Raw genomic sequence first — 72,089 nt, 5'->3', positions numbered from 1 at the left:
TTGTATTGTCTCACGTATTTATTGTGAATTGTCTTGCGTTATTGCACATGCTACTGCACATGTGCACTTTGTGTTGTGTTGTGTAGTTTACTGTTCTGTGTAGCACCTTGATCCTGGAGGAACGTTGTTTCGTTTCACTGTGTACTGTACACCACTGTATATGGTTAAAATGACAATAAAAACCACTTGACTTGACTTGACTACGAAGTTTAATCCATGATCAATAATGATTCTGAGATATTTATAGGATTGCAGACAGTAAGTGGTCTACTTCTTCATTACAGTGATTTCTTTTGTGAGTTTTCCACCCAATAAAATCTTTGTCTTGTTAGAGCAGAAACACTGTATCAATGGCTGCTCCAGTTTCTCTGCTTTGCATTGTTGTTGGCAGTGCAGCGGCACGACCATGAGTTAACCTGCCTGCTACTTCTCACTCACTGGACCAAACGACTCACACGCAGCAGACAACTAGATGCTGACCTTTCTCCTCTATAAAGATTTATCCTAAAAGTTGTTACATTTATCACGAGTTGCTTCTTGAAAAAAATAAAAAATGGTGCTCAGGTTGTTCGATATAACGACAAATTAATTGGTAACGCTGTAATCAAATAGTGGTCGAGCTAATATTCACTGGCTGGCTTGCTGATGTACTTTTACGACTTTAACTGTTCTGATGTATTTTCAGTGCTCACTTTAATCCATACAGTATTTGTGGAGGACTACCCCGATTGTTCTGTGAAGCCAACCACCAGCAAAAAATTAATTTATATTCTAAGATTTTCTTTTTTCTTTTTCAAATATGGAAAGATGTAACGAAGCAGACTATGGAGATGCTTGTCTGATAGCAGTCGGTTGAACAGGTAGTTACAAGGATGGGTGAAGTCCTCGATAATTCTGATGACTCTGAATTGTTGATGTCATGCAGGGAGGGTAGAGCTGTCCTGCAGATGCGCTCTGCTAAGCACACCACTCTCTGCAGGGCTTTGCAGTCCTAGACAGAACAGTTACTGAACCACACTGTGATGTGGAAGGTTTTCATGGTCCCTTGGAAGTCCATGAATTGCCTCAGCAGTCTCAGGCCAGGGACACGACACAACTCGTGTCTGATATTGGAAAAAAGTTTTAAAAACTACTTAGCTTCAAAGATTTGCTCCTGTTACACTGGGAAGTCTGCAGTGTTAAAGAATTAATCACAGCATTTTCTTCAAAAGTGAAGATCAAGTTGCTTCACCAGTGAGAGTGTCTCGCATTAGGGGATACATAAAAAATTCATAAACTCCATGTCCCTGCTGGACCCTTGGCATTTTGTTTGCAATTCAGTGTTCTCAAATGAACGATACAAGTAAGGTCCCAATAGCTGTGTTTGTTATTTCTACTGTCATAAAAAAGCTGATATTACATTCAAGTAATGCGAGGACATTGTCAATGTCAATAATGTTCTTCTGAAAGACCCTTTCAGTGAGTCTTATCCATGTGATTGCGCGAAAAAATTAAATTGGGTTTGTACACTCTTTATTTTTGCATCCTCCTTAGCAGTGATTAGTGCAACGAAAAATGTTTTACTTTGTTTGTCTTTGGAAAAAGGTGTCAAGACAAAATATATGTAGTAACGTATGCTTTATGTGGAAATAGAATTTACTGATAACATTCACAAGCAGGTGGACATCTGTTACCCGTGTTGCTTTATGAATAAAGCTCTAAAATGGGAATGAAAACACTTTCTTGCTGCTGGAAACCACAATTCATGTTTGCCCTTTTAGTAATTTACTGTATGATAAAGGGACAAAAGACAGAAACATAAAAAAAATGTAAACATGACTTGGCATCTTGGTGACCAGCTGAGTTAGTAGCTGATCCAATGAGTGTCTAAATTATAACTTTTATGCAACAGGCTGTCAATAACATTGGGATCATCGCCGAACGATGTCTGCATCAGGTTGGTCAGTGGGAAGGGTTCACTCTGTTTGGCAGTTCAGCTAGTGAATGAATTCAATACAAATATAAACATGTACATATACATCAAAGTGACGTTAAATATCATTTTTATGTCTGAAGTTTAACTGCAAATTTAATCTAAATGTAGGTTTTTTTTTTAGTCTGGACACAAAAAAATTTAAACTGCATTGGATACTAAAAACTCAGCTAATTCTGACCTGAATTCATACAGTGTTTTGTTTGGATCTATAGCTTACTGAATAATGTATGATATAGATTACTGCTGACTCTTCAATGTTCTGTCCTCTTGAACAGGCATAGGTCATATGTCCTAGTTGGCAAGTGGCTGTCATCATTGTAGTGTGTTCAAGGGTTATAGTTTTTACACATATGCTAACAACAAGAAGACACAGCAGGGAGCCTTTGGTCGTTACTTTCTTCACTGTTTTAATGTATAAAGCCCTTTTTACAAATTAAATAGGTGCAAAGTGCAAACATCTGCGTTGACCTTCACAAGTTCATTTGATCATTTATCACCAGTGAAAACAGTATGCTTTTCCCTATGAAACATTCAGCTTTAAAAGCGTAAACATGAATCAAACACTGATTGGAATATTTACAATACATGATAAATCAACCACTTGGATGAAAGAACATGACATAAACTCGTAAATCAAAGCAGCATGGTCTCCCCACAGAGACCTTTTTACACTTCTCCCTTATTTTACATGCAGGTAACACGTGGTCTTGCCCTTGTATGTACAGTATTGCCTCAGGGCGAAGTCAGTCAAAGAGATAAAATAAGAAGCAAAGACGGTAGAGAGGTTTATTAAACAAAGTTTTCTGTAACACAAAGAGGGGAGTCTGGCCTGAAGGAAGAAAATGTTTTCTGCATCTCTGCTCTTCTTCTCTGGTGGTCTGGAAGACACTGACATAATGCTGGCTGGGGATATGTGCTGCCACTGAATTTACAGCTGAATTTGCACCCTTTTATCTACAAATTTATCTTTCATCCTAATCTCAGATAACAGAACAACTGGATGGATTGCGTTGCCTGCATAAATCTGATTAATTAAATTACTTATCTCATGATCAAACAACAACGGGATTGTGAAGTGTTCAAAGTAGAGAGAGAAAAAAAGTTACTTTACTACTCAGCCTTGTGTTTTTTTTAAGGTTGGTTCTTTTATGTCTTGTCTTTTTTCTTTCCTGGTTTTGCCAACACTTGTTTTTTTTGCTTAATATCTTTCCAGATTTATCACTTTCTGGAAATATTAGTCTGCTGCGAAGCATTTGTTTCACCTAACCTTATTTCTTCATATTCTACTGAAAGTGAAAACATCTAAAAGTTATTTGTTAAGATTAGAGACATCAGTGGAGGATATCAAACTGAATCATTTGTTCAACTCCCCTGCTGTGTTTTGTAGCCCCAATTACAAAACCCTATATATCTAGCCCAGTTTTCCCTCCCAACAGCCAGCTTACAGAAGTGCAGTCTTTGCTGAAAGTCCTATCAGAGTGCCAGTATTCAAAATCTTTGAAACAGCCCTCTAATTGCCTTTAAATGCCAATTGAGAAAAACTAAATGTTAGCATATATTTTACAAGTGACTGAAATTACAACGAAACCCTCTCAGTTCCTATATGGTCACAAAACATGAAGTACAAATAGTTATTTATACAGCTATCTGTACAGACATTTTCTGCTTTTGTAGGAAATTTTGAATGCTGTCGTCTTTTCTTTGCTCACTGTCAGTACGCATCTATGAGGATTATATTGTCATTAGATAAATATGTCTTTGAGAGGATAAATATGAATCTTCCAAGTCTCAGTGAGGAAATGTCCAACTTTTTCGCAACTTGCCACACAAGGCAGCAGTACTGAAAAATGCAAAACCTCGTTTGCCATCGCCTGTGATACGTCACACAATGTGTCAAATTTCACCGGTTACAAGAGGATCTACTGTCCTGCCCAAAGGTATGTGGTAGGCTAAAAAAATCTTTACGTCTTTCTCAAATGTTTATTGTACAGATCACAAAATAGGTTGGATTAGTGATACTGCGCTGAAATGTCAGTAAACACAGCATATCTTACACAAACTATAAGATTAGGTTTTTTTTGCCTTCCTCAAGGTAAAATGTAGCATAACAGGAACCAAAGGGCTCAGGGGAAAAAGAAACCCCAACTTTATTAATGGTCATCACTGTATACAATCAATGATTTGTTCTTAAGTCGTCCGTGCGATTGATTTAAGAGAATTTGCGCATTCACCAATCTTTTCGTATTTTACGTTTACTTTCAGGTACGAACAGAATTTACGAGTGATCCAGTCCTGTCGTAGGAGTTTCGTAAAATAGTCCGCTGTTATTCAAATCAAGTTTGCTTGACTAATGGATTGTATATTTAATTACTTTGAAGCAAACATAAATAAATATATACATTATACCCTATAATGATGCTGACATTATTCTGTTTGACTTAAATTATGCACTAATTGAAGGTTAATTTGAATCTTTATATAACAAGGTCAATGGGACGCGTAACCAGCGGCTGTCTTGCTACTTTTGGATGTCTAGTGCGCCAGGCTCTTGGAAGAGACCGTGTGGAGACAGACAAATGGCTGACATCGCGATTAAGATTCCCAAGGACTGTGCTGCTACAAATATGCAGCTTGCTAGAGCCACAACTCCAGAGAAGACCAAATACTTATTTTCCACCCTTATTTGCAAATACATTCTTTAAAAATCAGACAACGTGATTTTTGGATTTTTTTTTTTCTCATTTTGTCTCTCATGGTTGAGGTCTACCTATGATGTCAATTACAGGCCTCTCTCATCTTTTTAAGTGTGAGAACTTGCACAGTTGGTGACTGACTAAATACTTTTTTTCACCCACTGCATAGGCATCAAAGCACCTGTGCCCCTGTCGTGGAGCGCACTGAGCTGAAGACCAGCTGTGTGTGTCTCGATACAGCGGGGTGCAAACTGCACTATAGCCCAGCGAAGGCATGCCAGATTTGCACAATATTGCCATGAACGAGGGTCTCCTACTACCTGAACCAGCCCAGGCAGACCAGAAGGTGTGGTGCCAGAAGACCCCCCTCATGGACCGTCCCATCAAAGTGCCATCATGATGAGGCAACAACTGATTGCACGGCTTTAGTTGCAGTCATCGAGCGCCTGGCCAGGGCGAGATGTTTTTTTTTTTTAAGCCATTTTCATATCAAATCATTTCTTTTTTATTTTGGTGACATTACGAACTACAGGTGACAATAAACATGTCTCCTAATTGCTTCCCATTTCTTCGCTTCAGCAGATCCCGTAATTCCACTGCTGACACAGCTAAAAATGACAGATTTTCCTTTCTGGATCTCTGAAAGCAGAACTTCAATCTCAGAGCTCCTAAAGTTGTTCTTTTTGCGCCTTGATGCCGTTTTCATGACTCAACACTCAACACTTCCTGGCAAAGGAGCGACGAAGCACAGCTCCTAATATGGTATAATTTTGGGCGTGGAGTATGCAAATCTACTATCCTCGTGCACGTGCAATTATATACGCACAGGTGGGATTCATCATTTACGCAGGTGGTTTACACACTTTTTCCGAAGATAAGAGCGTTTGTTGAATCTGACGTGGCGTGTTCGTACGAGAAATTTAGAATAAAAATACCAAAATGTTCTTGCATGAGGCCCATTGTTACTTCTGCCATTAAAAGCTGTATTCCTAACACAGTAAATTAGCCCTCTCAGTATTGCACTGGGCAACTCTTCCAGGATGTACACTCTCCACCCTTTCACCCCAAGTGGGTATACAAAAATAAATGGATGAATGTTTTTGATGCAGTGCTGCCTGAAGGCCCTAAGATCATGGGCACAATGAATGATGAATGAAATTATTGAATTTTGGCCATGACTTTTGAATTATATTTGTTCAGTTAACTATCTTTGTGCCAATTCACAAGAAAAGGCATCTTAAAGCACCTTCAAGATACTGTTTAGTTCAATACAGTTATAAGATGATGGAATCAAATTCATTCAAATTCAAATTAGTCCAGTTCATATCATGCAAACTCATAAAATGTTGCCTAGCTTTGGAACGTTTTGCCCAGCTTTGGAATAGCTTTGGTGAGTCGTCCTGTGTGTGACAATTAGGAAAGGACACAAGGAAATCAGGACAGATGATTGGTGGTCCAGGTGTTATTACAGCTTAGGAGAAAGGCTGTTTAGGTTGGAGAACTCTGGGAAAGCAAGTAGATTTACTGGGATTACTCAGAGTTTTAATGAACTCCCAGGGCATATGTGATTATTTCACAAAGAGACAACCCTTTTACCAAGTCAAGTCAAATAATGTATGAAATTCATTTATAAATATTAATGACCCCCCTAATGAAACCCCACTAATCTACCTGGATTTTGTGTGCACAGTTGGTATTGAAGAGGCACTTTCAGTTCCTTCAGGCTGTATATCTCAGGTGTTCATAATGAGAAAGGGATCAATGCATGTATTAAGGAACAAACAAGATATATTTTTGCTTTTATCATTGCCATCAAGGCTTTAGGTTTGTGTCTGAGGCCTAATTGGATTCACTTGGGAGAAAATGATCGACAAATGCAGAAGGGGGTGACTAATAATTCAAGCAACATCTACCACCAGCCAGTTGTAAGTTAAAGAATTGGCTGTAGGGAGAACTTTTTACAGAGAATGGCTAATTGGTGAAGGAAAAATTATACAAATTCTAAATGTTAACTAACCATTGAATGATCAAATTTTTGCCCACACTGAACTTCAGCTTAGACAGACATAAAAATATATTTTATTTTTGCTATCATAGTTACAATTATCTAAAGGTAACCACTTTTTTTATAAAAAAAATGTTTTTTTTTTGCTTTTTCGAACTTCTCCTGTGGCCTTTCCTTGTAAAAGATTGAAATGCTGCGAGACAGCAGCTCTTAGCAGGATTAAATTGGTGCTGAGTAAAGCCCATTTCATCCTGACTCCTGCCTCAGGATGTATAGATGCTATCATGAAGCCTTGGCTTGGCATTTCATTCCCTGAGCGACAGGTCCAAGATATTTCATTGTGGCAAAATACTTAGGATTACACAGACGACTGCAACTTTTTTAACTGACACTCAGCATTTAACGAGCAGAAGAGTTGGTTATCCTATAAAATGCCAAGCAGCGGTGTTGTGATAGATTATCTGTACTTACACTATGCTGTGCTATTGATTCTTATTTGCACAAATGTGTATGCACAGTACAATTTGGAGACAGAAAATGAGAAGAGGGGAAAGGGAAATGAGAAACAAACAGAGACAGAAAGGCAAAAACAGACTGAAATCGACAATACAAGAAGACAGCAGATAAATAGACCAGCAGATTAATAGAGACAGATAGCAGACCACTATACAGGTTCTGATTGCATGTTTTTATGCTAATGGAATATAAAACTATTTGGTTCAGGCAAGTGAACTATGTTAAGCACATAGCAAATAACGCATCCAAAGTCAAACTGAATGGAAGCTCAACAGTCACAGACAGAAACTGAGGTGGGGGTTGTTGCATTTATCAAGTGCTAACATCTATGACTGCCGTCTACTTAAATTCCTGAACGGATGGCATTACAATTCTCTCATATTACTTTGGAGAGGATTTAGTTTCTTCTTTTTAAAATGGGACACAGTTATGTTCTTCTTCTAGCAACACTAAATGATTGAGAGTCAATGAGACTAATTGCTGCAGGTTTGGAAAAAAAAGAAAGAAAGTCCTATAGTTTCCTTTCTTGTGTCTTTTTTCATTCAGTAATCCAAATGTTTTACAGTCTGGATTGCAGGTAGGCAACATTAGGACTAGGACTCTCTTATGATGGAGCCATGCTGTTGTACAACGTGCAGAATGTAGTTTGTCACTGTAAAACTAAGTAAGGCCAACCTTGATTGAAGGAAAGTATGTGTTACTCCAAAACCCATATATGTACTTCAGCATTTGTGGTTTCTTTAGAGATGTGAAACTTACCTCTGCCATATGAACTAATGTGCCACTCTACCATCACTAATGCTAATTCAGGAACTGACAACATGCCCTCTCATTTTAACCTGGTGATGAATGAGTTCCAAAATGAACTTTTCTCAATTCTTTATAAAGTATGTGTTTGTTTTTTTTCTTTGTAGGTGTTTTAAAACAGATTTGTGGATGCAGTGACAACCTTCTGTGTTTATAAAAGTGAACATAAGCCCATACAATAATTTCAACCACAGTATCAAATTCTTTGGGATTTTAAGTTCAGAAACCTCATTCTTAAATTGCTGAACTATTTGCCCACCCAGTTTTTGAGTAGTGAATCCCTCCACATCTTTACTTCTGATAGACTCGACCTTTCAGAGATGGTGTTCTTGTACCCTCTCACAATACTGTCATATTGTCTTTTTTCCTTCTCCGTTTACTCTATCTTTTAACTTTTACGTTGGTTTGCTTGTAATTTCCATTTTACACAGTGACACAACTTTTGGTTTCATACCTTGGAACAGGATTATTTTAATCTTGCTTTAAATAACCTCAATAGGACATTCAAAGTGATACTTGAGAACTTAATGTAGAACTTATAATATCCATTAGTCTGATGTGTTTTATAGCAGCACAGCACAGGCCAGGTATTAATTTTTTTTAATCATAAATTAGTTAACAGCACTTTTTATTTCGAGGTTAAAATACTGAACTCAATTAAGACAAATCGTCCGATTGAAAGCAACCATCATTTCGAATATACTGCAGAGTCAGTTTGCATCGTTACAGTTAATGGAGAAGTTTCAACGAGCAATGGGATGAAAGTTCAGGACTATTAGTAAGCAGAGGATTTATTTGAACCCCTCACCAGAGCCATTTATTCATATTATTCACAAATATATACTCATATATATATATATATATATATATATATATACTCATATTTAGCAGTCCATACTCAATAAAAAAAAATGGAATAATGCCTGAAAAATGGCTCTGCTCCAAGCAAAACATGCACTCACTCACCAGAAAGAGGCAGATTTCATCAGTATGTGTCATGAAGTAGACTGTTGCACTAAAGTGGTGAAAATATTCTTTAACATATGAGCGCTCATACAAATAGTGAAGTTGTGTCTCAGATGTTTAGGTGCACAGTTCAAGTCTGCAATATCAAATTGATCACATCTTTCTCTTCACAAAAGAAAAATCAAACAACCACCTTTGCAGCCACATTTCACACAAAAGGTGATTGCTTGGGATTGAAAACCTAATATTTGTGTATCACTCATGAAAATGTATGTATTCACTTGCACCCTCTCTTTATTACATTGTGTGTACACGACAGCCAGCATATGGTGTCTCTCCACGGCTCATGTGGCAGGCAGTATTCCTCTGAAGAATTTGTTTAACAGTTTGTTTCAACTCCTTGTGACAGGCATGATTGCATGTTTTTATATCAGTGAGAACAAGCGAAAAGTCCAGCTGTGATGGTGGCAAATTGATTATATATGAGGGACCTGTTCGGGGTATTGATTGGGTAGAGCATTGGACCGAGATAAGCAGAAAACCTGGCTTTGCTTTTAATGAACTGACAGTCATTTGGAGCTTGAGCTCTGAATCAAAATCAACCTGTAGCCCAAAACAGCAGAATAATAACAAGTGGTCAGGTAGGTTTTCTTTAGCTGGTTTATCTAATTGTTTAGGTGTCACCATAAATTGTGTGGGCTAATTGCTTTGCTTGTCATCCCTCCTCTATCTAATTTCTCCCCACAGAGCAAGTTGGACTTTGTTATTTCAAGGTATTCGTCAATGTGCCTCTGTGAATCTCATTTTAGGTCTCCCAGTCTGTTAAACTAACATGCTTTGTCATACAAGTAATGTCACCCAATGGCTGCCGTGACGTGTTGTGCATTTCAATTCATTTGTTGCCCAGCTTTGAGAAAATAACATGTTTATTATTCTTCCCATTCTGCTCTGGGGAAACTGACAGGCACATATAGGGATACATAGAGAGAATTAAGCCCTCAGTCACATTTCCCTTCACTGAATGATCACTTGTGTGGATTGGCCCAGAATGCTGCAAGGCATCATATAGATGAACCATTAATGAAGATATGATTCCACAGTCCACCAGCTGTGCTGGAAAAGATGTGAAGAGGAGAGGAGGGAGAAATAGGGTGAAACCAGGAAAGATGGGGATACGATGATGAGAGAAGAACTGAAGGAGGATATAATGGTGTTTGTGTGGAGCCACAGTCCCTAGGCTCTGTCTGGACCCAGAGGCACCAGGAGTACCATATGCTCCAAGCAACAAGAGAAGCAGAATAAAATGTTGAGAAGATTTAAGAACACTCTTGGTTAAGTCTATCGGTTTAACCTATTTTCCTGCTACCCTGTTTTTTTTTATAGCAGACGGAGGTAGGAGGAAGGAGAGGGAGAGAGAAATAAGAGATATTACATAACATACAACATGTGATAGACATGATACAGATGAAGAACACAAAATAGTGTTGTTTTAACTTCAAATTTACTTAATAATTAATCATTGCTCATTATCATAATCAAATTATTATTTAAAAAGCAGAGCCATTATAATGCTGCTTATAAGAGTTTATTTTACAGGTCTTGTGGTTTACAACTTATTGTGAATAAACGTCCTAATTTGATAAGTTAATTGATACTAATTTTTGGGAGGATGGAGGTTGTGGTTATCAGCTGAATATCAGAGATTTTAAAAGAGAAAAATAAAGTTATGTTATAATGAAAAGAATTAATAAACTGATATCAATATCAGTCCTGCACGATTTCTTAATGTGGACTGCATTCAACTTTTCCGTTCATTCTTCCATTGGACCTTTAACAGGCAGGAGATCGTGAGATTAAAAAACTCACAAGCGACTCGTGTGACCCATATTTAAACAACACAGACAAACAAAAAGTGACAACCAAAAAATCTGTTCAAACACTGTTACACACCCACTCCGATGTTTTCTCTATGATCCCCTTCAAGTCATCTTTTTTTAAGTAATTTGTCAAATTTGAGCAATGCATGAAAACGAGTCCTTGTCCAAGGTACGTGGTAAGGAAATGCAGTTTCTTACATTAAGATTGAAGTAATAATCTTTTTTTTCTTTTTTTAACATTAACATGCGTAAATTGCATCCTCAGTTGTATCTTTTGAGTGTGTTTAAAATCCTGTTTGTGTTTGATACTGACGTGATGATTTCTTGATGAATTTCCCCTAATTTTCACAGAATAGCAGGGTAAAACAAAGTGACTCAGTATACCACATTTTGCGTTTATCTGTCTAGAAGCACATGGAAAATACTGGCTTAAAACGTCAATTAGAACATTACAGCAGACTCTGCAGGACAGTAAAGCAAATTCTGAAGCATGTTGCCGATGTATTCTCCATTCGTAACAAAATGGCTGAATTCACAGCATCATGCCAGTTGCTTTTCCTCCTTTGAGATTATGATGGCAGTTTTCGGGGAATTAGCTGGAGACATAGGGCTTCTAAAATAACGCATCACCAAACAAGGATGAAAACAGGTAATGCTGAAGAGGAGGATAAAATACAACCGCAATGACAGCTGTAGAATCGGCTTCTTTTAGACATGTCCCACATCTCCAGGGATGTGGGAAGCAGAGAAAAAGGTCCATTTAAAGCTTTCATGATTTCATTTCAACCTGGAGAGACTCAGACGGAGAGATAGGAGACAATTGCAAGGTTTATTGTCAATATTTCTTTGGCGCTCGGGCCCCGGCGGAGGACATGCAAGCTGAACCGCTGTGAGCTTGCAAGTCCGGCATAGGGAGATAGATGCTGAATATCTTCCCCCCAAAAACTGAGCCGGGGCCGAGCTGGTGAGGGACTGGCTGCAAGGTGAGGAAGGAGCCTGTGAGAAGAGTTGCCCTCCCTCCAAAAAAGAAGAGAGCCCGCCTGGGCTGCCTGAGGAGAGAGAACGGGAGAGTGATCCCGCCTAGGCTGCGGTAGACTGAGACTGCCTGGGCTGCCTGAGGAGAGAAAGAACGAGAGAGTGAGCCCGCCTGGCTGCGGTATTCTGAGCCCGTCTGGGCTGCGGTATTCTGAGCCCGCCTGGGCTGCCTGAGGAGAGAGAACGTAAGAGTGAGCCCGCCTGGGCTGCAGCAGATTGAGCCCGCCTGGGCTGCCTGAGGAGAGAGAGAGAACGTGAGAGTGAGCCCGCCTGGGCTGCAGCAGATTGAGCCCGCCTGGGCTGCAGCAGATTGAGCCCGCCTGGGCTGCCTGCGGAGAGAGAGAATGTAAGAGTGAGCCCGCCAGGGCTGCCTGCGGAGAGAGAACGTGAGATTGAGCCCGCCTGGGCTGCCTGAGGAGCGAGAACGTGAGATTGAGCCCGCCTGGGCTGCAGCAGATTGAGCCCGCCTGGGCTGCCTGAGGAGAAAGAGAAAGGGAGATTAAACCCGCCTGGGCTGCAGCAGACTGAGCCCGTCTGGGCTGCCTGAGGAGAGAGAGAATGTGAGATTGAGCCCGCCTGGGCTGCCTGAGGAGAGAGAACGTGAGAGTGAGCCCGCCTGGCTGCAGTAGATTGAGCCCGCCAGGGCTGCAGTAGATTGAGCCCGCCTGAGGAGAAAGAGAAAGGGAGATTAAACCCACCTGGGCTGCCTGAGGAGAGAGAGAGAGAACGTAAGAGTGAGCCCGCCTGGGCTGCAGCAGATTGAGCCCGCCTGGGCTGCCTGAGGAGAAAGAGAAAGGGAGATTAAACCCGCCTGGGCTGCAGCAGACTGAGCCCGCCTGGGCTGCCTGAGGAGAGAGAACGTGAGAGTGAGCCCGCCTGGCTGCAGTAGATTGAGCCCGCCAGGGCTGCAGTAGATTGAGCCCGCCTGAGGAGAAAGAGAAAGGGAGATTAAACCCACCTGGGCTGCCTGAGGAGAGAGAGAGAGAACGTAAGAGTGAGCCCGCCTGGGCTGCAGCAGATTGAGCCCGCCTGGGCTGCCTGAGGAGAGAGAACGTGAGAGTGAGCCCGCCTGGCTGCAGCCGATTGAGCCCGCCTGGGCTGCAGCAGATTGAGCCCGCCTGGGCTGCCTGCGGAGAGAGAGAATGTAAGAGTGAGCCCGCCTGGCTGCAGTAGATTGAGCCCGCCTGAGGAGAAAGAGAAAGGGAGATTAAACCCACCTGGGCTGCCTGAGGAGAGAGAGAGAGAACGTAAGAGTGAGCCCGCCTGGCTGCCGTGGATTGAGCCCACCTGGGCTGCCTGCGGAGAGAGCGAACGTGAGAGTGAGCCCGCCTGGGCTGCAGCAGATTGAGCCCGCCTGGGCTGCAGCAGATTGAGCCCGCCTGGGCTGCCTGCGGAGAGAGAGAATGTAAGAGTGAGCCCGCCTGGCTGCAGTAGATTGAGCCCGCCAGGGCTGCAGTAGATTTGAGCCCGCCTGAGGAGAAAGAGAAAGGGAGATTAAACCCGCCTGGGCTGCAGCAGACTGAGCCCGCCTGGGCTGCCTGAGGAGAGGGAGAACGTAGGAGTGAGCCCGCCTGGCTGCCGTGGATTGAGCCCACCTGGGCTGCCTGCGGAGAGAGCGAACGTAAGAGTGAGCCCGCCTGGCTGCAGTAGATTGAGCCCGCCTGGGCTGCAGTAGATTGAGCCCACCTGGGCTGCCTGCGGAGAGAGCGAACGTGAGAGTGAGCCCGCCTGGGCTGCAGCAGACTGAGCCCGCCTGGGCTGCCTGAGGAGAGGGAGAACGTAGGAGTGAGCCCGCCTGGCTGCCGTGGATTGAGCCCACCTGGGCTGCCTGCGGAGAGAGCGAACGTAAGAGTTAGCCCGCCTGGCTGCAGTAGATTGAGCCCGCCTGGGCTGCAGTGGATTGAGCCCGCCTGGGCTGCCGTGGATTGAGCCCACCTGGGCTGCCTGCGGAGAGAGAATGTAAGAGTGAGCCTGCCTGGCTGCAGCAGATTGAGCCCGATGGGGCTGCAGCAGATTGAGCCCGATGGGGCTGCAGCAGATTGAGCCCGATGGGGCTGCAGCAGATTGAGCCCGCCTCGGCTGCAGCAGATTGAGCCCGCCTGGGCTGCCTGAGGAGAGAGAACGTGAGAGTGAGCCCGCCTGGCTGCAGCAGATTGAGCCCGCCTGGGCTGCCTGAGGAGAGAGAACGTGAGAGTGAGCCCGCCTGGCTGCCGTGGATAGAACCCGTCTGGGCTGCCTGCAGAGAGAGAGAGAGAGAGAGAGAGAGAGAGATCCCACCTGGGCTGCCTGTGGACAGAGAGAAAGAGAGAGTGAGCCCACCTGGGCTGCCTGTGGACAGAGAGAAAGAGAGAGTGAGCCCTCCCTGGGCTGCGGCAGGAACAGTGAGCCCTCCTGGGCTGCGGCAGGAACAGTGAGCCCTCCTGGGCTGCGGCAGGAACAGTGAGCCCTCCTGGGCTGCGGCAGGAACAGTGAGCCCTCCTGGGCTGCGGCAGGAACAGTGAGCCCTCCTGGGCTGCGGCAGGAACAGTGAGCCCTCCTGGGCTGCGGCAGGAACAGTGAGCCCGCCTGGGCTGCGGCAGGAACACTGAGCCCGCCTGGGCTGCGGCAGGAACACTGAGCCCGCCTGGGCTGCAGGGGAAGTGCGAGAACGGGGAGAGTGAGCTCACTTGATTTGCCATAGAGATCGAAAGCCCCCTTTTTCTTCCAAAGAGATAGTGCTGCCAGAGAGAAGCGACAATTAGAGCTGAAGGACTCCACCACCAGTAGTTGCGAGAGTTTACCTATAAGCTGAGCGAGCGCTGAGCAGCGAGCACGGATTGAAGGTCTGGACGGATGCAGGAGGAGTAGGCTGCCGAAGACCAGCGACCGAGCTGTTGGAGAGATGCCTCAGGAACACCCTGGACGGCTGCGGAGGTAGCTGCCCCAATCCGAAACTAATGTCCGGAGTAGCTCCGAGTGGCTAAAATCTTTTAAAAACAATATTTCATTGATCCGGGACGAAAGTAGCTGTGAGGTGCGCCCAGACACAATGAGAGATGACTGCTGTCACACTGCCTTGGGAGCGGCTGATTGAGAATACGGTGGCGTCGGTTTAAAAACAACTAATAACAAAATCTATCATGCGGCACGATAGTCTGCAAATGTCCCGCAGATCAGTGTGGCCTTGTGCAAGAGGCAGAAGCGTCACAACATTCGAGCAGCTGCCAGCAGTAAAGTTTAAAGCCCTGTCTAACGGGGCAGCAGCAGGGCGTGAGGCAGTGCCAAGGAGCATAGCTGAGCAGAGCACTGCAGAGCACACAGCGCAGAACCGGGCACAGCAGAGCAGGGCACGGGAGAACAGAGCAGAGCCGGCTACAGCAGGGCACTGCAGAGCAGGGCACTGCAGAGCACACAGCGCAGAACCGGGCACAGCACAGCGCAGAACCGGGCACAGCAGAGCAGGGCACGGGAGAACAGAGCAGAGCCGGCTACAGCAGGGCACTGCAGAGCACAGCGGAGCAGGGCACCGCAGGGCACTGCAGAGCAGAGCTGGGCACACAGCGCAGAACCGAGCACAGCAGAGCACGGGAGAACAGACCAGAGCCGGGCACAGCAGAGCAGAGCCGGACAGAGCAGGGTACAGCAGAGCACAGCAGGGCAGAGCAGGGCTCAGCAGAGCACACAGCGCAGAACCGGCACAGCAGAGCACAGCCGAGCAGGGCACAGCAGAGCACTGGAGACCAGAGCAGAGCACAGCAGAGCAGGGTACAGCAGAGGAGGGCAGGTATGTGAGCGCAGTCTCTCGCTGTGATGACTACTGCTGTGGTTATGTCCAGCTGTAACAGTTTATGCTGCTCCAGAACACGGCAGCTGTAATGCTGCATTGCAGCAGCCGTCGCTTTGCATCGAGCTGTTGCATGTCATGAACACTAAAACAAATGTGCTGCCGCCATAATCCTAACAGCGCCAACAGCGGCCCCAGTGACAGCCATTTCATCTCGAGGCTGCACTCACAATCGCAGCTAGCTGTTCGAGGAGCTCCTCTATACATTTGAATGCAGTGGTGTAGCTGTGTACATGTTGCCACGCTGAAGGATCTTTATGTGGTCTGCAACATATCCACATACCAAACGTATTGTGTCACGCACAGCCCTGACTTCCCTTGTGGGAAATGCAATGTGAAGACCGTTTGAGGTAATAAGAACATTTCCTCCAATTGTAAAGTTCTGCCTTCCAGACAGCAAGAGAAAATACGCCTGTATTTCTCACTTAATACGCACACAACTGTTTCACATCAGAGTCAACATCATAGTCAGTTCCATCGTTATCGATATTCCGGTCATCTTTTCTCTTCCTGGTCTGATTTAGTCAATATCATTACAAGTTAATATCTATCATAGTTGAGCTGCAACACTTATGAAACATGGCGTCACCAACATCTTTACATGCTGATCATGTGTTAACGCCTTACCCAACAGTTTGGTCATTTCTTGCTGGCTTTGGCTGCAACATCATTTCGTTAGACTAAGAAATAAATGGTCCTTGTTAGCAAGACATCATTTTTTGTGATCATTCAAAGAGGCACCACTGCGGATGCTGTGATGGTGGTAACAGAGCTGAACTTTGACTTTAGTGCAAACATCTGTTGATTATACTGCTACGCTCAACGTAGGGCTCGAAACCACGACCCTGAGATTACCAGTCTCGTGCTCTACCGACTGAGCTAGCCGGGCTGTTACCTGTACGGTGATCAGCTGGGGGAGCGGAGGGGGCCGGCTTAACGGAATGGAGGGACAGAGGGCGCTACTGCTAGGCGACGGCCTAGTATGAGGAAGCAAACAGGGAGACCAGGTGAGGCATGTTAAAACAACGGAGACAGAGTCCCGCATCTTACCCTGTGATGAGCCGGGGCGAGCTTCGGCGAGGGAAAACGCAGCCTGGAGAAGTTGAGAAGCCTGTTGATTCGGCTGCACCGAAGAAGTCGGAGGGGGCTGTGCGGATAGCTGCTGCGGCGGGCAGGAGGTGTGTGGAGAGAGCTGCGATGGATTGTTGCAATATATCCATGGAGGAGATGAGAGCTGCCGTGAGCTGCTGGGCGTCCAGGGGAGGCAGAGCTGAAGACAGATCGGGAAGCAGGGGGGGGGCCGAAGTCGAAGCCAGCGGAGAACCAACCGGGGCGGAATAATCCGAGCGGCTCGCGGCTGAGGTGGGCCCAGCAGCTGGAGCGGAGGAACCGCAGGGCGGTTCTCGGCCTCGGCTTCGCTTAGCCGGAGGCGGGGATCGCTTCTTGGACCTTACCAGCTGTGGGTGGGGAAGGAGTGGATGAATCGCCGGTTTGGAGAAGCTCTGCCAAAGAAGCGAGCTGATCGGAGCCGAGGCCATCGGCTGGGCGGATGCTCTTGGACCGGAGAACAGATGCTGAAGAGCCGGCAGCAGAGAGAGGAGCGAGCCGGGCGCTCCGACGAAAGGGAGCGGGTAAAGCAGGTTTGGAAATGCCAGAATGACTGCTCGGAGGCCTCTGAGCGGCGTCAGAATCCGAGTCAGACATGATAATCCTGTGGGGTTGACCAACAAGCGAGAGCTAATGCATGCAGCTTGCCGATGAACCGGTAAAGCCCCATGCAGGAGCGCCTTATATGTGGATCTGAATGGTTGATGAGCGATTGCCAACACCTGGTGAGTCTGCCATGTTGAATTTGCGGCTAGCCTTCATTTGTTAGCACATTACTTTGAATGAAAATAGTGGTAAAACTAAGGCTCGCAGGTTGATCAAACTCAATGAGTAAAACATTATCTCTTTGTTTAAATGTACTTTAGGCACTGTTTTTCTAACATTTTTCTGTCGGCCTTGTTACAAGCAGTTGGAAAACAAAATAAAGCAATCACTTCTGCCTAGACTCCGTTTGCCAATCCTGAGCTTATAAGAGAATCGGCAATGGCAGGATTAATCACCTGGAATAAACTCACGTCAACGTATCTCTTTATTCCATTCGTCAAAATGACAAAGAGAAAACGAGCTGTAATTATAAAACACGCTGTATCCTGCGCGCGATGAGTCTGGTAGATGGTTGAGAAAGAGGGCAAATGGATCAGAGAAATGCCTATTGGTGTAAAACCAGAAAATAGAAGGATGTGAAAGTTTTTAATCCTCTCTTATTGCTGCTGAAGTGTTCAGCCATGACAGCCATGTGCTTCACATGCTGCCCACTCCATCTCCCCTCACTCTTGCCTGCTTTTCGTTATGTTGCATCATCTCTATCAGCCCTCAGGCAGCACAGCAGGTGCCTCTGTCAGAAACTGATTTATGACTCGATTGTGCTGTCACTAATGCATATTTGGGATGCAATCCGGTTATAATGGGAGCTGAAGATCAGAGCTTTCATTGCTTTTGATTAAACCTTGGAAGATTTTAAATGCTACCACCTTAGGCACCACTGGATTTTTGGCACATCATTCAGATTATCTTAAGAAACTAATAGAGATGGACCAGTTTTTGTACCACAGCAATATTTTGATAAAATGTTCAAGGTTACCGACCAAATAATAATAAAAGAAAAAGTGTTCAAAACTCAATTACTGACACCTTCACTAACGTAGCTGCAGAACCTTTGGCTAAGTGTGACGGAAGTGCAACACTGAACTTGTCTGTTGGTGGTTTCTCTTCTGTTGCTTTGCATTTCATTTAAACTCTTTCAAGTTCGCAGGAATCCTTTTGGAAGTGACAGATTGCAGCTTTAGGATTTAGGTCAGGACTCATTGCAGGCAGGCGAACTTTAAACAATCTGTTTTTCCAATTCAACTTTTCTCATTAGCTGTTGGATGTGTTCTTCAGTTCATTGCTCTACCTGAAGCCCCCAAAGCTTTGTTTGCACACATGCTTGTTTAACCAATAACACGGATGATGTCCCTTATTTATTTTTTTTGTCCAATCCAATCTTATTGAATGTGCACATTGAATCATCTAAACAGCATTGCTTTTATTCTTTGTTATCTATTTAGTTATTATTTCCCCAATAATACTGCAGCAATGAAATTTTCCTTCAGGGATTAATAAAGCATTATTGAATTGAACTTGAATTGAGTATGGAGAGGTTTTCAGATCGCGGTAGAGCTGTCCGCTGACATAGAGTCTGTGGCGCTTTTGACGGTGTCCTCCGGAAGTTTAAAGTGAGTCTGGATTAATTTTTTTTTGTGGTTGTTTGGGGATTTTCCTCAGCCTGCTCCGGGATACCTGCCACGTGATTTCTCGCGACATGAGGGCATCACTTACCTGTCACTTACAGACAATAAAATCTGCTGTTTTATTGCAGTGTCATCTTAAACATAGCTTAGAAGTTATGTAAGCAAAGCTACAACAACAGGCCAAAGGATCCAGGATGGTAAGAATACAGTGAAATAGAGATAAGTTGGAAAATACAGTAAAGAGTGATGAGATAAAAGATAAACATTCAGAATGTTCTATGTAATCTAACTGGATAAGATGCCATTCTACCTCCATGGAAGCCTGGAAAGCAAGACTGTGAAGCAGTCAGAGCTGGTGCCTGAAATCCCCCACAGATATTTAGTTCTGTGTTTGTTTGATAGCATTGCAAGTTTCCTTGCAGAAATCTCAATGATACATTTACGCTGTGGAAATTCCATTCCTTTATCCTGATGCACTATCCAGTTGAGGTCCACGCCCTCGATTAGGAATTAGTACCTTTATCATGTTGTTAGAATCAGTGCTTCCTCGGCTGCATGGTGCATTATACAATTCAAAGTATTTATTTGATAAAAGTCTGGGTACCACACAAGCAGAATATATTGACTTATGCACTGGCATTCACACAATGCTTTGCTGGTAATTGTAAGCCCAGTCTGTGCTGAGACAACATTGGCTATACTGTTTCACCCTCCAATTTCACTCTGCACTGTTGACAGTGGTAAGGATCAGTGTGTGAATCCTTGATGTGTGCACCAGACTGTATCACTGCCAACAGCTGGCTGTAACTAAGCAAGATCCAAATTCTTTGGTCGTTCACTTTCTCACTGTGCTCCAGTCAGTCCACCACACGGTTTAACAAGACATGCGAGCTCAGATGCTCCTCTATATGCCAGTTCCTGTGCTGAGCAAATATTCATTAACCTGTTAGCATCTATTAACCTTTCCACCGTTTACTTTTCACAGGAGGGGTGTGGCAGGGGTGCTCTGATGTGGTTTTGAAATGCGAATTGCAGGTGTTTTAGTAGATTCACTCTGTGTTGTGAACAATGTTGACATGCAATGTGCATCTGTGTTCAATTTATTCAATTCTCTCCTGTGGATGACTAGTAAAAAAGCAATGAGTCAGTCAGTACAGACAACAATATAGGCTGGTGTGTCACTGCCCGTGGACACATGGCACACCATACCGATCTTCCAAAGAGGTGTCGTCGTCTCGGGGCACCGCTGCCGCACACTCAGGGTAACAGTGGTTAAACAATGAGAAAATCAAATTCACATCCACATGGAAATTATGGTTCAATGAAGCCAAGTCGTCTGTCTGGCAAGTGATTGAACCCATGTCAAATATTTAAACTTTTCTTTCTTCTCACCGTTTATTGTTTGCATCCCGGCCTCACATCTCCTTTCCTCTCAGCATTGACCTGCCTCTGTTTCTACGTCTTCTCAGAGATACCATGAACTTATGTGTGCTATAAGTTTGTAAGTCAGAAGTGAGCATGAAAAAACAAAGAAACAAACAAAAAAAAAAAGTCACAGATTGCTGCATGTTGTTAACATTAATGCTCTTCTCATGAACTCACGACCAATTACCAGCAAGGTTATGCAAGACTCATTCCATCATTCCAATCTCTTCTCTGGTAGTCCTCAGGTAGATAACTAAAGGTTTTTCTTTGAGGACATTACATCAATGATGGTTAATAAATTAGCATTGATAATTGCCCATTTTCTTTCTCTGCATCATCTTTCTCTCTGCATGCTCCTGGTTTTATAGTGTCTTTAAATGTTCAATTTGAAGTTTAACTTCAAAAAGCTCTGCTTTTTAACGCAGAACTAAAATTCAGAACTAGAGAATTACAGTTGCACAACATGGTTCCAATCAGAAGAATGAAATATTGTATAATAAATGGTGTCATGTTATGTGAAAAGTTAACCGAGAAGAACCTGGCTGCAGACGGGGAGTTTGGGGACCATGGCACCCCATCTGCATCTGTAACCTTGCATTTTACAGGGAATCAGGTTACCTCAGTAACAAAGCTTGGTCTTTTGTGTTCGTGTGTGTGTGTCATTTTTACACAATCAATATAAGATGTGTAGGAAAATCTTTGACATAGAAAAAGAAAGTACAACCTAAAGGGATGTTCAAGTTTTTTTTGTTTTTTTTCAATAGAAACACAACTTGTGGAAGTGAAGACACTTTTTGACAGATTTGTGAGGATACGCTTGTAAGTGTCAAGATAGACTTGTGTTAATACTACATTGTGTCTGGCAGGAGAAGAGTGTGAATCTAGTCGAATACCCATTTGATGTTGGCTGTCTCTTGCAGTCACGACTGCTGTCATCTCATTGTTTTCTAATTTTGCGATTACAAACTGCTCCCAGTATCTGCTCAGGCAAAGCTCAAGCTGCACAAATATTCATCTGCGTTCTTTTTTGTCCTTGAGGTCTAACTGAAATATGTGTGTATTATGGCCATGTTGTCTGTTCTAGTTAGCCTTGCTTCATGTCTTATTTAGCGTTTACATTTTTACTTCCTGTCCTTGTTAAGCTGGGCATACACTGTGCGATTTTTTTCAATCGCGGTATTCAGCTGCTGCTCATACTGTACGAGTGAATCGCAAGGGTTAAAACGTCACAGCTCACGATTCCTGTTCTCACACTGTATGACCCGATGGTCTGATGCGATCTGGCTGCTCACACTACACGACACGTCGGACTCGGTCGCCGGTCGCTGCCATGCTGTTCTGTTGTCTTCTTCTTCTTCTGTTGACAATTTTCTCTTCCGTACCTATGTTTGCGCATGCGTAGTGTGACAGGATGAGGTAAATCGGCTCGTGCAACTGCTTCAACTGTGCGAGAGCCTCACGAGGGGCGACCAGGATTTCAAACAAGTTTGATTTTCATCCGATCGATCGGGAGGTGGTCGGGAGGGCTTAATCGTTTGTCGTTACCCCATGTATACTACACGATGCGAGACGCACGATTGAGCCAAAACTCGGCCCGATCTCCAAAATAGTCGCACGAGTGAAAATCTTGTCGACATCGGGCCAAAAATCGCACAGTGTATGCCCAGCTTTACTCAACTGGTCTTGGCTCACTTGCTGCCACACACCTGCCCTTAATTTGCCAGTAATTCCCTCAGTATTTGTTCTCCTTGGTTTCCTTTGTTCGTTGCCAGATCTTGTCGGTGTTGCTGTCCATATTCCTGGACAGATCTTTGTTCCTTGTGTCCCTGTGCATTTGGATCTATGTTTGTGGTTTTCATTTAGACATTTTTTTGGAATTCATGCATGGTTTATCTTAGTTGACTAAATTCCATTTTTCCTTTAATCCAGACTGTACCCTTCCTGCAACTTTCTGTGGGTCCTCCACAACAACAACCAATGACAGTTATAATTCCTTCGTCACATATCAGCTTTATAAAGCTTTAGCCCCACTGTCACTCTATCCGTCTGATAGACTTTTTAGGGGCAGTTGTGATAGGCTCCTGCCCCCGGTGACCATGAGTTGGATTAAGCAGTTACAGAAAATGGATAGATGGATGCTTTCAGATGCTTTCAGAACTTTTATTATGAAGTAAAAGTTCAGGCTTCTCAAGTCTCAGGCATTGAGTGTAAGACTCATGATTTACAAGTCTGAAAAGTTGATTTGGAAGACCCAAATGTGGAGAACCTAAGGAATGTAGAACTGGAAAACAGAGAATAGAAGAACACCAGGTAGCCTACTGTCAGTAATGGCACGGATCTGACAAGGGTAGAACAAAACCAAGGAGCTTAAATACAGGGAGGACTGGTGAGAAAAGTGAATTCAACTGTGACTGATTAAAAACAGGTGTGTGGCAGGGAGCCAGGGGAAAAGACTGAGACACCTGAGGAAAACTAGGGGTAATCACAATATTTTAACACAGGTAACAAAGTACCAACCAAACGGAATAAATAAAACAACTAAGAACCGAATAAACCATAAAAATAACTTGAGAACAAAAGGAAAGGAAAGTCAAAAAACCATAAATCATGTTCTTACATGCTCTCACATCCCACGTTGATTTCCTCACACAGAAGAGTAGACCGATAATGCCGGTCTTGCCAACTTTGCAATTTTGTCACCAGACTCGGCTCATTTTAAGAACTACTCATCTGTTTTTTTTTGTTTTTTTTCAATGTCAACTAGCAACACATATAGTGATATCTAGGACAAACAGCCTTAGTTCTGCATGCAAGAGCGAGGTCTTTCCCGAACTGCAGAACACCTTCTTCCTCTGCTATGTCAAAGGCGGCAGGCCAGCTGATCTGCTTGCACATGCTCAGTGGTGTTCTAATAGGCTGTGGACTGTGTAGAAAAAAAAAAATTTCTAACATGCTACAAAATAAATTATTTACAATGTTTAAAACAAGCAAGCATGAACAGCGCTGGACAGATCAGGGGTCTTGAAAAGAAACCTGTCTGACAGCACTTCTCTGCCATCATTAAAAAGGTTTTATCAGACACTGACACAAAATGCATAGAAATGAAGGAAGACCCATGTAATGTAGCCAAAACATAATGAAGTACTGGTATGGTAATAAGAAAAGCTCTGAGAGCTAGATTGTACAGCAGCGTAAAATGTAAATGGCTACAAAGAAGCACTGTTTTATTTGGGAAACTCACACTGGCCTTTAAGGCATGGTGACCAAATGTCCCACGACATTTCTTTCTGGGGACAGGTCCTAATTTTTGGTGGCCTAACCCCAACTTCAGTGGTCTCTGGAAATGAAGATGAGCTCACATCATCTAAATAAATGTCATGACAAGTAAGAGGAAGCTTTCAAGCAACTCCTTCATGAAATCAGCAGTTATATGTAGTAGTTCTTCATCAGGATAAAGTATGATGAAAAGTCTGAAAGCTGTGCTTCTTTTCTTTTTTTTCCCTTTGCTGCACAGATATCAATGCAAAAAACTATTCGCATGGTATGATATCTAAGACCACATACTGTCTGTGACAGCTTATTAATGAGATCTCACCTTGTTGAGCATTTGTTGTGTTTATGGAAGTCTTTGCTCTGAGGTCAATAAATACATCCAGCATGCGTGTTACTGACAGCAGCATTCCCACACCAAGAGAACTGTGCACATTACGCACCTGTCACAACAGCAGTAATAATTCATAAGTATTGAATATTCCTGACACATTAACAATAAATCACAGTTTGTACTGCCTACATGAACTAACACACTCTGGCAGTTTTACACCTGCTTTGGTCAGGTCGAACACTCTATCCAAGTACAGCTGTAAGGATGTTTTGATTTAACTGTTATTCAAATTCTAAGCGGTTCACTAAAGTGAAAATAAAGAAAAGATTCTAGTGAAGCAGCTGTTGTGAGCAAGGTTAACTGAATAAATTGCAAGAGACAAGCAACGATGAAAACACATTTTATTGTGACATAAACTGCCATCACAATTTGGTCCTCGTCAAAATCGCTTTGATTGTTATACTTGCTCATTTTCCAGAACACAGGCTTCAATATCTGTCCACCTGCTGACTAATATATACCACCCCTTGACATCTGCCATTGTTTTTATATCAATTTTTATTGCGATTACTCCTTTTTTAATTTGATATTAACAGTAAAAATCCTAGGAAACTGTCGGCTTGTGAAAAAGGAGCATAAGTATGTCTCCTTTGATGAAAGTTGACACAATTCTTCCTTTTTGATTTAACTGTAAGATGTATCACATATGGGTCAGCAGACGTATCAGAAATGTTAACCAAACCTAAAACTTGATATTGACATCCTGAATCGTTAGTGTGTCCAATTTTTACAAATGTGTGTTTCTCACTGTAGAGTTGGCCATTTTCAGTTCATTATGTGACTTCATTTAGTGACAGGACTGGATGGGAACCAATGGTTGTGTGTTTGAAAAATGACTTGAAACAGACTATTACTGCTCAACAACTCATCTCCAGCAGTGTCCCAATGGGACGTCCACTACCACTGGCAGAAATACAAAGTACGGATGGAGACAATGGGAGACTGTGTGAGATTGAGATTGATTGGCCAGCAGAAAGAAGTGAAGATACTGACAATCAGAGCAGGACAAAACGTATCCAGAGAGATGAGTTGAGCCAGAGACAGTTTGAGTCTTTACAGGGAAAGGCTTAATTATGGGCCCAGCACATAAAGACCTTTCTAAGGCTGAATTGCTATTCTTTATATGTCTATGGTCTTTTAAGGCAAGAGGGATCAATTCACAAAACTTCCTTATACTGAAGAAATTCAAAAATTTGTTTGAAAATCCTTTGACATTTTTCAAAGAGTTTGCAGTTTGACTGTCCACTTCTTTTCCCTCCTTTTTTGATAATATTCCTCCCTTAATCATAGTTATGAAAATGTAACTTGGGTTATCAGCCCCTTGCAACAGACTTACTTACTTTTATTTACTATTGCTCTCTTTTATAAATTTTTTTTTAATCAGATTTTGTGGACATTTGTGCTTGTGTCCTGTGCTGTCCATCAAAAGTAGTCGATGTAGTGTCATCCACAGTGAGCTGCTTTATCCTGCCTGATTGAGAGTTGAGCCCTCTGTGTGTGTGTGTAAGTGCCGCAGCGTGAGTGTGAATTCCTGATGGCGAGCCCTCGAGGCCTCTCAGTTTTGGAGTGAACACTTTTACCTGGCTGTTATCGAGAAGTCCTGACACTGCCTGCATGTGGCTTCTCTGACAACAAGCTCAAGAAATACATTTCAGAGACATTTGTGTTTTTATAATGCATGAAATTACCCATGAAACAAATGTTTCAAACACTGTTGGCAGAAAGGAAAGGGAAGGGAACTGGAAGACAGCAGCACTGCTTCGAAACAGCACATCTGAGGACGCACAACAGCTGTCAATTGAGGGTTTCATTACCAAACCATTTTGGAGAGGAGGGTCATCGTATGTAGCTGGGATGTCCTGTGAGTTCATTTCACATTTTATTGAACAGACTATTGAAAAATGTTTGGTCATGTTAAAGCACATGAGTACGGAGCCCCTTGAGTCTTAAGGTGAAATATATTGGGGTGTCGAGAAAGCGTGCACCCGTTTTAAAAAGCGCGCTCTCATTTAACCAAACCGTGCTCTCCTTAAAATATAGCAAGCGCACGTTTACCTAAATCGTGCGCTCGAATTACTAATGTCGTGTACTCGCTGTAATACAGTCGTACTCACGTTATATCCTTCGTGAGCACAATTTACTGAAACGTGTCTTCACTTTGCAAAGTGCGCGCTCATTTAACCAAAACGTGCTCTCGTTGAAATACAACGTGCGCACGTTTACCTAAATCGTGCGCTCGATTTAGTAGTTTCTTGCTCTCGTTGTAGTAACAAAGTTATATACCTCGTGACCACAATTTACTAAAGCGTGGTCATGATTCACAAAACGTGTTAACGTTATTTAAGAAACGTATAGCCTAATTAAAATTGGCACAAGTAAGCAAAGCATGGCCACGATTCCACACTCTCATAACATCATGAGCCAAATTTACCAGCAGGATATGATTCTTAACCATTTTGAAATGGACTTAATCAGGGTTTACCATGGGCTAGGTATGGAATACAAGAATATTCTTTCAACCTTGGCGTCCAGTCATGGCATCATCATGAGCCTAGTTGACTCAAAGTACTTCACACACCCTCACCTGTTCTCAAGGCTGCCTTGTAAGGCGCCCAAGTCAGGGCTGTAGCCAAATGAAAATCCTAAAATATTTATTTGCATTCGTTAATTTTTTCCCCAGGATGAATTGAACAGCATCCAAGACACATGGAATGCACATCGCATCCGTCCGTCCAGAAACCCCAGGTGTTCCGGCTGGAATACCGGATATAATGCACCTGGCTCCGCATCTGTGGGGGGCTGAAGATCATCTCTTTCCTCTCGATGAAGCCAATCTGACCGTCTGCAAGAGGAAATGCACCTTCCTCAACTCCATACCATGCGACATCGATGTATTTGATTTTTGCACAGGCATAATGCAAGAACGAGGGTTACAGTTGACAAACAGTCCAGACCAAGCACTTGAATTATACATTACATTAAGGGACACTGTTCGTCCCATAATACTTGCTTAGGCATACATTCGCCAAAGCACAATGCACTTACTGTTCCATTCCAAGCAACTTCCAAATAGATTAAAAAGGTGAGATGCTCACCCTGTAATGGTAACAGATTTCGTGGCCACAATTAATACAACGTGCGAACGTTTCAAGCAATTTGGATTTATTGTTGCCATTTAGAATGTCGTGGGCACGTCTTACAGATCGTGGGCACACTTTTGTTTATTGTGCTCACAAGGTATATAATGTGGGCACGACCGAGGGGCAGTGAGCGCACGGTTTTAGTAAGACGAGCGCACGGTTTATGTATACGCGCGCACGCTTTATTTAGACGAGCGCACGATTTAATAAAGCGAGGGCACACTTTGAAAAGTGAGAGAACGCTTTCTTGAAACCCCCTGAAAAAGATATTGTTTGATCTCCACCGGGCTCCGTACATGAGTGACCTCAACCTTGCGTCAGTTAAATTCTACAGCGCATATTGAGGTTTCGGTTCCGTCTTAGTTATGTTCCTCATTGTGCTTAAAAAAGCTATAACTAATAAGAATCCCACCTGATTTACACACATGTAGAAGCAAAATAATATGAACATTTAGCAATACCGACAATACAAACACAAGACTTCATCCTGAAAAGTTATTTATCAGTTATGCCATTTGATCTTTCCAACAGCATCTCTCTCTCTCTACTTGTATCTGTTTCTGATTGCAGCCCAGTTGCAATTCCTGTCAAACGTCTTTGAAGTCTGTCCTGCAACCACCTTTTTGTCTGATCACTGACTCAGCTAAAATGGTAAGTCATTCCATATCTGTAGTTTTTGGTGCCCTGTCAGTAACTTTGTGTTTGATTAATACCTGTGTTCTTTGTCCTTGCGCTACACCGGTAAACACTGCTGACCTCCTGGTTCTTCTGCTCCTCTCACTGCCTTTTCTGTACTCAGTCCCTGAATCCCTCACTTTTCTGTTTCCCCTTGCTCCTCTTGAGTTTTGAGCCTCTCAGCCATAGTTGTTACAAAAACCTGCCTTTAAACTCTTGCCTGTGTCTTCACTTGGGTCCACAAGCCTAAATTGTCTTATAGGGGGGCTGTATTGAATCATGATGTCAAGGATAAATGTTTTTTCTGGTCCTTCCAATGCAACTCTCTCCTACACAGCCTTGAAAACAAAATAATATGGTTTCCTTTTCCAAAGTTTGCTGTCTATGATTAAACTAGTACATTTAAGCCCCCACAACGTGTCCTCCATCATACTCATTGTATCATTGATATTAGCCATGAAATAAGTGGAGCCTGAAGTAAGCCGCAAGGGGTTCTGAAATTTCTGTGTCAAGATGTCTCGTTAATGTTCTCTGAGTCCTTTAGATTTGAAGCTTAATAATTCAAATTATTTAGGCCCGATTGATGAAGTGAGACTCTTGCTATAGTCATATTTTTAGAACCTGTGATGTTGTTCTATGGTATTGATACTCCTCTCACTTTTCTAATCAATGCCTTTGTTGCTAAATTACTAAATTTGGATGAATGACTTATAGTATTCTTACAAAATAGAAGTAAATAGATAAAGATTATTATTATTCCTAACATATCACATTTCACAGTATCTGAGAACAGTCGGATTCCATGGAAACTGGGTAACTTTTAGACCTTTTAGTGTCCTCCTGTATTTACCACTGACATTGAAATACTTTAGCTGGTAAGTTTTACAAGTATGTCTAATCTCCAAGAAACTGGATCTGGTAGAAATGTGTCAGCAGACCTATGCAAAAAATGTCACAACAGTGATAAATGAGATTGCTATAATCAGTCACTCTGACAGGTCATAGAAAGACTCGCAGTGATAGCAGAGAACTAACGTCTCTGTAACTCTGACAAAAGTTATTTCGCATCATCTGGCTTCTGGATCATGAGAAGAATATATTGAAGGGAGAAATAAAGAAAGATCTTATAAACTAGCCCTTTTGCAGCTTTGCAGATGGACTGATGAAAGTTGAGATGATTTATGTGTATGAGGTCTTTAAACATCTGGAAAGTAAATTTGGCTTATCGCATTTTTTATGCCTGACTCGTGTACTAACTGTCCTCCTGCACTTGATCGTGATTATGACAGTCACGTGAAATGATCTCAGTTGTCAGTCTTACGGACGGAGTAAGTGGTGACAATTTCTACTGTGATGGTGAAACGTGGGTGGTTTAAATTTTTCTTTTCAGCTCCCACCTGTGATGACCCAGAGGCAGGACATAGTCTGGAAAAATCTAAAAGGCAAGAGTTTATTAATTGAGACCAGGGTCATACTGTACATGGATCAGTGATCAAAGAAAGCTATTCAAATAGAAGCAGGCAAATAGCAGAGTCCATTAAACAAAGCAATTGTCTGTAATCTCAGAGTAACAATAACAAGGGCTAAAGGCAAAACTGAAAAAAAAGAGGTGGTCAGAATGGACTCTTACTAGTATGACAACATGAGGAAACAAGGCTGGAAAGCCAGCTGCTAAGGAATGTAGACAATCTTGCAAGAAAGGACTAAAAACTAATGATAAATTCAAGGTAAGTAGTGGCAAATTGCCAATGGGTGTGTGGGACAGGCGAGGAAAGAGGGGCTTGTACTACGAAGCAGGATTAGTGGCTTAGCAATAAAACTTCAGGTTCAGCTTTGAAATGTCAGCATCTCAAAGCTTGTTCACTTCTTACCAGGTTGTATCACCATGGTGACTTATTTTGGAAACATTACCTACCCTGGAGCAGGTTAGGTGCTGTGATTAGAGATCAACACACCACCTCCCGACCAATCACCTCTCAGAAAATGAAAAAAACAAGATAGATGTTGGTTCCTTAAAAGTGAGAGAGTCTCCTAATGGAGTCAAAGATCGATTATGCTGTTTCACTTTCACTCTGAATAATCTTTATCAGAGATGGGTCGGCCAAAGAGAATATTTATACTCCCTAAAAGAGGGATTGATTACTCTAAAGCTTGTTCCTGCTGACTTTTAAAGATTTAGAACTACCACACCCACTTTTCCCCCTTTTCCTTGCTTGTCAGCTTTCCGTCCTGCTTTTTAGTCTGAGAGAATTATAGACTGCGATTAGTCAAATGAATGCCTCCCATACACTAGACACCTTTGAAAACTTTTAAAAAGATTTTTAAAAGACTAACATCTGATACCCTCTCACACCATAAGACAATGTTACTGAATTTTTAATTAACAGAATGAAGATTTTGCAATGACTCAACATCTTGCAGGGTCACTATTTGCAAGACCACAACTACATTTTTCAGAGATTTTTTTCCATTTTGCACTCGGTGGAGTTGACCGATAAGCAGCTTTTAGTCACAGCTGCATTAAAGCAATAAAGAAAAAGATGACATGTTGAAGAGACATTCGTGCTGTTGCTACAATGCGAGTGTCAACAGCTCATGTATTGGTTGCAAACGCAGAATGCTTCATTGAATGACACCATTTCCTTAAAACAACATGAAAGACGAACGATTATTTTAAACACCTTTGTCGTAACCAGTATGACCAGCTATAGTTAAGTGTTACAAACTCCAGTTAATTTACATGAAGGCATGCATTTCCAGAGTCAGAAAACCTGAGTTGACTTACTGAGTTGATAAGTGCTATTGCAGTATTGCGTAGCAAGATCTCCATTGCCAGGGCTAGTTGCAGCAGATCAGCCCAAAAGATACCTTGAGTGTGTCGAACCCGCTTCGTGGTACAGGGCCCAGTGGAGTAATCAACTAAACGTTAAACGGGCGAGGAAGAAACATAAAAAAATCCATTTTAAAAAGACAAAATCACGACATCACCCATTCTACCTGTACTCGCGTTGCAGTCCAGAAGAATTTTATAGCAAACAGTATTCCAAAAATGAGATCTATAAAAGGCTATTCGTAAACCTGAAAAAGTCCAACTCTATGCCAAGTTGGAAAAACTTTAGTGATTGAAGCTTAAATGTATTCAACTTAGAACTTGAACGTTTAATGATATATATTATCAATTAGTATTTTCATGCAATTTATTGTCTTCATGTTTTTAGATTATTTCTCAGATAAACAATTTTTTATTGGTATAAGCAGAGTCTGGCATTTCACCACTAGATGCAGACTGGATAACCACATGAGGGATTTAAAGGAAATGATGCATGCAAATGTAACCCTGGTTAGAATTACAACACTCAGAAATACCAGTTTCCTCAAATGAATCATAGTTTCATTGCAATGTAGTTGTTTCTCGTCCAGTAGTAGAATTTATGAGCTTACCTGAACGCATCACCTGCGGGCCTCGTGTGTGAGAAGGTGAGAGAAAGAGAAAGAAAAGGAGAAGCCTCGTGCAGCCGCAGGAAAAGTGTCCCTGTTCGACGGCCAAAAGTGCTGATATTGTTGAAACTGTCGTTAGAGATTGAGTGTGGAGAGAAACTTACCTGTTGGAAGTGAAACCGATCCCGGGAGCGACTCGGACGAGTGTTTCCCAGACTTTTCGGAACTATTTTGGTGAGTTAGCTGCACCGATAGCTCGTTAGCTCAATTAGCAGTATCATTCTGGTTTAGTACACAAGAAAGAAAGCCAGCCAGAATAGTCAAATGTTAATGGTACTGAAAAATGTTTTTTGTGATACTGTGACAATATGTTGTTATTGTGTGTTACCGTGACGAACGTGTAGCAATTTACCAGCTGTTAGCTCAGCTGCGGCCTGTTAACGAGGCCGAGCACGGCTCCACATCCGTCGCTATAGCTCAGATGCTAAAATGATGCAGCATTTCATGTGTTTCATATTCCTGTAGCTAAGTTGTTTATATTTCATTTAATGAGCTGTATTGTTTAATGTGCACTAGGAAAAAAGTAAAACGGTCATTTAAGCTGATGAGTAATTACGCTGCATGTTATGCAGGCTGGTTTTGTTAGAGGGACGAATTCCTCCGCTCAACTGTGATCCACACCACTACTGTTGCGCATGGAGACTCATGGTTCATCGGGACCAGTGTGGGCATCGGTGTGGTAGGACAGGACCCAGTCCTGAGGAGTCACACATTTTATTTGCACTTTCTTTTCTGAGATCTCAGTATTTTCTTTCTTTTACATTTTTTTTTTCCGAAAAAAACAAATTGACAAAGGAACTTAAAGAACTGTTTTCCTTGGAGGATCCTGAAGGACAGTAAACTGAAACAAACAGTGGAAACAAGGAATAAAAAGGACAATTCAACCCATTAAAGGGGAAAGAGACATTTTTATTTTATTTTATCTTTATTATTTTCTATACCAGTACTTACCTGTTTCAGCTAATTTCATTTCATTCTGTGAATTATTATTTTGCTTTAAGAAGAACTGTATTTCATTTAATGGGTGCAAAAACTGAACATTTCCCGTTAAAAACAAAGCTGAACGTTTCAATATAAACATTCATACCATATTTTGTGTTGTGTGTTATGTGAGGTGGAGATCAATGCTCTCATGCTTCAGTGCTACTGCCAGTCTCCTTAGTCGAACTTAGTTGATTAGATAGAACCCAAGAAGACTAAGAGAAAGGTTACACAAATAAGCCAGTACAATTTAGTCAGTTTGTTTTTATTAATATAAAGCCAAATTATAACTTCTGCCACTTCAACACATAACATAGCATAAAAGTAAGGCCAACATAAGATCTCTCTGAATATGTATTTCAGAGAGAAACCCAACATTAGAGCAAGCCCTTTTTGCAGAGGAGACACACGAGAAGAAAAAGCTCCTTTCAAGAGGAAGAAAACTCAGACAGAACCAGAGTCAGGCAGATGGCCATCTGCTTAAGCCAGTTCGGGGTAATTGGGTGATTATTCGGTGATGCGGAAGCAAATGTAAACAACGACAGGCAACATGATTTTTTTTTCTGTTGTTTTGTAGATCAGAAAAAACTCTGGATCCAGAGGTACCAGCAGAAAGATGACAAGTTAGGAGCAAAAGCTGTAGGAAATAAATCTACAAAGTTCATAGCCTGCAATAGTGTCATATAAAAGCACAAAGAATTAAAGGGTAGAGGAGGGGTGATAAGGGATGCTTTATGGAGCCAACTGTAACTATCAGCTTTATATCAAAAAGGAAAATTTCAAGTCTAATCTTAAAAGTGGAGATGGCGTTTCCCTCTGAAGCCCAAACTGGGAGCTGGTTACACAAGAGAATTATTTAATGTTCACTTTCCTTACACATCATTCTACATTGTTGGACTATACTGTTAATTTGTTGGTGTGTAGATTCTCAGTCATCCAGATCATGGTAATCCTAAGAGCCCGAATAAAGGGCAACTAGACTTATTCTTGGATTTTGATAACGTTTCACCTCTCATCCAACTTCTAAACTAGTTGCTGGGGAGTATCATGTTAAGCGGTATAGGGGCCATTCACACAGGTCATTACCATCACATGTGTCACTGAACCACCTGACCAATTTGTGGGTCCTATAGGTTGTTTACCTGTCTGAAAGACAGGTACTCCCCACCACCTAGTTTAGAACTGAAGAAGCCTTTCAGATGTGAGATGAAATGTCTTCAAGACCCAAGAAGTCCATTTGCCCTTATTCAAGCTCTTTGGAATATACCGTGTAGCATCCATAAGAAACACAGAATAAGGTATCCATAGTGGCTAGGACTAAACTAAAATCTTTCAACGAAAAATTTAGCCTATAAAAAAACTAATGGAACAGCAAGGAGCAGCACAGCAAGCTGTCAGATGAGGCTCTGCAGGCGAATCAGCTAACCTATAACTCCTCAGGAAGGTAACCATCTGTGCTGTTTTGTTGAGAACTACTTGTGCAGAGCACAGCATGAAATCACATCTTTGTTGCTGTTACTTGTGACCTGCTTGTTAAACCAGGCAATGCTGATGCTTTTCAGTGCTATGTTTGATAAAAATTGATAAAAGTTGATAAAAGACCGTTTGCTGTAGCACTGAACTACACTTGCTAAATAAATTAGTTTTTTTTTCCTTTTTCATTTAATTTAATCGCTGTAGCGCAATAAGCACAGCTCCCCAAATTTACCTCGACTTAAAAGCACACTTTCTGAACTTTTTGAAATGCACTTTTTGTCCGATGTGTTGGCGCTCTCCCACCCCAACAGCTATCAGCTACCATCATTGAATTACCTCAATCTACGGAGCAAGAGCAACTAGCAGACAGCACAGCAATGGCGGAGAAAAAGCAGCAACTTAAACCTTTTACATCAAGCACCACTATAGAAGACAGGACAATGGAGGCTATTTGACAAAGTGAAAAAAATGCTCTGAATGAAGAAAAGAGCTCATACTGGATAACCCTTTGTTACAGTTTCCAAAATTCTGACACTATGGCTGCTGCTTTTAGCTGGACAGGTAATGATTTGGTTTGTTTTGTGTGGATTTCCTTGTTTTCATTACCATATAGCCAGCACAGCGACGTCTCTACGTTGTATGTTAATCGGTGACTCTTTACGGTTTCTGGAGTTAGCCCAATGCTAACTTGCTGCTCTTCCAGCAGACTGGGCTGGTGCCCGCACATGTTCTAGAGGTGTGGCTTTAGTTAGAACCCTGAGGGAACCTTAATGTCATAATCACAATCACTTAAATTACAACTATACCGTTGAACCAAAATAATGAAACAATGGCACTATAGACACACAAGGCAATTACTGAATGTAATCTAGGGCTTGTAGTTTCGCTCTATCCATTGTACAAGTTTAATGCTCCATTTAGGACCCAGATTCAGAGCTCTGAGATCTCAGTGCAGACATAATGATTTGATGTTATAAAACCGTGAGACATGTATTGGAATTTTAAGCTCCTTTAGTTGTAACAAATTATAACTTTGGATATAAATGGTTGGAGAGTACATTAAATGAAGCATCTAAAGATGTGAGATGTAACTTTTTTCACGGGTGGAAAGGGATGAGATGACACACGGGTCACTCAAATTACTTAGAACAAAAGATAGACTATATTTCTATAACAAGTCTTTCTTCAGCAAAATGTGTTCCTGTTTAGTTCTATGTTTTTATGCAGTATACACCAACACAGCATCTCATCAAAGGCAACCCACGCATGCGTGTGGGCTCAAACGGTTTTCAGTCTCAAGGTATTCACTATTTTTATGTAGGTGCTCTACTTTCAGCGGTCTCATAGCTGGATGGGCAATATAATGATCGTGGAAATATAACAATACTTAACATCTAAAGTGCATAACTTCCATCTACAAGTAGTGATTTCAATGAGCCCAAATATAGTATGCTTTACAGTACTCTGCCAAGATTTTATCTTATTTTAGAATAAATGAAAGAATAAAGAGGATGAGGTTCTGTTTTTGCTCTTAATCAACATTTCTTTCAAGTAGTTTTCAAGAGTTGCAGCATGAAATCCCCCTGAACAGTTTTGGGAGACTATGTTTCTTTCTTCGCCCAACAAGCAGAGGTGACAGTGACAAAGTTTGTCCGCAAACATTCAGAAAAGCTGTCCATGTTAGCAAGATAACAGGTAAACAAAAATGATGCCAAGGCTGTGTCAACTCACATAATGATGAACAACAAAATGGCAGCCCATCTTCTATCAGTGTCTCAAAGGCAGACAGCTGTCTGCATGAGGAGTGATGTTGTGTGTCTGGTCCCTCTACCTGCTTGATATTCTTCTGCTCTGTCATTTTGTTTTCAATATAATGTTGAGGGGTGTGTTTGTGTGTGCAGGAATAACAGCATCGGCCTGGGTAATTTACAAATTGAGACTTCACATGAATTTCTCATTAACTCAGTCAGATATTTTCCACAAACCCTTATACAGACGCAGCTGAATTATTTGGCAAGTTACAGGCAAGTTTACAAAGGTTAGGTAAGGTTTTTCCTCTGGCTGTAGCTCAGGAGGAAGAGTAGTCATCTGCGAACGGGAAGGTCAGTGGTTTGACTCCCGGCTCGACCGCATGGCTTTCCCTACCACATGTCGAAATGTCCTTGGGCATACGCTGAACCCCACATTGCCTTCGATGCATCCATCGGTGTGTAAATGTGTGTGATAGAGAAAAAAGCACTTTGTAGTACGGGCCATTGTATAGACTTAAGACGTCTGAGTGTGTGGGTGAATGTGGCTTGTATAAAAGAGCTTTCAGTGGTCAACTAGACAAGAAAAATGTTATAGAAGTACTCTCCATATACCAGTTAAAGTTTTTACCTGAATTATTAAGCAAATTTCGAAGTCTAAAAAGGCTACTTTGAAATACTGAATGTTAATCATTTTGCTGTTTGGGACAAATAAGTTCCATCTTATAGTCTTGTCAGAAAGTTACCCAAAAGTAAGTCAGAACACACTACCATAAAAGCGGGTAATCTACACCAAAGTGTTTGCTTTTTTTTTTTCCTATGGTGCTTTGAAAAAATACTTGGTACATGATTGGATGAACACAGTATTTATCATTGTCTGCCACGAGAAAATGTCAATAAAATAGGTCAAAGGAGTGGAATAATTTGGTTAAGTCAAAGTCATGCCGAGCCGAGCCATGCCAGCCGTGTGGGACGGAATTATCCGTATATCAGTCAGGTATATTAAATTCCCATACAATGCAGTTGAACAGGCCAACATTAAAGCGCAATTTGCAGCGAGACACGTTTTTCCAAATGTAATCGGAGCTATCGACTGCACACATGTTGCTATAAAAGCGCCATCGCATGATGAATTTGTGTACGTCAACAGGAAGCAATATAGTTCAATAAATGTACAAATCATATGTGATGCGCAAATGCAATTGACTAACATTGTGGCGAGGTGGCCTGGTTCAACGCACGACTCATACATTTTGAGTAACAGCATTATTGGGGACAGACTACAAGCTGGCCCTGTGCGCGATGGGTGGCTACTTGGTAAGTAACTTTATTCCTGTAAATTTTGTCCGAATATTATTCCCCGTGACGTGCATTGACCATGTGCGCCCCCAATTTCTATCCCGTCTTCACAGCATCGGTACTAATCGTTGGTTAAGGTTAATTTGTTTTTTTGTGGTTAAACTACAGCGCAAGATCGTGACTCCTGATCATCTGTGTGCAAAGTACTCATGTTAATAACCCCGTGCGTAAAAGCAGCCTCACCTGTGCGCCCGGGAAAAGGTGAGACTGCTGCTTATGCGCAAAAATAGTATGTGATCCATATGCAAGTAGAATAACGAGTATGTCCAGTTAACTTTGTCTGCTTTCAATTGACCCAGGTGACCGTGGGTATCCACTCAAAACCTGGCTGATGACCCCTCTCACCAACCCTCAGACTGACCAAGAGCGGAGGTACAATGACCTCCAGTCCCGCAGTAGGTCAGTCGTTGAGAGGGCCATTGGTCTGCTGAAGGGACGGTGGCGTTGCTTGGACAGGACTGGGGGTATGCTGCTTTACAGTCCTGAGAAGATGTGCCGCATTGTGATGGCGTGCGGTGTTCTCCACAATGTGGCAAACCGGCACGCCATACCACTGCCAGAACAGCATATCCCCCCACCAGACGAACCAGAAGCTGGGCCCATTAATGTGTGTCCTACCCAGGAGGCCATTCGGGCCCGGCAACATGTGATTTCAACTATGTAAAAGAGGCAAGGACGCAAAATTCACTTCTTCGCCAATGATTTTATTTATTCCCCCATGTCTGTGAGGATGCCAATAAGTCGATCTAGACGATCATTTATGCCGCCTATTGCCCTCACTATCTCCTCTTGTGATTCCAGGACAGCACAGGTGAGGACGCGACCAGTCGGGAGGACAGCAGCAGCTTGTGGTTGCACCGTACTGGCGATGGAGACGCTGGGCACGTCAGATGAGCCACTGGAGCCTGTGGCACATGGCTGCAACTCCGTGTCCTCTCCTGTTCCAAAAAATAAATTGAGTAATCAAACATGAGTTCAAGTCTTTGATATGAGGGAATGTTTACATTGAACAGATTTCAAACCACATGTAGCATTTACACATGAACCTGGACAGGCTACTGTATTAATACATTTGTTAAAAGTTACTGAAATACACAGGTATTTACCTTGGGGGTTATCGGAGTCACCCACACGTGCTCCGACCACCCCTGAGACAGCAGTGTCGCCCATTATCGCGGCGACGCGCTGTTCGAACAGGGTGGGCACCTCCATTCCTGGCCCTCCACCTGTTTTGGCCACACTTCGGCGGTGGGCAGCCAGTCTCCTCTTGACCTCCACCTTGATGTCGGACCACTTCTTTTTGATCTCTGCAGGTGTGCGGCTCTCTGATCCCACAGCATTCACAGCCTGGCACACGCTCTCCCACCCACTCCTCTTCCGTTTGCTGCTGATGCCGGATGACAGCGTGCCAAAGAGTACATTTTTGCGCGCCTCCACTTCGGACAGTAGCACTTCCAGTTCACTTTCAGTGTAATTTTTCTTTTTTCCCGTCTTACTCATGCTTTTTTTCTTTATTTTCTGATCGTGCAGAAAGGGGAATCGCAGGTGCAGGGCTCATTTAAATATGATTTGCGTATTTAAGTAGGGGCGTGAACAGGGAGGAGTTGGGTGCTCCGACATGTGCGCTCAATTCCACGTTGATTGGGATGTACAAACGAAATGTGCTTGGATACATGCGTGCGCACAGATTCGTACATCCGATGTTGGAGGGCATTTGGGTTTGAGTGTACGCCAAGTTTCAGTAGGAAATCCACGCAAGTCTTTGCACATGAGGCCCCAGGTCTGGGATAACTTACCCTCCTCCCCTCATCGATCCTGTTTGTCATTCTGTGCTTCAGGTGTATACATCCTGATCTGCATGAAAATCAACAGGGTGAGACTGACAGCTATTGACAAAAAGAGAGAAAACATAATATAAAGAGGGGGGGTAGCTCGAGACCGACCTTGAGAGGTTGAGTTCATGGAAGTGTGCACCACTCTGTTAGTGCTCTCCATGAGAATATTATCGGTGTGTTTAGGATTACTGTGGGTCATTGCTTATAGCCTGGAACGTCACACTGAGCTGATTAAAGAGCAGAAAGGGAAAAGCCATGTGTTGAAGAGAAGTCTGTTGTTGATCTGGAGGAATTACCATCAGCAGAATCAGTGGGAATGGGAACGGTAATGACCCAAGATAAAGAGTATTAATTCTCTATCTGTTCTTAGATCAGCCAGCAGAGGCTTTGTTAAATTGGGTCTAACTAGAAGCCCCCAAATGTATCTCTTTACCCTTTTAATCAGGTTGAAAAAGAAGTTTGACATAATTTTGGCTCCAGTTTCAAAATGACACACCTCACTCTTTCTCACGGAGGGTCCATGCACAAAGTCCACGTAGTGTATTTCTAGTTCAATCTTTAAAGGTTAAGCGTTTTTTTGCGACCAGTCATAAATGCGCCAAACTCCTGATGATCATGCCCACTTACCATAAAGAAAACCAAGCGCATGACTAGCTATAGAAAATCAGTTTGTACCCGAATTGCCAATTCATTTCTCAAACATTAGGTCCCAGCTTGGATTAAAGGATACATTTTAAACCACAGCATGTGGTCCAAATAAATAAATGGCTAAACAGATGCTCAGCTAAGCACATAAGCAGTTAGCATACCTGCATTTAGCTACAATGAATTCCTCCATTGGTATGTCCCCATGTCACATGCGCCTCAGCACTGCAGTTAACTAATTCAACTCCTCTTTGTCTGCAGCAATATGAAAACCTGGCTCAGAAATATTATCACAGATTTGTCTCGATATTTTACATGGACCTCATTCAGGCGATAGCAAAAGTGTAGTTATATTGTTTTATAGAAAATGCTCGGCAGCCAAAATAATTTCTCTTGCTGAACTAAACCAATCAGGTGTTTATCTAAATCCAACTTAACAACAACAATAAACAGAAGCCCAAACAGAAAAGAAAAGATTGAAGGATGTTGTGCTGGTACTCTTGTTAATTTCCAGTTAGAAAATGAACCATGGTCTCAATTTATATCTTTTGGACTGGAGCCACTATTCTATTATCCCCTCCTGCCCCTGAAAGCTGACCTCTTTGGGTCTTTTTACTAACTCAATCAATATAAGTAATTTGTTTGTCCACCTTAACAAAGCAGCTAATTGACTTTCCACTAGATTTGTTTCTATGCTGCTGGCACAACATGTCAACACAGTATCTGCCACCACATAACAACAGGCCCCTTTTCTCTGTGCACCTTTTTCATGCTACCACAATGGTTTCCTTTTTTGTATCTGATATTCAATCTGATATTACTTTTGGTGCCTGTTGTACAATTGAGAGAAAGAAATAATTGGTGTTCAGCTCAATTTTATGATTTAAACCATAGGAAACTGAATGGTGGTACGATTGTTTGTGTATTTTTTTTCACCCTTTCTCCTGTTTTCTTTCTTCTTTAAGGTTATGTTTCTGTGTTATCTCTGTCTTCCTTCTTTCTGGATACCCATCGTGTGACACATAACACAACACTGGCTCCATTTCTTTGTCTGATGCTCTTCCCTCCTCAGTTGTTTTAATAGCTGCACCCTTTGTATTCCCAGTTTGCCTTACCACCCTACTCTCCCTCCCTCCATCTCCCCAGTCCATCTCAATCCCTCACAGCCTCCCAGTTCTCACCAACAATTCCACAGGCAGCTTTCCTGACAAAATGAGAAAATAATGAGGCATACTGTGCCAGGGCTGTACACCGGTGTGGCCATCTTCTTCTCAGTATTTGGGATTATGGTCATTTTTATTCTGCATCTATGCCTCATATAAATATGGGACCCACACAGTCTAAACAGTGTAGCTCTGAAAAATGCCACCACATTCCCACGTTTACGGGACAAAAGAAACATCAGCAGCGAATGGCATTTCTACAGGGAAAGTGTAGTGATTGGGATTTAGTAAACAGCACAGATTGAATCTTTTCTGCAAAAGCAAAGCAGCTCAATTCTCAGAGATGAATAAGTAGAAAAAAGTGCAAAATAATTTTGTGGCTTAATGTGTTTCTAATGCCACTAGTGACTCTCTCCTGGGTCGCTAATGCAGCCACTGGAGCTTGATTATGTTTTCCATTTCACAGAAGCCAAGTGTTTACGAAGCATCTACAAACCAATCTCACCTTCACTCATATTCTCTATGTCACCTTCTCGGTCATTTCAGAGTGTAGGGTTGGTATGAGTTGTGAATGAATAGTGCCAGATAGATGCACACCAGCAATATGAATACGGATTTCTTTCTTCATGTATAATTCATTAAATCTATTTATATTGTAAATTACATGAGCCAATTATGTTATGTGAACAATCTGTTAAAGTTAGAAATAGTATAAGGAAAGATGTTATCATACATTACCTCTTTAACTGTTTGACTGGAAAGATGGCAAGTTGGCAGCTAAAAACTTAGAATTACGCCAAAAAATATTGAAGAGTAGAAGAGAAGGTTCTTTGTTTTCAATTGGACAAATTGCAAAGTCTGTCCTTCCAAATATTCAAATTCTAAGGTTTTATAAAAGAATACAAAATAACTTTACTTCCTTTATTTGTTTGTCATCACACAAATTTGCAATTTGTAAAATCTAAGAATTGAAAGAGGGTGTACTTCGGTTTTCAGATGATTATCTGTCTGTCAGGAAGGAAGTGTTCATGACACAACCATGAAGGATAATTTATATACATATACATATATGTGGAAAGTTGCATGACAGGGAATGAGGGTAGAGAGAGGAGATAAGGACATGCAGCAGAGGGCCCTGAGCTGGGACTCAAACTGTGTCGAGGAGCTTCAGCCTCTGTATATGGGACACTTACTCAACCAGTTCAGCGAAGCGGCACCCTGAAGGATGATATTTTCACAAACAGTATTTGTAATGTCGAAACCTTGGTGTTATTTTGGTGTCCCATTGACCTTTGTTTGTTTGACAATTCCTGGGATTCGGTGTGATGATCACTGACTCGTGCAAAACAGTCGAGGAGTCGAAAATAAAGTTGATTATGGTTCAATAACAGAAATAACATAAATTACACACTTCAAGGGTTCAAATGGCTTTCTAAGTTTCTAAAGTTCTAGATTCCAATGTCCATTCATGCTTCCTCTTTGATGGTGTGCGCATCACCGAACCCTCCCATTGGCATCCGGATGGCACACCTATACTGTCAGTATATTTCCCCCTTTGCCTGTAGAGGGCGTACTCATTCATTCACACTAACTCATTCACTCACTCTTACTCATACATACTAAAAAACAGGAATGATATTAGATGTAGAGAAACAAATTAAGTTCTGAATGTAAAAAAATGAAATTTGTAAATAATAATATTTAAAGACAATAAATGATAAAGATAAACTATTCAAATGGCTCCTACAGTATTAATATGTAACGTGTTTGAATGATTTCGACATTGCTTAGCTTATTTGATAATGTCGGCTCGAATCAGCTGGACTCATATTGTACAGTTTTTAACAAAAAGGGATTTATACAGACATCCAGCAATAAGAAAAGCAGAGTTCTGTGCTGATGGTTCCGCAAGAAAAAAAAAGGGCTCCTCGAATTTATCAGGATTTGCAGGTACTTGCCCTCTGGGAACCATGAATGTCAGTACCCATTTCCAAAGCTGTAGATGGTTCTAAACTGTTCTAAAACCCAATCTTTCAATCTTTGACTGGGATACTTGTACTTGAAACATGAGAAGTCTGACAGTGTTTCAGTTATTCATTTTTTCAAATTGATGAGAAAACTTGGAAATCTACATAATGAAATGGAATTTGAATTCTAATTCAGTTTACCTAATCAAAAACTGATTTCCAGTAGTTTAACACTACTTGACCTCTTGGATTAATTCAAGAAATGGCCACCTACACGTGTCCACAATAGCTATATTAAGAATGCCATGAAAATTTTTTTGGATTGATATTTTGCCTTTAAACAGTTTACAAAAACTTCTCTCCTAATCTTGTAGCCTGTCATGTTTTTAGGCTTCAGGCAACCAGTCTGATCAGACCAGGACTTACAATCTATAAAAATTACAGAACCACACATCAGATCACAGTATGGTTTGGATGGTTAAACCTGGTTAAACAATGCTGACTGTAGGGTTGTTATTCTCAGTATTTATAGTTTTGGACCATTAGAGACTCACATTGGCCTCATTACCATAGTAACGCAAGCACACTAGACTCTGCTTGCACAGCCAAAGGCACATAAATAAAAGAAGACACGAGGTAATGTAGTGTAGTTAGATTAGTTTGACAAATATCCATGGGAAGAAATTACAAATCACTGTAAAAGAGTTTTTGCTTTTGCCTTAATGGCTTTGCTAATTGTCTTGCTGTTGCTGCACTGTGGTCCTGTCGGTCTGTATGGGTGCGCCTAGTTTCTGAGTCAGAATAGGTTCTGAATTTGTTTTCCATTATGTGAGGAGATATATGTGTTAGGGCAAAAGAAGTGGCACCCTTTCTAAAAAAAGAAAAATTATATTTCAGCACTCATATTATGAAAAAAACAACAACAACCATAACATTTTTAAAAAATACAAAAAAATTTGGGACACTGTGTAAAATTTAAACAGTGAGATTTGCATATCTCATGAACCAATATTGGATTCAGAGTAGAACAGGGAAAACACATCAAATGCTGAGAGCAACACATTTCACTATTTCATGAAAACTGAGTTTTGAGTTTCAGTGGAACTGCATGCAGTCCAGGATGGCACCTGAACTCCTTACATTTTGGTATATGTGCAAAATGTGCGTTGGCCTTGCCTTGGTGAAATAAGTAAAACCTTTTCTGAAAATGATATGTTCCAAAGTCTGTTTACAACACCCTGCATTAATGTTGCTTTCACAGATGTGCAAGTTATGGATGCCACGCACGCTGTTTTACCTCACAACCATCATAAATGCTGGCTTTTGAACTGTATGTGTATGAAAAGTTTAAAGGCCCCTCCCTCTTTGATTTACTAAGTAAACTCTACATTTCAGTGTGCATGGTTGTGACTTGGTTATCTTTGTGTTTGTCCTGTGAAAGATTGTTGACCCATCCGAGCACAGTTCTTACCCTGTGACAGCTGGGAAAGCCAGGGGGATGCATGTATGAAAAACGAGTGCATGCAATTTCCCCTTTTGATTCATCAGTCTACATGACAGAATTCCCTTTGTCTCAATTCATCTTTTGTGATGCCTGGCCCGGAGAAGGGAGCAGCATTTCTGAATCTTGTTACCTAGGCACAACTGGCATTTTTACTTGCATGGATTTAGTTTGACAAATTATATTGACTGACTAGTTTATCTGAACAGCTTCAGAGCCCATGCAGAAAGTTTTTAATGAAATGTTGCCTGATAAACAATTTTTCCAAGTGACGATGATTTTCAGTGCTTTCATGTGTGTTCAAAGATTTGGCAGGATTTTCTGAGTCCCCTACAATCGTGTTATTTAGATGATGAAATTCCTAAATTCTTTGTGATTTTTACCTTGAAAAACATTATTCTTAACTTATTCATCTACACTCACCAGCAAGATCACAAAATTGAGCCATTTTTTGATGAAGTGTAGAATTTAAATGATTTTCAAAGCAACTAGTGTTTTAATAGAAATTTCTTCATGGCTTACAATTTACACAGTAACATAAGCCTCTTTCTGACTTAATTTGTAAAAAAAAGGGAAAAAAAGGCAGGGGGTGGTGGTAATGAATGAGCTATCTGAACTGTGCTCTGGGCGGGTGTTGACATTTCATAGATCTACGTTCATATATCACATTTGGAGACCAATTTAGGACTTTTAAGGAAACCTGATTTGAGACAAATGCTGCATCCCATGTTTATTTTTACAGATTCCAATTGCACACAGCTGATATGTAGGGTCAGTTCATCCAAGACACTGAGGGTCGTATCTTTCAAGATTAAATTTTGGTGGCATTAGTTTCCTGTTTATTAGAAATAGGCTTCTTTAGTCCATTGTCAACATATGTTTGAAGCGAGCTACAAAATGGTTCCAGCAAATGAGATGCCCAATGATGTGTTGAATTCCAGTGATTTAGATCCAACTTAGATTTAGTGCTGTTGGTTGTAAGTATCAGAAATATTAGAGCATGGGGCTCTATGAAAAACATTATCCATGACAACATCAAGTTTATGCCAAAATTAGAGACTGGCAGCTGCCCAACTGGTGTGGATTAAGTTTTTGTTCCCAAACAGACTAACAAGAGACCATATTTGTTACAGTAGGATTAGGCTGAATATAATGATGGCAATAGTGAGGCTTTACAAAAGAGGAGGGATCGAGGATATTTTGCCACCACGAACTGGAAAAGGGATGCCAGCCCCTCAGAAACACAGATGTGAGGATGGTTTGCACTTGATGGTCCTTGTTATGCAATTTAATCATGGACTAAGCAAACTTGGAGAGTATTATCATGTAGTATTTAATCAAAACTATGAAGTACTGCATCACCCAATTCATCAAAAGCAGGTTTGGTGAACAAACTTTTTTCAAAAGATCTTATTTTTGCTGTTCCCTTTCAATTTACATTTCATTTCTGTGTCTTGCGTTTAGTTGTTCTGATCCAGTCTCTGACAAAATGTCATTCGGATAGAGATTTCACAAGGCTCCATTATAGGCAAACTTGCCGTCTAATGTTAAAAAAAAAGGCTTCAACACGACTTGACACTTCGACCCAAGAGCAGATATGGTAGCTTAAGACCTTTGCTCCAGTGACACTAGATACCTAGCTTGCACACTAACAAAAACACACACATTGCTTTGAGAGCCAAATGCACTGAAGCAGGTAATTGCAGGAATGTGAGAGGTTTTCTCTGATATGATCTATGAGATGAAGCAGTGAAGCTTGTCTCTCTGTATAATCCAACATGACAGCAGCATCTCTTGCCACCTCTAATCCATTAATCACACGAAAACACTCTCACTCAAACGCCCATTGTTATACACCCAATCATGCATTCCCACATAAACAATAACACAGTTACTCCAGTGAGACATCACATCAACTGATATTTTGCAGTTAATTGATAGCAGGGTACCTTTACCTGAAAATAGAAATGTTTCCTATTCAATATAATCGGTGTCCTTATCCTTTGTATCACGTAGGATAATGTTTACTGAGAAATAGACCACTTTAAAGCTTAAAAGTGCCTTTTTTCTGATCTTTGCTCTCTCCAAATGGAATTACTTAGAATAGTCAGGCAACAAACTCAATACAGCTAAAGTAATCAGATCGGAATACAATTTACTCCTTAATTTGTATGAATTTGTTGAATAATCAACCAAAATCCTTCAAAAGAGTGAACCCTACAATTACAGAAATGTGTGCAAAAACCTAAATTCCACATCCTGATAAATAGTTGTGCACAAAGAGGAACCACGGGCATTTTCTGTCTAATGAGAAGCATATTTCAAATATGACACAGCTGCACAGAAACTCAAATGGAAGACACAAGGGAAAACAAAAAAATGCTAATTCACTTTAATGAGATGAAGATATTTACCTGTGATCTGAAAATGTTTATGTAATTAAAAAAAAAGATCCCTACTATACCGCGCTTCATAAAGATACAGAGATAAAACAGGAAATACAATGTCTTAAACAGCTCTGTGAAAAAAAATGGCACAGGTGTCATTCTGTTTCCATCAGTAGTCAAACAGATGCAGGTGTTTCCCTTAAGCCTTCTCATAGGATAGTGTGCTCTCAATATCACAACAACAGCTTAAGAGAGATCATGGTCATTTAAATTGTTCTTTTTAATCTGCCAGACTGAGAGGTGTTCATCCCATTTTCCACCTTGCCGAAGGGGGTGGGGATTCAGTCAGACTGTTCCTCAAACACATGACACAAAACAAGCTTGATGGAGTTTTCATAATCATCGCGGCTATTACTGAAATTCTAAAGAAAGTTAAACAGAAACAATTGTTATTATGTTGTTTTTTTCATGTTGAATAAAAAACATTCTGACTCATTTGAAGAATCATTGTTAAAGGAATCCTGCTGCAACAAGGTGAGGGGGGGTTGCATCTTTAAAACTGATGCGGGGGTGGTGAACTCGCAGCCCGGTCACAGAAAGAATCAAGAATCGTTATTGTCACTATGCAGGCATAATTCAATTTTGTTCAGGAGCTCTTGGCTTAGGATACACAAAAAGACACAAGGCACACAGTATAAAGATATCTTGTCGTATATTGAGTCCAGGTGTGGGAGAGGACTCCCCACAGTCCCCTGTGCCGTCTTAACCACACGGGCCAAGTCCTTCCTGTCTTGTGCAGTTGTGCAGCTCCCATACCACACTGTTGCACTAAGACAGAGGATGCTCTCTGTAGAAGTTTGTCAGAAGCTGAGGGGAGAGTCCAGTCCTTTTCAGCTTCCTCAGTTATGCAAAGTTATGCAGCCTTGTTTCCTGTTACCTCTTTGTAGGTTAAGTTTAAGATGATATTCCTCAGAGATGGGAAGGTGCGACTTTTTTGCTCTTGCTGTTTGCTTTGCAATTATCATAAAAGCTTATCATTACACATGTACTTAACTGAAAAACACAGAGGGATGGAGGAGTAGTGCGGTCCACACTTTCTGGATATGTGGAGGGGGAATTGTGACTTGAGTTCTCAATGGCGTTATCAACCAACGAGCAGCTGTTACATTCTGCTGTGCTTGTTTTACCAATTTGACCCAGTTGAACACTCGTGACGACACGGTGCCTAAAAGAGGCCCTGTAGCATAGTAGCTGTCCATGCTGCAGATGAGGGAAATGTAAATATTTGAGGATAATATTGCTAGTCAAGTATTTTTCTGTCAGTGTGGTGTGTACTTTGAGCTTTCAGGCTATTTACTGTATGCTCTCTCATACCCAGCACAATAGGAGCTTCAAGCCTTATTGTTAAGGCCTCATTCTATCTATACTATAGATCTGAAAGGAGGCGGACCTATAGAAAGAGAGGGGGAGAGTGGAGTCAAGTGTGTAACTCCATGGCTTAAAATAGTCCATTTGAATATTTAGTGTTAATTGTCTCAATGTGTTATTTTTGATCAGACATGTCACAGAACTCAAGAAATTGTGTCCGCTTGTGAAAAAAGGGACACAATACTGTATGTCTCCTTTAAATACCTAACCTTAACCAAGTGCTTAACCATAGCCATGTCATTTTTAATACCTAATTTATCCAAGAGGTTTTTAATTTATAGTACAGCAACAAAACAGCGAGTGGAAGCACAAAGAGATGGCAGCTACCTGGAAATGAAATATTTAAGGCACTAGCGTTTTGGACAGGATTCAACATTGACTATCCCACTTGTCAGTGGGATGTGTAACCTCTCCGTCCTCCAAATGTGGAATCTTTCCACATATTATATGTGACACAACAGCAAAAGTGTGACTGTTTCACAAAATGCCACATCTCGTGTCCCACAGCACAACAACGCAGTAACAATTGTGTCCATTGATACAAATGAACAGATTAAGTCTATGAGAATTTTTCACATTTTGCCGTGGGACAGGGTTGAAAATTCTGAAGAGGGGTCATGCTAATAATGCAAGGAAAGTGAGCCAGCTTCTTTTGAATTAAATGCTCCCTTCTCATCACTACTTCTCATTTAAAGACTTTGTTTGGACAGTACTGAATATCTGTAGAGTCGCTTACCTTTTGGAGTGTTGCAGCGCCCCTTGTTAACAGAGAAAGCAGCAGGATATAATTATTCCCTCAGCTACGGAAAAACCATGACATGTGAGCTGACTATCATCTCTGGCTCCAGTTAGACCTGAATTTGATGTAAAGGAATTTCTCAGATACCAGCTGAAATACAACTCATAACCTCTGTTCGTCTGAGGAGAAAAGGCATTCAAAAGCCATTTACATAATTGCATTAGTTGCATGGAAAAGATTACCGAACAGCTACAAAGCTGATAGATCAGCATAAAAAAATCCAAATGTCAGTTAATTTCTTCATATCAGGTGGAAAACTTCTGGGATGGAAAGGAGTACCTGATATTTCAACTGACTTAAGCATAATACCACCCCAATGGAAACTGAACTTAGGGATCAAGGGTACTGCAAGAACCAGAAGGTATTTTCACACATCACTGAGACACAGTGAGGAATTCTTACTTGGGAGACAGCTATCAGAAGGGGCCACAGAAGAGCAATTTTTTTTTTTGAGATTGTAAACATAAAAACAAAGAGAACATATCAAATGTTGAAACTGAGCCATTTCACTCTGTCATGAGAGACACTGTGTCAGCTTTAAGTGCCCATTTGTAGGTTCAGTTTTTTTTGTCCGTCATGCCTCCTCCTTTTTTTATTTTGAAATGTCTGTTTCTTTATCCACATTCCGTTCAGATTCCCGCATGTGTTATTACCTTTCCGGCCTAACCGACTACACCTGTGTCTCTCTGCCTCCATCTCCTCATGTATTGAAGCTGTTCCCCTCCCCTTTTGTGCTCGATCATCTCATCAGTTCCTGTCAGTGACTGTTCCGGCGTCTTTTTCTGTGTGTGTTCTTTGTCCAGCGTTTTGGTACTTCTGCCCCGTGTACTGGACTCACTGTTTTGACCCACTAGACTGATTAAATGACTTTTGAACTTTCCTTTCTGAGTCTTCGACTATTTTTTTAGTCCAATCTGTTTGCTTGGAATAAACTGGCTTATTTTGAGTTGATGGCAGTAACGCATCTCAAAACATTCTAATTTTTAGACTGCATCTAAATCATCCATCTTTTTTTTTTAACTAGAGTTGCAAATGTGTGAAATGGGCTCAAAGTAAATGCAGCTAACCTCATTATTTAATGTTATATAAAATGATTAACAGACCTCTTTTGAGCTACCAAAATGCACAGAACTGACATTCAGCAAAAAAATTCTGATCACAGCAATGTCTGAATGCAAAATTCTAGACAGGCAGACTGAACCCACTTGAACTAAGAGTGTTCAGCTTCGTTAAGTGATTTCACAAAGTTGCATGAATGTATAAAGTAGCGTACTACGGCAACTTCTCCAGCATCCAGCAATTGAAAATATGACTTTTTTTCTTTCATATTTATTTATGCATTTAGTAATTTTGTGTGATCGCGATTAAAAGAAATATGAGGAATTTTGTAGTTAATACAGAGTCTGACATAACTGGCAATGTGGACAAAACTACAGTAGTTACTGTAGTAACTGTGGTCTATCTTGTGAGATGTGATCACCCTCAGTCAGAATTCTTTATTCACATCTTATCTCTAAAGTACATCTGCCTTTATGTGTGGAAGCTTTAAACCATCTTAACTGCTGTAGAATAAGTTGAAATTACCATTTTTCTTGAACAGCCTTTAGAGACTTTTGAAAAAACAGCCTCGTCTGACACCAAGTATGGATCATTTTGGAAGACTTGGAAAAAAAATACAATAAACTTCCATTGAGAGTCTCTCTCATTTGGTCATGGATGGGAAAGTGTTAGATTTTACTGCTAATTCCCCATGTGTTCAGTCTGGTATAACATACACCAAGCAAGAAGACAGGGTGTCCAGTCAGACTATGCTGGCCTGGTTTTAAGTGGGTGGTTCATTCAGTCAGACTGCTTTGGAATGTCTATCATTATTAAATGATGTGAAATCATTTTCCTTAATGCGGCTATTTTCATTTGCACATGCACGCAGGCAACAAAAGAGAAATTTGTTTCCTTGGATACAGTTCAGTAGATGTTTTGTGGCAGTTGCATAAACAGGCATGATTTTAAGAGAAATTAGTGAAAGAGATTAAGTGTAACTTTTACTAATCTTTTTGTCTTTTTCTTTTAACAATTTTAACAAAAACAAATATTTTTTAATTTCAAGCCTATGAATGCCAGAATACAACAGTTTTTCCAGGTCATCCAATTTGCTATTAAATTAGCAGAGAAAAGCTGCATTTAGTTACACATGAGAAGATAGGGCTTTGCAGTGTTTGGCAATTTAATTTTCTGTTTTGAAAAGGACACCTTTGAATTCTTCTGTATTCTGACAAACTCTGTGTCTCAGTACAGCTTGTTTGCAAAGTTATTGTTGCTACAAGGAGCAGATGACAGAAGGTGGGTTGTTTGTCATGGCAGCACCTTGATAAGCACTCGACTGCTTCTGGTGGCACCTTAGGGGGCTGGTAAGATGAAGAAGGATGCTCTCTAAGCCTGGATTGGACAAGGCATAAACGAGCTACAGAGAGGTATTGGCAGAGAGACTGTGCCTATTGAATTGGCCACTGTGCTTACATACAGTTGACGTTGCTCCAATGTAGAGGAAATGTCTAACTCTAACTTTTGAAATCTCGTGTCTCCTACAATTTGTACGAGTTTGGATTGGGCCTTTTCTAATCAAGTCTTCATTTCCAGTTATTAGCAGATTTCTGGCGTGTTAAGAGCCTGAAGGTATGCTTGTCAGGATCTATCCCCTTGAGTGATACGGTATGGTGTGTGGATGTGTATTTGTGTGTGGGTTTCCTAAGGAATCCTTCAATACATTTTCCAATGTTACTGACTGACATTTTTTCCCAGCGCTCCAATAAAAGCCTCTGTTTGTTGCTGTTCTTATGTGACCTGCATCTTGGTTTCTGTGTTGGGAGGCTATTGGTTTGAGTCAGAAACAATGGACAACAATGTTGGCAGTAAATGTTCAGGGAAGTAGGATAGAACCAAAAACGTTGCCATTTACAGTTCTCCTACCACCTTCTACTGTCAAAAAGACTGAAAATATTCGGTTTTTGCTCCTAAATTACGGAGAACCTTTATTTTTTGTGTGTTTTTAATATGAAACAAGAAGGCACTGATGACTCGGTTGAAGATTAAACCTTTTATTTCAAATTGTGCGTTGCATGCTTTATCTTCAATACAGGCAAATGCAAAGTGAAAGTGAAAGTGAAAGTGAAAGTAAATAAATAAGACTTGAAAATAATAAAAGGCATTTTAGTAAGATAATAGAACAAGCTATTTAAACAGTTCTGATGCTGAGCTCCATTAGGCCATGAAGAGTTGCGAGTGAGATCAAAATTGCCCTAGGACAAAAAATCTATTATGTGTGTTCTGCATGTGTATATATTGTACGTGCACATTAGGTGAAACATTTCACAAGCTCAGTATGATGAAACTATTAAATGACTGTCTGTAAGTATTCGAAGAGTCTCACTAAAAAACAGGATAAGAATTGTCTTCAAATGCCCCAAAGTGTAATATTTATGCTCAAATGGCAAAGACCTTCATCAGACATAGTAAGAAGCATGGCAAAAGAGCAAGTTGTTTTGATTCAGAGTAATACTAAAGGAGACACCTGCCCAAATTGAAATCTATGAGAGAATTATGTAAGGGCAGTTGTTTGATGCATGCCCTTTTCCTCAGCTGAGCCAGCTGAAGCGGGATGAATATCTAGGCAATGATGTTCCTGCATTTACAGAAATTCACTATTCACAACAGTGTGTCAGGGAAAGTATAAAACAGGCTTCAGAGAGTGCTCTTTGAATAAATATAAAGCGGAAAGTTGTCGCAGAAGAAATATCTCACCCAGATTTCACAGTTTAGGTGAGCATTTGGTGGCGACCACCTTATAATGACGCTCACTTTGAACTGTGGCCATAAATTAACCTGATGTTTCAAAACCATGCGGAACTATAGTTCCTGAAGGAAACTTTTCAACCCTTATTTTGATGATACTAAAGCCCTCACACCTTTGCAGTTTTATCAGATTTAAATTGTGGTTCTGTGTATGGGTTTGCACCGTGGCCTCACAGCCCCTTGGCCACACCTTTTGCTGCACCAGGAAGGAGAAGCCAAACCACAGGTAACTCAAAAGAAAGAGAATAGAATTTGTGCATTCCATATCAACATTACAAGGTAAGAAGAATAAACTCATTTGGTAAAGAAATAATGTGTTGAGTAGCACGTGTAAATTATTGGAGCAGTGACTGTTAAGTAAATGAAAGTGGAAATACACTGGTGGTGAGGTCTGGATATTACCATGTGTGGCTGGCCATCACAATGACTTCTGCTCCAATGTGGAAATGTTCATATGAGTCATATTTCCGTCCTCGCACCTGTAAGGACGCTGTATGGTGTCATACTTTAGGGTATGAAAAACAACTCATATTGCTGTATACATTGGCACACTAGTTGCATTTTGCTCAGGCCAGTGCTGTATCTATCTGGTAAATGAATCACCATACAGTTGCGTACTGTTGAGCAAGACAAGTACCTTGTTTAAGGTGGGAGACAAAAAAGTAAAAAAAAAAAAAAGTACCTTTTGTAGTTGTAGTACCTTTTTATGGCCCTCAGGCACAAAATTAGGGTGTACTTCCTCTTGTAGTTAGGAACTGAAAATGATGGAGGGGGCAGAGTGCCTATTGATAAGGATAGAGACCACCACTGTTCTCCATCACACAAATGCCCACTTAAGGGAATTCTGGAGGAAATAGACCCCCATCTCAGAATCTATTGCAGTACCTTTCCATTTTTCTCTATCAAGTTATTGAGTGACTCGTGCCTTAGTCATCCACTTCCACTCCTCTCTGCACTCCTCTCAGTTGCTAGCCCACATTTGAGCATTTTTCCAAATTTGAGAGTGTAGAAGAGAGAACCAAGGGGGAGAGAGGCAGAGTGCTCTGGTGAGATCATCAATACCCTGCTATATCTTCACATACAGTAAGAAGTTGTTTGTTGTTATATATATAAAACTTATATTTTCTTTATAAAATAATACCCTGGAACTTTAAAGATCGGGTTGTTCCAAACATTTGAACTGGTGTTCATTGCTAATTTAGCTCTGTCAAAGTTTAGACACACAAGCATAGTTAAGCTACACTTTCTTATTTTAATTGTGCTGACACTGTCTCTTACTCAGACAGAAAGACTACAAACAAATTGGATAGTAAACATGTTTGAAGTCATCTCACTTTATCCCGTATTGCCTCACACCCTGAATACATGTTTGATGCTTAGCTTAGCAAGTTTCCTCTTGCTTTGTTTCAGCTTTCAAAATGCCCTGATGCTGCCCCCCCAACAAAGCTCTATTTGCACAGAAGCATCAAAACAAAATATTAATGTTCTCGAACCATAATTTGCAACAACACTTTGAACAAAAAGAGGCTGTTTTTTTTTTCGTTTGCTGCCTCTCCATTTACAGTGTGATGTGGATATATAGTATCTTCTATTTTGGTGGCTGCAATTGTAAACATTTAATTGTATCTCAATTTGTAAAGTTTTAAATGTGCTTTTCTAACCTGACATCAGTTGACCAGAGATCTTTCTTTACCAATGAATTGCAACACAAATGCACTGTGACATATTGTATATTATCTCTGTCAAATACTTGACTACCTGCACATGTATGTTTATTTTACATCATCTAGCTACATGCAGATGTATAAATCAGATATATTCAACATATTTCTCCGTAAACTGTGTGCTGGTGTGGAAGGGGGAAAAGAATATTCAATATGCATTTAGGTTTGTGCATGCATGTTGCGAATCAGACTCCCAAGTGGGAATTTCCTTTGTTTAGCTTTTAGGCACCAATGCATATATCATTAAAAAACAACAAGACACATACAAAAAGCCAACTTAACGTGGTGATCTGGAATGCACATGAAAGAAAAGCAAAGTTGTAAGATGTGGATTGAGGTTAATAGTACGGTGGCATTGGATGGCCAAATTCAGCCAAACACTGCTCATTGAAATTGCATTTACTCTTTTTTTTCTCTTTTATAGACAGTAAAAGTGCATCACCTGATTAAACTCTTGTATATATTTTCTCCTGCTCATAGCAGTAACTGCCCCAAACAATTAGGTATAAATGTCTGTAGAACTCTTTCCATAAAGTGAGATAGAGAGCCCAAGGTAGTCCTTAGTTATTAGTTGTTCCTGCGGTTTAACACTAAAAAATTAAGCTCTCATTCATGAAACAGCAGCACAGGATAAAACAAGATCAGAGCAGTGCCCAATATTTGTGTTCCCACGTTTGTCTCTTTGGCTCAGGTCTCAAGGCTTCAGAAGCGTACATTTTTAAATTGTGTTATTTTTCACACTTAAACCTTTCAATAGTGTCAAAGCAATGGCTCCGCTGCCCCTTTTTAAAGTGTGAGAGGTTCTTTAAATTCCTGTATTTAAAAGACCTGCATTTTTGGATGAATAGAATACAAATGAGTATTATTCTGCTCGGTTCTCACTTACCCTCGTTTCTGCCCCTACCATCTATCAAAGGGACGTGATGTGACAAAGTTTAAACACAGGCTCCACATGACCCGAGGGCTATGAATTGGAGTGCGCACAGACCTTTCTGGGAAATTCTCCATTCATGCACTAACATCTTCAGCTGTATTGTTTTAAGGGGATTTTACTGAAATGACACTTCATCTCTCTTTTTCTCTTGCTACCCAGAATGAATTCTCCTTGTCTATTTTGTTTCAGTCCACCTCTGCCTCTGCCATTTTGCGACAGGCAAAATACACAGAATGCTTTAGGGAGGCAGGTGCTAAAAGAGATGTTGAAGCAGTGCATGGAGGGTGCACTGAGAGGTTGAACCTCAATGCTTTTTATCGAGCGGTATGATCTAACCATTACTTGACTTTATCCAGTACTTTTGTTTGAGTGTTGAATCCTTGACATTTTCCTCAGATCCACTTTATGTTTGGTTCCAACAAGCAAATGTTCGACTAATATGGTAAACATCATTTTGTGTGCATCGTTATTGTTGTTATATTATTATCTGTTTGTCATTGTTTTGGGTCTTTGATTCATCCCTTTGTGTTTTGTTTTGAAATATTCTGCACTTGTCCACCCAGGGTCACTTTGCTTGAGATTTCAGTGTTGCTCCACACCTTTGTTACATATGTGTCGACTGCCCTTTTCTGCATCTGTCTTTGTTTTCTTTGTTCCTCACCATTGTCAAAACGAAACATGACACTGTCACAAAAAAAACAAACACTTTGTATTTGTGTAGACGGTTAGAAAATCTGTATTTTTTTTTTCATGCCACCCAGCACAACTTTCAAAATAATGTATCTCAGTGTATCTCAGGCTGGAGTCTCCAATGAACTGCATCTGTTTTGCCAAGCGGGCACCCCGTATCTGATCCTGGAAAAAAGGAGATTTAGATCCAGTATGTTATATGTATGTTAATGCCCCGACCAGTTGCAGTTCATTTCCAACCTTTACCGAGCACTACAAAGGCCTAAAGAAGAAATATCAAAGGAAAGTTTTAGCCTCATTTCTTTTAACAGTAATAAGTGGGCTTACTACCACATTCAATTACTTGAAAGTCATAGAAAATGTGCATACACAGACACATTTCATCGCAAGGTGACAAAGCCAGTTATAGGGCATTGTGAGGACATTTTATACAGTTCTGGGATTTTTAAGAAAGCAAAATTTGTATTAGTTCCAAATTGTATCGACTCGAGTGCACTCAGTCTTTAATATGGCATAGCATTCGCATTCCCCTTCGCTGACATCTCCTAATGAATATTTTCAAACACAGTGTTGTATAGTAACGAAGTAAAAATACTTCACTACTGTACTTAAGTATATTTTGGAATACTTTGTACTTTCCTCGAGTTTAAAATTTTTAGATCAACTTTCACTTTTACTTCACTATATTTCTGAACTTAATTGCATACTTTTACTCTAATACATTTTCATTGTTCGGTTTGAACTCGTACACAAAAAAAAGAGAGAGAGAGAAAAAAAACGCAACAGTGTTTTGACCCCATGCATGTTATGCCTGCCCAAAGACGTGGAAATTCTATCTTACAGAAACTCCCCTTTTTTAGGTTTTAAGGTAGTTTTCCTCTTCAGATGCCAGATAAGCTAGCCTGGCGACGCCATCCTACGTACTTCCGCCCAAAGATTTTGGCTCTGCACATAGTCTGGCCAAATCCCCCTACCTCGGTTCGCTCAGTGTTTAGCCAATCAGCAAACAGTTGCGAGTCCATTGTAGTCCATATAATTGTAGTTCAACCGCAGCGGAAATAAACATGGCGACGGAAGAACGCTAGAAGCTATCCATGAAGTTGTCTCAACTCTGGAGAGCATTACACAATTAAAACGAGAGCAAGAGGAATGCCTCTTCAATATTGTTTATTGGCAAGGATGTCGTAGCTCTCCTTCCAACTGGCTTTGGGAAAAGTTTGATTTATCAAATGGGACCGGTATAATGAAAGCGGATGTGGGAAGCGTGATTCGCGAGCTAGAGCCTCGCGAGAGTAAGCATGAACCTCGGCGCATAACCAACGTCATTTCTAAACATTATGATTGGTTAAGGGAACTCCGTTACTCCAATGAATTTAAGTTGCTGGGTAAGGTCCCGCCCTCCATGGAAACGGATTCCTCTTGGGTTTTCCCAGACTGTTTGACAGAGTCAACAGTCGGCTTTCGCCCAGGCAACAGATAAGCTGCAGTTCCCTCCCAATTATTTTTATCTTTTGTATAATGGCCGGTTGTGTGTGCACCTCCTTAAGCTTGTGAAGTACAGTAATCGTAACGGCTTTTTTTCTTGGTGATGTTGGCCGCATTTTCTGTACTGAGTTATTTTATTTATTTTTTAGAAAGGTTTACAAAAGGGGTTTCAAACTAGACTCCCTCTTCAGATGCCAGATAAGCTTCAGTTTTCTCCTATTTTTTTTTTCTTTAAATTTTGTTTATAATGATGGCAATAACAGTAGCAGCCTCTTTTGTTTCATTTTTTTCTTAATGGTGTAATGTACGCCTCATTTTCAGCACTGACCTTACTTGGAGAAGAAAAACTTAAAGGTTCACAAAGTTTGTATTTTCTGTCTAAACCTGATCTAAATTTTGCCTGCACTTGGTTGTGTGTAGATTTTAAGTGTATTTGACCTTCAAAGTTTACCAAAATATAAAAAAATGTCATTCAAACTGCATTTGCCTTGTTTACTTTTCTACTTATGCTTTTCATTACATTACTTAAGTACATCTATTTTTACAGTAATTCTCATACTTAAGTACAAGACGTTTCGGATACTTTAAGACTTTAACTCAAGTAACATTTCAGTCAGGGACTTGGACTTTAACCAAAGTCATATTTTGGAGGGGTACCTATACTTTTACTCGAGTGTGAGATTTCAGTACTTTATACAACACTGTTCAAACATTTCTGAAACTCTTTGGCTCGTAGAGTCCCTCTCAGTATAAGTTGCCATGGTGATAGACCTCTGTAAGAAGTGAGCCACCTTTACTAAACTCTGAAATTCCAGAACTGAGCTTGATGTTACCTTGCTGAGACACAAATCCCACTTCATAGTATGGGCATCTACTTGTTGGTTTAGGCTTTTTAAGGTAGAATGCATGAACCCTCCTGGGTGACACTGACGTCTCTGAAAAGCTGCAAATATAGCTGCAAGCATGGTATATCACAAATCTATATAGAGTGTGGAGACTACTTTTTGTTTCAATAAAATGCTCACAGCATACAACCTTAGGGATGTGCGACGTAAGTTCAGTACAGCCAGGCTTTCTTTGTATTCGCTGAATCTAAATCTCTAAATCTAAATCTCCACTCAGAAATGACCACTACTATGACGGTGATTTTGATCTTTGTTTGTTAACCTGGCTTTTCCGCTTCAGGCTGTGTGGACGCTCGCATGCAATGGGCATTTTATGTATCGTTTGATGCTTCCTCTGGACAAAATAAGCGTACAATGTGACACTTCATTCAATAAAAAGAAAAGTGCAAAAAAATAAAAAATAAAACATTGCAGAAAATGACAAAGTTGTTACAATTAAGATAAAAGAGGACTGCTGCAAAAAAACTGTTGGTTGTTCAAATTTTTGAGTTATCACGCCAGTCATTTACTTCATCAAATGTGCATGTAAAGCTCTTGAAACTTTTAACATGGCAAGAAGTGAATTTAGCTCCCTTTATAACCTAGAAATCACATGTCACTGACCAAATCAAAATCAAATGTTGATTTAATGTTGTCTGATACATAGGCCTAAACTAGTTTACCTTCAGGTAGGTGTTAGATCAGATATCGGTTGTATCTTGACTATCGGGACAAGATACAGAGACTAATAACTCACTCTGATTCACAAACTGAAAACATGGTTCCCATAGCAATGCCTGCATGTTGTTTTACTGCACAAAGACTCTTTTGTAGGTCAAGAAGTTTGGACAGTTTGCAGTTGGGGATATTATCAGGACAAGAATCGGTTATGGTAATTATTTTCAGACAATATAATCTGAAACTCTAAACATAAATTACTTCAGAGCGAGGCACGAGTTCAGCCTAAAGCGCCATGGTGGTTTCATCAGGTGAAAAGACCATCACCTCACCGAAAACTCTGACTTAAAGCTTGACACACAGATTTGTGTGGACTAGAAACAGGAAGCAACGACACAGAGAACTCCTCACGATAATGTGAAATCAGAGGGGGGAAATCTAAATGAGCCCCTCAGTGCCCTCAATCACACAAGTATTCCTCTGCGTGTTTGTTTCTGCCCAAATTACCTGTGACAGTAATCCAATACACACCCACTTCGCCAGACAGCAAAGAGTCCAAACTGATCCGACTTGTTTAATATTCCTCTGAGAGCTCTGGGAGTGATTGGGGGCCTGAAGACAATGAAACCTCATCGGGGTTTCAGAAGGAAGAAAAGTCAGTTTCAGTAAGCATCACATAGCAAAAGTAAACAATGGAAATTACAGTAATTAGAGCTGGTTATACTTCAGATTTGCCACACTTACAGGCTGAAAATAGAATTGTGTTCCATCAGAGGAGCTGAGACTCCTCACACAAGACTGCCACCTAGAGGTTAAAGCCCCCCTCCACTAAAACTAGACTTGTGGTTTTCACATTGCAAACTTTCTTATTCAAATCATTGTTAAACAGGTTTGATGTTCATGTTGTACAATAAAAAGTAGTGACCCTTTACAAAGGTGCATGCAAATTATTGTATGCCTGTGGAGAAACGTTTTGTCTCGATGGATTTTTCATTTTCAAAGTGAAGAGAGGTCAATATAAACCCTGCAGCACAAAGGTATTAAATTTCAAGACTTTCTTTTGTTTCCAGATGTTTATTTTCTATTCTATTAAGTTGAAAAACAATCCTTTGTGTTTTACTAAAGGTCTGGGCATCAGTGAAGTCACAGAAGAACTTTTTGCCAGGCCTTAACTGAGTTAACTCATCAGGAATTACCGGCTAATGAAAATGTTAGCTTCTCTGACTCATTAAGTCCTGTGGGCTCCTCCAGATAACAGTCTGAGAATCTGAAAGTGAAGATAGTATGTGCCTGAGCAAAGCAGGTGAATGCTACAAGAAGATGTCAAAGCTTCATTGACCACCATTTCGATTCCAGGTCTTCTTACTGACTTTTTAGTGATGATTGGGATCAGTGATGCTTCCAGCAATCGATAAGCTTCCGCTGCTGCGGAACTACCTTGTCAGTGTCCGTTGGTCTTGATTGGCAAACGAGCCTTGAGTTATACTTCATGGATTTCTGTAATCGTTTGCTCAAAATGTGCTCACAGGCAGTGGTTCCTCCTGGAGCACCTAAAAAGGAACAGTCATGCTTTTTGACTGAGCTCAGTTAATAACCTCTCTTGGTAAACCTGCAGTGGCACTTATGTAAGGTTGTCAATTATCCAACCGGAGCACATTGTAACATAACCAGAGATTTGCATTTAAATAGTGAGATTTAAAGCCACTTTATCCTCTGTGGTCCTCATCAGCCAGTTTAAGTCTCCAGTTTGTTAGTCTACCACACAGCAATTTAGAGTTTAAATATGTCAAGTATGATCAATTTGTGAACATTCTTTTTCTTTAAAAGGAGCTTAAGTTCTGTTAATTTTCAGCTTTTTTTTTTTTTAATAAAGGAAAAAAGAACATGAATGCAGTTTTGCACGACATATTTCACAAGATTTTATAACTGTCAAAAAGCTAAGTGAAGAAAAGAAATGTGTTGCAATTCTGCAATCTGTGGGTGTACAACGTCAAGTCTCTTGATTTGACCAGGTAAGGCAGAGGATGGTAATTCTATCTATATCTAACTCTATACTTAGATATTTATGCACAAACGATAACTCTGTTACTCTGGTAACATCTGAAAGAATAGAATGAAGTTTAGATATGACTTCAAAGCAGTACATTTTCTGGCTCACTCTGTTTTCAGAACACTTTGATACAAGCCACAAAGCTAACTAGCTGCTCAGTCGCAGTTACTCATGTCGAGGCGTCTGCAAGTCACAATATGCTAATGAGTGACGCCAAGGTACTTAATCAATTTAGAAAAGTGAACAAAATGTCTCACTGGAACGAATTAATTCATCCATAATTTGGTAGAATGTCATTAGAAACGAGACCTTCAATGTCGATTGCATGTCTGGTTAGTTAGTTCATGTCAAAGACCCATCTGTAAAACTTTGATTTCTCAGAGGATCAGAGTTGCTTTTACTCTCAGGCTGATTTAGCTGCAACACTTGCATATTTAGTATGGTAAGGTCTTTATTTCAGGTGAGAATAGTCTTGAAAAAAAAACTGTCACTGTTGTTTAAATTCTTTCATTTCTGGAACAAAAACTTTACACTTGTGTGTCTGCTTGTGTCAATACAGCCTTAATTTTCCTTAATTTCACCCCACACTGCAATGCATAAATGGCACAATTACAAGTGACAGAAATTGATGAATTGTGTTGTGCTCTTGTGAAGGACTCCCAAGGGTAGATCTTTTAAGCGTTAATAGCACTCCGAGTTTTTCCCTAATGTATGCCCGCAAGAGATGATGAATGTGTGTTGAAATGTGGCTTGGTCATTATTGTCCAACATGGCATAATATGAAGACTGGGGTTTCTATCAATGTGCCTGTCGAAACTGTAAGACTCTCATTTTCAGTTGTAGAATGATGCATTTGGCAGATTATGGTGGGGTGGGGGGTTCCAGAGTGTCAGAACTAGACCATGGAGGTGTTGCACTCATGTCAACATTGCTATAGCGCCCTTACCTTCCAATTTACAGGAGTTCTAAAGTTTAGTTCTGTAACATTTAGGGGGATCTACTTGCAGAAATGCAGATTTTCCTTCTTTTTTTTTCTTTCCTTACAAACCACGTCTTCTTTCTGGCAGTTTGTCATCTTGTTTCTAGAAGGGAGAAAACAATTTCCCTGGGAAATTTTTGATATTCTTCTAAAGCCACTGTACTTTATTCTATGCACTTGGATGGAGAGAATGAGACAGAGATTATTCAGCTAATTGAAATTTGCAACTTTGCCTTTTAGCATTACTTAATCCTACAGACTGGACCTTAGAAAGATCTGCTGTTAAGCCTTAGAACCACCATAGGATATGTTCCATTAGAAAATGTGTAATGGGCACATAGGCTGATAGCGTGACATTTAATGCCTCTGCAGTATTAGCTCACATAACAACTACTGTAGTCTCTTGCTGGTTATCCATTCCATTAAAAAAAAAAAACAACAACAAAAAAACAGCAGTATTTGAATCCCTGGAAGTATGGGGGATAGTCACATCACAGGAACATCTGCTAACACTAGGAATTTAATGGGGTAGTGGTGATGATATGAAAAAAATGAAGTCAATAAATGAAGCAGAAGTAGCCAAGAGGTACAGTCGACAAAATACACATCATATATCACCCTAACACAGGCAACCCTGGGATGCTGAAGTCATCCCGCGTTTATCATATTTACCACTGGAAAACAAGCACTGAATTTATCATTTTGAGCAAAGCCCGGGGGAAGTTTTCTTATAAATCAGAGACTCAGTTTCTGTTATGTTGTTCTGAGCTTTCCATGATTATATCAGATCTAGTGTTCATTCAAAACAATGAATATGATTAATATAGATTGCTCATACATAAACCTCTGGACTTGCCTGTTAATGTAGTTCTTTGATGTGTAGGCTCTTAATTTCCCACACACCTTAACTCTTACATAATATATATTCACCCCATACAGTTTGTCTTGTGGCAGTGCCTTAAAAGATAATGAATTTGTCATTTGAAAATTCTATAGTAAGTAAATGAAGGTGTCAGAAAATGGGAGCAGTTGAGGTGTGGATATTTTGAATCATTGAAGCAAGCTAATCTGTTAGGAACAACAATACACAACAGGGTAATCTGAGATGAATTTCAGACGTGGCACCTTGTCTTTCAAATTTATGTTCCCATGACATATATTACAGCTGGACTCTTCCCCCACTGCTTTCCTGCTGCTGGTTCACCGGAGACTCATCGTAAGCGATGTAGCAAGATTGCTTCCCAGCTGCCTGCCCGCTCCTGGGTGTACCAGTCTGTGAAATCACTGCTAAGCACTGCTGAGTCTGCCAGCAAGCATGCATTATTGATTTATATTGAAAAGTGTTTACGATAAAGAGTGGGCCAGCACTGCTCCACAATTGATCATTGCGTCAAAGTTACCAGTAGTTTTATTTTCACTCTGGAGCCACTGGTGGAAGTTAATCATATAAGTAACTGTCTTTTTTATTTAATTTCATCTCATTTAAACTTAAACTGCCCCACATTTAGCGGTTTGAATATAAGTTTGAAATTTGATATTTCAAAGTTTTTGAGATGTTACATTATTATGCAATTCAGTGTCTCCACAGTCACAGCTGTGACTAATTTACACATGATCAATTATAAATGTAGTTGTAATATTAAATGGATTATTACAGACTTCTAAAGCACAAATTAACTTGTTTATTAACTATTAAGCTTAAATCCTCAAATAAAGAGTATTATCATCTGCATAGTGCTACATTATCATGCATTGCCAGGAATTTGAAACAGTACACTGTATAACCTATTTTCCAAAAACAGTGCAATGGCAACATAACAACAACTGATAGACATTCTAGCAGCTCTGGAAAAATGTATGCCCACAAATTCAAAAAGAGAGACACACTGGCTGTGTTCGAAACCGCTTACTACATACTACATACTTGCAAACGGCATACTCATCGATCAGACAGTATGCAGAGCGTTTACACACAGTGCACTTCGCTCCTGCACGAGCCGAAATCTACGGAGCCCCTTGAGTCTTAAGGTGAAATATATTGGGGTGTCGAGAAAGCGTGCACCCGTTTTAAAAAGCGCGCTCTCATTTAACCAAACCGTGCTCTCCTTAAAATATAGCAAGCGCACGTTTACCTAAATCCTGCGCTCGAATTACTAATGTCGTGTACTCGCTGTAATACAGTCGTACTCACGTTATATCCCTCGTGAGCACAATTTACTGAAACGTGTCTTCACTTTACAAAGTGCGCGCTCATTTAACCAAAACGTGCTCTCGTTGACATACAACGTGCGCACGTTTACCTAAATCGTGCGCTCAATTTAGTAGTTTCTTGCTCTCGTTGTAGTAACAAAGTTATATACCTCGTGACCACAATTTACTAAAGCGTGGTCATGATTCACAAAACGTGTTAACGTTATTTAAGAAATGTATAGCCTAATTAAAATTGGCACAAGTAAGCAAAGCGTGGCCACGATTCCACATTCTCATAACATCATGAGCCAAATTTACCAGCAGGATATGATTCTTCACCATTTTGAAATGGACTTAATCAGGGTTTACCATGGGCTAGGTATGGAATACAAGAATATTCTTTCAACCTTGGCGTCCAGTCATGGCATCATCATGAGCCTAGTTGACTCAAAGTACTTCACACACCCTCACCTGTTCTCACGGCTGCCTTGTAAGGCGCCCAAGCCAGGGCTGTAGCCAAATGAAAATCCTAAAATATTTATTTGCATTCGTTCATTTTTTCCCCAGGATGAATTGAACAGCATCCAAGACACATGGAATGCACATCGCATCCGTCCGTCCAGAAACCCAGGTGTTCCGGCTGGAATACCGGATATAATGCACCTGGCTCCGCATCTGTGGGGGGCTGAAGATCATCTCTTTCCTCTCGATGAAGCCAATCTGACCGTCTGCAAGAGGAAATGCACCTTCCTCGACTCCATACCATGCGACATCGATGTATTTGATTTTTGCACAGGGATAATGCAAGAACGAGGGTTACAGTTGACAAACAGTCCAGACCAAGCACTTGAATTATACATTACATTAAGGGACACTGTTCGTCCCATAATACTTGCTTAGGCATACATTCGCCATAGCACAATGCACTTACTGTTCCATTCCAAGCAACTTCCAAATAGATTAAAAAGGTGAGATGCTCACACTGTAATGGTAACAGATTTCGTGGCCACAATTAATACAACGTGCGAACGTTTCAAGCAATTTGGATTTATTGTTGCCATACAGAATGTCGTGGGCACGTCTTACAGATCGTGGGCACACTTTTGTTTATTGTGCTCACAAGGTATATAATGTGGCCACGACTGAGGGGCAGTGAGCGCACGGTTTTAGTAAGACGAGCGCACGGTTTATGTATACGCGCGCACGCTTTATTTAGACGAGCGCACGATTTAATAAAGCGAGGGCACACTTTGAAAAGTGAGAGAACGCTTTCTTGAAACCCCCTGAAAAAGATATTGTTTGATCTCCACCGGGCTCCGTAGAAATCAGCCGGCCTGAAGCTGATTTCGGCTCGGGCTATAAACTCTGTAAATATATACCTTTAGCAACATTTGAAACATTTTCAGGCGAGAAAGTAGATCCCCAATGTGTTGAAAATCTGAAAAAATACCGGCTATTTACAATTTTCTTCTCACGAATTCGGCGCTATTAAAGCTAGCTGCAGTGAGTAACGCACTTCCGGTTATTTTCACAAAAATAAAATACCCGTTGCCTTTTATCATAGGGAAAGCCATTACGATACAATTGGTGCTTTTGTTTTGAAAACAGAAAGGGAACCTACCCTCATTGTAGCTAGCAGAGAGTCTCTATTATGAGATCTGTAAAAGGGCTGTGGTAGCTAGCTTGAAACTGCCGTTTTGCCGTTTTGACAGGAAATGACGATGGGTAACGTGAAGTTATGTTGCATCTTGGGTAGTTTGAGTATGACAAGTAACCTCATGATGAATACTCAACATTTCGGCGAATCTAGTATGCATCTAGTATACATCCGGGAACTTAAAAAAGTTAAAGTTAGTATGAGTAGTAGGAGAAGTATGCGGTTTCGAACACAGTCACTGTGTTTCATCATCTTTTCTTTTAACAACACTCTGTTAAATTTTGGAAACTGAAGACACCAAATGATGTACTTTCGAAAGTAAAATCTTTTACCCTTCCGGCTTGATTTTACTGTTCAATAGTGAAAAAAATGTGTATATATTAAATATTACAGTTGCCACACAGTGTGTAATCGATCCCAGATACTGGCTTTGGAGCTGTTTTCTGCTAACAAACTGAGTGGTATCTCAGTCATCCTCTTCAGTAGCGAACCGTGACTCCCAAACTTTGGCCCTGTGACCTTTTTCTCTTCTTTGGGGAAAAGATGTCGCTGCTGTCCTCCTATTTAAATGTCCAGCAACAAAAATGACTATTTCAGCTCTTGAATATCAAGGCCATAGTCTGAGAGTGCTATTGAGACATAGTCAAGCGTAAACACGCGTTTTCTTGACTGATAATCACACCATCAAATCATTCACACCATCACACAATCTGTATGTATACTCAGGTGCTGAATCTGGACAATGGACCAAGAAATAAAACACAACCAAACACAAAAAAACTAACAAAATTACAGATAGGTTGCCTCAAATAAGCACAAACAAGCACCAGAGGCCAGTTACTAGTCATGATCACCAAGGAATATTGAGGTTGATTAGATGGCTGATATTAGATTGAAACTGCAGCCAATTCAATCTATGTTGCATTTTATTTAGAAAAAAAACAGTCCTCATGTGTATCTAAGATGAATGTGCATCGTGATCAGGAACTTGGTAAATTTAGTCAATTATGAAACATGATGGCAAGTGCTGTGCAAAGGCTGCATGACAGCGGAGGCACCAATCACAATAATAGTATTTGGCATGGCAGCCCTCAAAATTTTTAATTTCTTGCATTGGTTTTTGGCATTAGCGATGATGACAAAATTGATGGCGAAGTGACTTGGATAAACGTTTAAAATTGGAAACCCCATCGACTCCCCGGGCTCCCTCTGGCCCTGACAGCATTAAATCTCTGCAGGAAAGTGCATTAGTTAGGCCTGTCATCCGAAGTATAAGGCTGTCGCTGGTAGAAATGCTTCTGAAATATTTTGATTTTTTTTAAACAAATTCTGCTTCGATGTGTGATTGCTTCATTAAAGATTAAAATTGAGAACGGCAAGGCTGATAAATCAGATAATGAATTCTAATAGAATGACAAACTGGCTTCTTATTATTACCTGTGATTTAGCTCTTCACATTCCTGCACTAACTGAATGGCACAATCCAAGGGGGTTCATTTCAACAGAAGCATTCAGTTAAGTTACGGCTAGTTATTTGCATGATAATATTACAAATAATGTTTAACATATAATATTTAGAACACAGCCCCCTCTGAGGACGAGTGTCTTGACAATTCTGCCCTGCTCCAAGACACTGCCCATGATTTCCAAAAACATGTCAGATTTTGATTTGACAGACCACAGAACAGTTTTCCACTTAAAATGGCTCCCATAAGTTTCTGAGCATCTGCAGTAATTTCAACTACACAGTTGTCAAAAAAATAACACAATGCATGGTATAGCATACTTGGATTTTTCTGTCAGTCACTGTTTAGAGCACTACTTAGCTTAACTCCCCATTTGCACCCTTCCCTGCTTCCATGCTCTCTGAGCTGAAAGTGCTCGCTGTTGCCTGCAGATAAGACAGAAACATTTTACACAACTCCCAGAGTTATATAAAAGTAATATGAATTAGATTAAACTTGAAAAATATAATTCATTAACATGGCGATAAACTGAGATGGGGCATGTGGCCACTTAAAGTGTAACTAACATGTGAAAAATAAATTCATATCAGCGTTTCATTTCAGCTGATGTCAAGACCAACAAACCAACTTATTTAAAAAAAAAGATTCTCATTCATATTCACAGTGGAATGTGAAACTCCCATATGAGTATAATAAGTGCCTGTAGTTTGAAAGTTCAACACTAAAATTGTTCTGGTGCTGGTCTTAATTTGATCTTGACCTTTCAAAGTCTTGGTCTTGTCTTAGTCTCGAGGCATTCTGGTCTTGTTATCGACTTGGTCTCAGATTAGGTGGTCTTGGCAACACCACAAATGATTTTCACACACCTTTCCTTCACAAAGGTGTATTACGACAAGCTTATTATTAGTTCATCGAAAAATACTACCTTAGATGTAGAAGGGAGGGGCAAAAATAATGGCAGAAAGAATTGGCTGGCAGCCTACATCTTTGTTAGCTTTAGACAGAAAAGACAGCTTATTACTATTTACTAGCTTATCATTGTCTTGACAGGACACTGTCCAAAACTGTGGAATACACCATCTCCTGATTTGCTTTAAGTAAATCAATGTGTTCATTCGTGTGATCCTCTGAACTGCACAAAACTCTTTGCTGCAACAGTTGGATTGAAAAAATTAAAACTTGGGTTGAATTATGACAAAGAGCAAGCTAAGGTTTTGATTATCATACTTAAAGCCAAAGAGATGAGGGGAAAGGCACTTTCTGTCTTCGGATTCCGATGTTCAAGCAGCCTCTAGTGGTCAAAACACACACAATGTAAACTGAAAGTATGTAAGATCCAATCAGTCCCCTGTTGACAATACCTCTTACAGTAACTGTTTGTAATTATCTTCTTTGAAATATGAATAAATCACATAATTGAAGTATAAAACTCAAGTATAATGGGTCACAAAGACGTGCTGGGAAAAAAATTAAATCAGCAAACAACCTTTTAATAGTATAACTTGATAGGGAAGAAAAGGGTTATAAATGATATTATATACATAACTGATACAAAATAAGCAGAAAATGACAAAAAAAAAACTATAAAAGCTATGTTTTGTGTTTGATTTGGTACTCATTAAGTATGGTTATGGTTATCTCAAACATCTATGGAATGTCTTTTATATGTACATTTTGTTGCCTTCAAATGATGCCAAACATGCCATGCTTCATTAAACAAAGGCCCTTGCTAATACATAGAATCCCTGCATTATTTAAGAGAGCAACCATTTCATACTGGACACAGGCTTTTTGGTTGTGAATGTCAGCCAGGTGAAACGTCTGGAGTTTATGCCCTCTGAACGATCTCTATTATTTCTCTACAGGTTTTTTGTTTGAGGTGAAAGATGTTACATTACATTACATTACATTACACTTAGCTGACACTTTTTATCCAAAGCGACTTACATCTATTTAGATACAGGGTATTGGTTACAGGCCCTGGAGCAATGTGGGGTTAGGTGCCTTGCTCAAGGGCACTTCAGCCATGAATAGAGGTGTAGGGAGAGGTAATGGCGGGACTTGAACTTGCAACCCTCTGATCTTAAGTCCACCTCCCTAACCACTAGGCCACGGCTGCCCAGATGTACTTTAGTTATCCTTTCTTTTCTAAAAACATGAACTATTTTCAACTTTATGACTTGACTGAAGAATCCTCTCACACACTGGAAAAAATCAAAATCTTACCAAGTATATTTGTCTCATTGAGTATCTCATTACACTTGATATAAGACACAACTGCCTAACAAGTATCATTTCAGCAAGATATAGGGACTTGTTTTAATACAATACATCTTGAATATCTTGTTAAGTGAAAAAGTCTTGAGAACATCTTGTTTTGAGTCATATTTCACATGAAACAAGCTTTTTTTTCATTTGAAGAGGTTTTTAAGCTAATTTCAAGATCACTTTGAACTCAAAAGTCCTAAATATCACATTTTATTTCAAGAAATCTTGACAAGCCGATTTTCACTAGTTCCATTTGCAGATTGCTTATTTCAAGCAAAAACTTGTTGTTTTTTTACTTATTTTCGGAGGGGCATTTTTTCCAGTGCAGTTACACTATAGTATCACAGAAAAGTCTACATCTACAGCTATGATCAATGATTTCCAGGCCAAGCATTATTAATAGCTACTATTATCAGTGTTTGATGCCATGTACACATCAGATTAATTCTAATAGCTGCACTGTGCCCCCCCTCCTGCTGAGATAAAGGCTTTGCAAAACGGGTAGTGATGCGAAAGTGTATGGCGCTTCATTAGCATGCACAAGACAAAGCAGCATGCATTCTTTTCTACAGTGCAGATTTTTTTGTTTCTCTATTTATTTTCAAAATGGATTTTAGAGCAGTGAAATGATTCTGCAATGGACCTGTGAATAGTATGAAGACTTTAGGAATTTTCTCCGATGACTGTCCAATATCGAAGGTTCACATTGTATTGGTAACCAGCCTTGTACAGTACATTACAGCGCTATTATCATGATAATTTAAAGATACAATGATAATGATAGTAATAAGTATAATAATAGTAATACCTGTGAAAAAATGGTTATGGTGGCCCCGGAGTTAACAGGTCACAGATACGATGCAAATACTGTTGTCCTGGAGTTTTACTATTAAACGATTAGCAAAAACGAGGGTTGGATAAAATCGTGTTTCAAGTGGCATTAATACATTCATCGTGTAACTGTGGACATTAGAGAGAGACATGAATGCTCTTCAATATGTTATCTACATAAAACACTGAACATCTTTTTTCAAAAATATAGCAGAAAATTGATCGTATGAAAAATAGAACTCAAATTTTTGTTTTCTTTTAGTTTGAAAAATTGATATGGTAGCCAGGTCCGCCCACTGAACAACAAAAAAAACAACAAAGTGACCCAAAATTGTAGTTAATAGTGCTCGTTAAAACAGAGCGTTTCTCTGATGCAAATTTAAAGCCCCAGCTGCATGCCCTATTTACTAGGTTCTGACTAACACAAGTGTTCCTAATGTGACATTAACGAGAGCTGCTCTCTAAGTATGATAATAACAGGACACTGACACTGAAGCAGCTAAATGGAGTCCATTCAAATAACACTGATTTTGTTATCTCTGCATGTGCTTTTAAATTCTAAAATGCTTCTGCGAAACAGCCCAGTTCCACTGTCCAAACCCATGGTCGGCTACATGATTAAATCATTCTGGATGTGTTGTTTTTCCAGCTCAGTCTCATAATATTTGCATGTTTTGGAATGTTTGGTATGCTTTTTAAATTATTTGTTTATCCAACAATCCAAATGAGATATTATTACACTTAGCTGTGGCATGGCAAGTGTTACATTCATTCAGTTAGACATTACACCCAGACTTTAAACAGTATTCATATTTAATTTATTACATATTTACCATCCTGGCGTCACAACTTTCAATTCTACAAACTCTGCTCTGACCGTTGATAACAGTGAAGTTAAAAATGAAAAAGTTGGCTCAGCTAAAGCTAATTATTTTGCAAACACTATGACCATGGAAATACCATGACATATCAGTGCTGGAGTAGTCAGTGGAATCATGTCTCATCTTTATTCACTGACCCAGAACATAATGTCTATAATTGATGTCACCAGTGTGGTTCACGCTGCAACAAATAATTGGCTGGTATGTAAGATGATTAGCTTTTTGCTGAAAACAGTAAATGTACAAATGCTTTAGCAGAAACATCCCACTTTTTTTTCAGATCTTTTTCAATGGTTCTCATTTGTGAATTCAGTGAAAACCAGAACATATGAGTTCACATGTCTGAAACGGACACAGAACTTGTTCTCCACTTTAAGGTCCAGTATACTGTAAATGAGGTAAGAAATTAGCCTAAGGATTTTAACCCTCATTTTAACCCTCATAGGGTCTTCGGCTCTGTGAGACCCATTTTCAGTTTTTAGCTTAATAAAAATGATACAAATAATTATTTTTTCAAACTAAGATTCATTGGCCTTGGCTCATTTTCTGTGAGGAACATAAATCAGACAAAAATTTCAATGATCCCCCCCCTTCACATTTATATTACATACAGAGTCTTCGGGTCCACTGGACCCGGGGCTAGTGAAAGTGTGGAAATCATAGGTCCTGTGCACCCATATTTTCCCTTACTCCTCTCTGGGCCTCTGTGTGTGTGTGTGTATGTTGGTAATTTACCAACTTTGTTGCAAAATTAGAGCACCCAACACTGTCTGAACCCAGATTCCCACACATTTCGA

At 40.6% G+C, this 72,089-nt stretch overlaps 1 long non-coding RNA gene and 1 other non-coding gene across 2 annotated transcripts; one reads left to right on the top strand and one right to left on the bottom strand.

Moving 5' to 3' along the window:
* Positions 1-16,513: 16,513 nt before the first annotated feature.
* trnat-ggu (transfer RNA threonine (anticodon GGU)) lies at positions 16,514-16,586 on the bottom strand. Its single transcript has one exon. It is a non-coding gene; the product is annotated as a tRNA-Thr (tRNA).
* A 13,893-nt stretch (positions 16,587-30,479) lies between these two features.
* Positions 30,480-37,974, top strand: LOC142373087 (uncharacterized). Its single transcript, XR_012768392.1, has 4 exons — positions 30,480-31,611; positions 32,010-37,202; positions 37,301-37,670; positions 37,803-37,974. It is a non-coding gene; the product is annotated as an uncharacterized LOC142373087 (long non-coding RNA).
* Positions 37,975-72,089: the final 34,115 nt, after the last annotated feature.

Source organism: Odontesthes bonariensis, chromosome 22, assembly GCF_027942865.1.
Source record: "Odontesthes bonariensis isolate fOdoBon6 chromosome 22, fOdoBon6.hap1, whole genome shotgun sequence".
NCBI classification, from domain to species: domain Eukaryota; kingdom Metazoa; phylum Chordata; class Actinopteri; order Atheriniformes; family Atherinopsidae; genus Odontesthes; species Odontesthes bonariensis.
This window is presented reverse-complemented; position numbering and strand designations above follow the sequence as displayed.